The 62,658-nt window shown below is 48.3% G+C and overlaps 1 long non-coding RNA gene across 1 annotated transcript; it reads right to left on the bottom strand.

Moving 5' to 3' along the window:
* Nucleotides 1-20,633: 20,633 nt before the first annotated feature.
* Nucleotides 20,634-34,930, bottom strand: LOC135978111 (uncharacterized). The gene is made up of 3 exons (XR_010595526.1): nt 34,807-34,930; nt 33,289-33,421; nt 20,634-20,751 (listed from the first exon to the last, which is right to left on the bottom strand). It is a non-coding gene; the product is annotated as an uncharacterized LOC135978111 (long non-coding RNA).
* Nucleotides 34,931-62,658: the final 27,728 nt, after the last annotated feature.

Genomic DNA, 62,658 nt, shown 5'->3' with positions numbered 1-62,658 from the left:
TGAAGAGAAAAGAAGGAGGGATGGAGGAAAAGGTAAAACGAAAAGGACAAACCCTAATGTCCCCAGTGATTCCACAGGACAAAATCCCAGGTGGGCTATAAAATTCTGCCACCTTGAAATAGTCTTATCCATGCCTAGAATTCAGCTGGCACCAGATGGATCAGACTGAGCAGCTTCCAAAACCTCTCCGAGGCTCTAACTTTCTGAACAGGGACATCTGGTTTCTAGTAAAATCAGTAAAAGGAAAGGAGAAAACTCGAAAGAGGTTCCTCCTCGCACTCACCTAGGTGAACCCTAATAGTCTCTCAAAGAGAGACCATGAAAAGGAGAATTGCTGAAGCTAAGCCACAGGGGTCTACGAGGTTTTCCTGGTTCTGCGACCCTATCCTGCCTGGCTGATGTCAGCATCTCTCTCTGAGGTCACCACCTCCCTAACACCTTTGACCAATAGGCTGAGATCCTGCAAAAGGCCTTTGTGATGTCACTGCCACACACCCACCCATCCCCTGAAGTGCTATTGTCCTACCGCTCACCAGACACTTTCAAGGTCTGAGCTACTCCCTGTGGATCACGCCACTCAATGCCTGTTCATTCTAGGAAGCAAGCCGGCTAGACAGTAAAACATCAGAGGCTGTTCCCAACGCTACACTCAGTTTTAAAAAATTAGTAGACTTTATGGCCAGAAGAGACCTTTAGAGCATCTCATCTAACCCCCTGCATATCATGGGCTTCCTGTATAGCACAACAGTTACTTTTTTGGAAAACACATTCCAGAAAGGCATCTAGTCTTCATTCATTGACATCAAGAGATAGAGAATCCACCACTTTCCCTTTTAGTGAGTGCCAGGGGGCTCCATTTCCCCTTCCACTAGTTCCCCATTTACAGTGAGACAGAGCAGTACCTGCAGCAGGGAGCGGGAGTTGCTGAAAGACTCAGAGGCGCAGCCCCTGCAGTGTCTCAGGCACCTGGCGCAAGTGCCGGATGATGCGGAGCTGGTGCATCACTCTGGCCATGACGTCCTCCTGCTGCAAGGGAACGAAAACCTGTCAGAGACTCAAACACTCCGAGGAATCAGGAGGAATTAAGGGCAAATGGAACCAGCAGTATTTCCACCCAGCACCTGCCCACCACTGAGGGATGAATTCACCTCCTCAACCCCAGAATGGAGTCTTCTCCTTTCTAGTAACCTCCAGTGTCCACCCCCCTCCTTGTAGGGTGAGTTCCTGCTACCTCCCCCTCGGTGTCCTTGACAGCTGATCCAGGAGGGATTCTGGCAGCAGTGAAGTGGGTTGCGGGGAGGTTGAGATCTTGCCCCAAGTCATCCCAGACACTAATGCTAAGCCACACGATGGCACCATCTAGTGTTAATGGTGTCCAAGCACTATTTCAACCCCACAGTTTTCGATGAACTTCCCACAAAGGGCAACAGAGGGTCCTGTGGCACCTTTGAGACTAACAGAAGTACTGGGAGCATAAGCTTTCGTGGGTCAGAACCTCACTTCTTCAGATGCAAGTAATGGAAATCTCCAGAGGCAGGTATATATCAGTGTGGAGATAACGAGGTTAGTTCAATCAGGGAGGGTGAGGTGCTCTGCTAGCAGTGGAGGTGTGAACACCAAGGGAGGAGAAACTCTTTCTGTAGTTGGATAGCCATTCACAGTCTTTGTTTAATCCTGATCTGATGGTGTCAAATTTGCAGATGAACTGAAGCTCAGCAGTTTCTCTTTGGAGTCTGGTCCTGAAGTTTTTTTGCTGTAAGATGGCTACCTTAACATCTGCTATTGTGTGGCCAGGGAGGTTGAAGTGTTCTCCTACAGGTTTTTGTATATTGCCATTCCTGATATCTGACTTGTGTCCATTTATCCTCTTGCGTAGTGACTGTCCAGTTTGGCCAATGTACATAGCAGAGGGGCATTGCTGGCATATGATGGCATATATAACATTGGTGGACGTGCAGGTGAATGAGCCGGTGATGTTGTAGCTGATCTGGTTAGGTCCAGTGATGGTGTTGCTGGTGTAGATATGTGGGCAGAGTTGGCATCGAGGTTTGTTGCATGGGTTGGTTCCTGAGTTAGAGTTGTTATGGTGCGATGCGTGGTTGCTGGTGAGAATATGCTTAAGGTTGGCAGGTTGTCTGTGGGCGAGGACTGGCCTGCCTCCCAAGGTCTGTGAAAGTGAGGGATCATTGTCCAGGATGGGTTGTAGATCACTGATGATGCGTTGGAGAGGTTTAAGCTGAGGACTGTAGGTGATGGCCAGTGGAGTTCTGTTGGTTTCTCTTCTGGGCCTGTCTTGTAGCAGGAGTCTTCTGGGTACACGTCTGGCTCTGTTGATTTGTTTCTTTATTTCCTTGTGTGGGTATCGTAGTTTTGAAAATGCTTGGTGAAGATCTTGTAGGTGTTGGTCTCTGTCTGAGGGGTTGGAGCAGATGCGATTGTACCTCAGTGCTTGGCTGTAGACGATGGATCGTGTGGTGTGACCGGGGTGGAAGCTGGAGGCATGAAGGTAGGCGTAGCGGTCGGTGGGCTTTCGGTATAGGGTGGTGTTAATGTGGCCATCGCTTATTTGTACGGTGGTGTCCAGGAAGTGGACCTCCCGTGTAGATTGGTCCAGGCTGAGGCTGATGGTGGGGTGGAAGCTGTTGAAAGCATGGTGGAATTCTTCCAGGGCCTCCTTCCCATGGGTCCAGATGATGAAGGTGTCATCAATATAGCGTAGGTAGAGAAGGGGCATGAGTGGACGAGAGCTGAGGAAGCGTTGTTCCAGGTCAGCCATAAAAACGTTGGCATATTGTGGGGCCATGCGGGTGCCCATAGCGGTGCCACTGGTCTGGAGGTATATATTGTCACCAAATTTGAAATAATTGTGCGTGAGGATAAAGTCACAGAGCTCAGCAATAAGTTGTGCTGTGTCATCATCAGGGATACTGTTCCTGACAGCTTGTATTCCATCTGTATGCGGGATGTTTGTGTAGAGAGCCTCTACATCCATGGTGGCTAGGATGGTGTTTTCTGGGAGGTCACCAATGCATTGTAGTTTTCTCAGGAAATCTGTGGTGTCACGGAGATAGCTGGGAGTGCTGGTGGCGTAGGGTCTGAGTAGGGAGTCCACATATCCAGACAGTCCTTCAGTGAGAGTGCCAATGCCCGAGATGATGGGGCGTCCAGGATTTCCAGGTTTGTGGATCTTAGGTAGTAGATAGAATAACCCCGGTCGGGGCTCTAAGGCTATGTTGATTTGTTCCTGTGTTAGTGTAGGGAGTGTCCTGAGTAGATGGTGCAGTTTCTTAGTGTATTCCTCAGTGGGATCTGAGGAAAGCGGCCTGTAGAATTTGGTATTGGAGAGTTGTCTGGCAGCCTCCTTCTGGTAGTCAGACCTGTTCATGATGACAACAGCACCTCCTTTATCAGCCTCTTTGATGATAATGTCAGGGTGGTTTCTGAGGCTGTGGATGGCATTGCGTTCTGCACGACTTAGGTTATGAGGCAAGCGATGTTGTTTTTCCACAATTTCTGCCTGTGCACGTCGGCGGAAGCATTCTATGTATAGGTCCAGACTGTCATTTCGACCCTCAGGAGGAGTCCATGTGGAGTTCTTCTTCCTGTGTTGTTGGTGGGAGGGTATCTGTGTATCAGTGCGCTGTTCAGTGTTATCATGAAAGTATTCTTTGAGTCGGAGGCGGCGAAAGTAGGCTTCCAGATCACCACAGAACTGTATCATGTTCGTGGGGGTGCTGGGGCAAAAGGAGAGTCCCCGAGATAGGACAGACTCTTCTGCTGGGTTGAGTGTGTAGCTGGATAAATTGACGATATTGCTGGGTGAGTTCGGGGTACCCCTGTTGTGGCCCCATGTGGCAGGTAGGATTTTAGACAGCTTACGGTCCTTTTTCCTTTGTAGAGAGGTGAGGTGTGTAATGTAGATCTCCTGTCTTATTTTAGTAAAGTCCATTTGTGTGGAGGGTTGGTTATTTATGAAAGTCTCCAGGTTGGAGAGCTCTTTCTTGATGTTTTTCTGTTTGCTGTATAGGATGCTGATCAGGTGGTTCCTCAGTTTCTTTGATAATGTATGGCATAATCTCTCACTGTGGTCTGTGCAGTATGTAGATAGCAATGGATTTTTCACCTTCAGTCCATTTGGTATGATGTCCATCCGTTTGCATTTGGAAAGGAAGATGATATCTGTCTGTATTTGTGCAAGTTTCTTCATGAGGTTGATAGATTTCCATTCCATACGGCTAAATGCAGTGCCTTGCATGGTGTCAAGTATCAGAGGGGTAGGCGTGTTAGTCTGAATCTGTAAAAAGCAACAGAGGGTCCTGTGGCACCTTTGAGACTAACAGAAGTACTGGGAGCATAAGCTTTCGTGGGTCAGAACCTCACTTCTTCAGATGCAAGTAATGGAAATCTCCAGAGGCAGGTATATATCAGTGTGGAGATAACGAGGTTAGTTCAATCAGGGAGGGTGAGGTGCTCTGCTAGCAGTTGAGGTGTGAACACCAAGGGAGGAGAAACTCTTTCTGTAGTTGGATAGCCATTCACAGTCTTTGTTTAATCCTGATCTGATGGTGTCAAATTTGCAGATGAACTGAAGCTCAGCAGTTTCTCTTTGGAGTCTGGTCCTGAAGTTTTTTTGCTGTAAGATGGCTACCTTAACATCTGCTATTGTGTGGCCAGGGAGGTTGAAGTGTTCTCCTACAGGTTTTTGTATATTGCCATTCCTGATATCTGACTTGTGTCCATTTATCCTCTTGCGTAGTGACTGTCCAGTTTGGCCAATGTACATAGCAGAGGGGCATTGCTGGCATATGATGGCATATATAACATTGGTGGACGTGCAGGTGAATGAGCCGGTGATGTTGTAGCTGATCTGGTTAGGTCCAGTGATGGTGTTGCTGGTGTAGATATGTGGGCAGAGTTGGCATCGAGGTTTGTTGCATGGGTTGGTTCCTGAGTTAGAGTTGTTATGGTGCGATGCGTGGTTGCTGGTGAGAATATGCTTAAGGTTGGCAGGTTGTCTGTGGGCGAGGACTGGCCTGCCTCCCAAGGTCTGTGAAAGTGAGGGATCATTGTCCAGGATGGGTTGTAGATCACTGATGATGCGTTGGAGAGGTTTAAGCTGAGGACTGTAGGTGATGGCCAGTGGAGTTCTGTTGGTTTCTCTTCTGGGCCTGTCTTGTAGCAGGAGTCTTCTGGGTACACGTCTGGCTCTGCTGATTTGTTTCTTTATTTCCTTGTGTGGGTATCGTAGTTTTGAGAATGCTTGGTGAAGATCTTGTAGGTGTTGGTCTCTGTCTGAGGGGTTGGAGCAGATGCGATTGTACCTCAGTGCTTGGCTGTAGACGATGGATCGTGTGGTGTGACCGGGGTGGAAGCTGGAGGCATGAAGGTAGGCGTAGCGGTCGGTGGGCTTTCGGTATAGGGTGGTGTTAATGTGGCCATCGCTTATTTGTACGGTGGTGTCCAGGAAGTGGACCTCCCGTGTAGATTGGTCCAGGCTGAGGTTGATGGTGGGGTGGAAGCTGTTGAAAGCATGGTGGAATTCTTCCAGGGCCTCCTTCCTATGGGTCCAGATGATGAAGGTGTCATCAATATAGCGTAGGTAGAGAAGGGGCATGAGTGGACGAGAGCTGAGGAAGCGTTGTTCCAGGTCAGCCATAAAAATGTTGGCATATTGTGGGGCCATGCGGGTGCCCATAGCAGTGCCACTGGTCTGGAGGTATATATTGTCACCAAATTTGAAATAATTGTGCGTGAGGATAAAGTCACAGAGCTCAGCAATAAGTTGTGCTGTGTCATCATCAGGGATACTGTTCCTGACAGCTTGTATTCCATCTGTATGCGGGATGTTTGTGTAGAGAGCCTCTACATCCATGGTGGCTAGGATGGTGTTTTCTGGGAGGTCACCAATGCATTGTAGTTTTCTCAGGAAATCTGTGGTGTCACGGAGATAGCTGGGAGTGCTGGTGGCGTAGGGTCTGAGTAGGGAGTCCACATATCCAGACAGTCCTTCAGTGAGAGTGCCAATGCCCGAGATGATGGGGCGTCCAGGATTTCCAGGTTTGTGGATCTTAGGTAGTAGATAGAATAACCCCGGTCGGGGCTCTAAGGCTATGTTGATTTGTTCCTGTGTTAGTGTAGGGAGTGTCCTGAGTAGATGGTGCAGTTTCTTAGTGTATTCCTCAGTGGGATCTGAGGAAAGCGGCCTGTAGAATTTGGTATTGGAGAGTTGTCTGGCAACCTCCTTCTGGTAGTCAGACCTGTTCATGATGACAACAGCACCTCCTTTATCAGCCTCTTTGATGATAATGTCAGGGTGGTTTCTGAGGCTGTGGATGGCATTGCGTTCTGCACGACTTAGGTTATGAGGCAAGCGATGTTGTTTTTCCACAATTTCTGCCTGTGCACGTCGGCGGAAGCATTCTATGTATAGGTCCAGACTGTCATTTCGACCCTCAGGAGGAGTCCATGTGGAGTTCTTCTTCCTGTGTTGTTGGTGGGAGGGTATCTGTGTATCAGTGCGCTGTTCAGTGTTATCATGAAAGTATTCTTTGAGTCGGAGGCGGCGAAAGTAGGCTTCCAGATCACCACAGAACTGTATCATGTTCGTGGGGGTGCTGGGGCAAAAGGAGAGTCCCCGAGATAGGACAGACTCTTCTGCTGGGTTGAGTGTGTAGCTGGATAAATTGACGATATTGCTGGGTGAGTTCGGGGTACCCCTGTTGTGGCCCCATGTGGCAGGTAGGATTTTAGACAGCTTACGGTCCTTTTTCCTTTGTAGAGAGGTGAGGTGTGTAAAGTAGATCTCCTGTCTTATTTTAGTAAAGTCCATTTGTGTGGAGGGTTGGTTATTTATGAAAGTCTCCAGGTTGGAGAGCTCTTTCTTGATGTTTTTCTGTTTGCTGTATAGGATGCTGATCAGGTGGTTCCTCAGTTTCTTTGATAACGTATGGCATAATCTCTCACTGTGGTCTGTGCAGTATGTAGATAGCAATGGATTTTTCACCTTCAGTCCATTTGGTACGATGTCCATCCGTTTGCATTTGGAAAGGAAGATGATATCTGTCTGTATTTGTGCAAGTTTCTTCATGAGGTTGATAGATTTCCATTCCATACGGCTAAATGCAGTGCCTTGCATGGTGTCAAGTATCAGAGGGGTAGGCGTGTTAGTCTGAATCTGTAAAAAGCAACAGAGGGTCCTGTGGCACCTTTGAGACTAACAGAAGTACTGGGAGCATAAGCTTTCGTGGGTCAGAACCTCACTTCTTCAGATGCAAGTAATAGAAATCTCCAGAGGCAGGTATATATCAGTGTGGAGATAACGAGGTTAGTTCAATCAGGGAGGGTGAGGTGCTCTGCTAGCAGTTGAGGTGTGAACACCAAGGGAGGAGAAACTCTTTCTGTAGTTGGATAGCCATTCACAGTCTTTGTTTAATCCTGATCTGATGGTGTCAAATTTGCAGATGAACTGAAGCTCAGCAGTTTCTCTTTGGAGTCTGGTCCTGAAGTTTTTTTGCTGTAAGATGGCTACCTTAACATCTGCTATTGTGTGGCCAGGGAGGTTGAAGTGTTCTCCTACAGGTTTTTGTATATTGCCATTCCTGATATCTGACTTGTGTCCATTTATCCTCTTGCGTAGTGACTGTCCAGTTTGGCCAATGTACATAGCAGAGGGGCATTGCTGGCATATGATGGCATATATAACATTGGTGGACGTGCAGGTGAATGAGCCGGTGATGTTGTAGCTGATCTGGTTAGGTCCAGTGATGGTGTTGCTGGTGTAGATATGTGGGCAGAGTTGGCATCGAGGTTTGTTGCATGGGTTGGTTCCTGAGTTAGAGTTGTTATGGTGCGATGCGTGGTTGCTGGTGAGAATATGCTTAAGGTTGGCAGGTTGTCTGTGGGCGAGGACTGGCCTGCCTCCCAAGGTCTGTGAAAGTGAGGGATCATTGTCCAGGATGGGTTGTAGATCACTGATGATGCGTTGGAGAGGTTTAAGCTGAGGACTGTAGGTGATGGCCAGTGGAGTTCTGTTGGTTTCTCTTCTGGGCCTGTCTTGTAGCAGGAGTCTTCTGGGTACACGTCTGGCTCTGTTGATTTGTTTCTTTATTTCCTTGTGTGGGTATCGTAGTTTTGAGAATGCTTGGTGAAGATCTTGTAGGTGTTGGTCTCTGTCTGAGGGGTTGGAGCAGATGCGATTGTACCTCAGTGCTTGGCTGTAGACGATGGATCGTGTGGTGTGACCGGGGTGGAAGCTGGAGGCATGAAGGTAGGCGTAACGGTCGGTGGGTTTTCGGTATAGGGTGGTGTTAATGTGGCCATCGCTTATTTGTACGGTGGTGTCCAGGAAGTGGACCTCCCGTGTAGATTGGTCCAGGCTGAGGCTGATGGTGGGGTGGAAGCTGTTGAAAGCATGGTGGAATTCTTCCAGGGCCTCCTTCCCATGGGTCCAGATGATGAAGGTGTCATCAATATAGCGTAGGTAGAGAAGGGGCATGAGTGGACGAGAGCTGAGGAAGCGTTGTTCCAGGTCAGCCATAAAAATGTTGGCATATTGTGGGGCCATGCGGGTGCCCATAGCGGTGCCACTGGTCTGGAGGTATATATCGTCACCAAATTTGAAATAATTGTGCGTGAGGATAAAGTCACAGAGCTCAGCAATAAGTTGTGCTGTGTCATCATCAGGGATACTGTTCCTGACAGCTTGTATTCCATCTGTATGCGGGATGTTTGTGTAGAGAGCCTCTACATCCATGGTGGCTAGGATGGTGTTTTCTGGGAGGTCACCAATGCATTGTAGTTTTCTCAGGAAATCTGTGGTGTCACGGAGATAGCTGGGAGTGCTGGTGGCGTAGGGTCTGAGTAGGGAGTCCACATATCCAGACAGTCCTTCAGTGAGAGTGCCAATGCCCGAGATGATGGGGCGTCCAGGATTTCCAGGTTTGTGGATCTTAGGTAGTAGATAGAATAACCCCGGTCGGGGCTCTAAGGCTATGTTGATTTGTTCCTGTGTTAGTGTAGGGAGTGTCCTGAGTAGATGGTGCAGTTTCTTAGTGTATTCCTCAGTGGGATCTGAGGAAAGCGGCCTGTAGAATTTGGTATTGGAGAGTTGTCTGGCAGCCTCCTTCTGGTAGTCAGACCTGTTCATGATGACAACAGCACCTCCTTTATCAGCCTCTTTGATGATAATGTCAGGGTGGTTTCTGAGGCTGTGGATGGCATTGCGTTCTGCACGACTTAGGTTATGAGGCAAGCGATGTTGTTTTTCCACAATTTCTGCCTGTGCACGTCGGCGGAAGCAGACTGGTCCAGACTGTCATTTCGACCCTCAGGAGGAGTCCATGTGGAGTTCTTCTTCCTGTGTTGTTGGTGGGAGGGTATCTGTGTATCAGTGCGCTGTTCAGTGTTATCATGAAAGTATTCTTTGAGTCGGAGGCGGCGAAAGTAGGCTTCCAGATCACCACAGAACTGTATCATGTTCGTGGGGGTGCTGGGGCAAAAGGAGAGTCCCCGAGATAGGACAGACTCTTCTGCTGGGTTGAGTGTGTAGCTGGATAAATTGACGATATTGCTGGGTGAGTTCGGGGTACCCCTGTTGTGGCCCCATGTGGCAGGTAGGATTTTAGACAGCTTACGGTCCTTTTTCCTTTGTAGAGAGGTGAGGTGTGTAAAGTAGATCTCCTGTCTTATTTTAGTAAAGTCCATTTGTGTGGAGGGTTGGTTATTTATGAAAGTCTCCAGGTTGGAGAGCTCTTTCTTGATGTTTTTCTGTTTGCTGTATAGGATGCTGATCAGGTGGTTCCTCAGTTTCTTTGATAATGTATGGCATAATCTCTCACTGTGGTCTGTGCAGTATGTAGATAGCAATGGATTTTTCACCTTCAGTCCATTTGGTATGATGTCCATCCGTTTGCATTTGGAAAGGAAGATGATATCTGTCTGTATTTGTGCAAGTTTCTTCATGAGGTTGATAGATTTCCATTCCATACGGCTAAATGCAGTGCCTTGCATGGTGTCAAGTATCAGAGGGGTAGGCGTGTTAGTCTGAATCTGTAAAAAGCAACAGAGGGTCCTGTGGCACCTTTGAGACTAACAGAAGTACTGGGAGCATAAGCTTTCGTGGGTCAGAACCTCACTTCTTCAGATGCAAGTAATAGAAATCTCCAGAGGCAGGTATATATCAGTGTGGAGATAACGAGGTTAGTTCAATCAGGGAGGGTGAGGTGCTCTGCTAGCAGTTGAGGTGTGAACACCAAGGGAGGAGAAACTCTTTCTGTAGTTGGATAGCCATTCACAGTCTTTGTTTAATCCTGATCTGATGGTGTCAAATTTGCAGATGAACTGAAGCTCAGCAGTTTCTCTTTGGAGTCTGGTCCTGAAGTTTTTTTGCTGTAAGATGGCTACCTTAACATCTGCTATTGTGTGGCCAGGGAGGTTGAAGTGTTCTCCTACAGGTTTTTGTATATTGCCATTCCTGATATCTGACTTGTGTCCATTTATCCTCTTGCGTAGTGACTGTCCAGTTTGGCCAATGTACATAGCAGAGGGGCATTGCTGGCATATGATGGCATATATAACGTTGGTGGACGTGCAGGTGAATGAGCCGGTGATGTTGTAGCTGATCTGGTTAGGTCCAGTGATGGTGTTGCTGGTGTAGATATGTGGGCAGAGTTGGCATCGAGGTTTGTTGCATGGGTTGGTTCCTGAGTTAGAGTTGTTATGGTGCGATGCGTGGTTGCTGGTGAGAATATGCTTAAGGTTGGCAGGTTGTCTGTGGGCGAGGACTGGCCTGCCTCCCAAGGTCTGTGAAAGTGAGGGATCATTGTCCAGGATGGGTTGTAGATCACTGATGATGCGTTGGAGAGGTTTAAGCTGAGGACTGTAGGTGATGGCCAGTGGAGTTCTGTTGGTTTCTCTTCTGGGCCTGTCTTGTAGCAGGAGTCTTCTGGGTACACGTCTGGCTCTGTTGATTTGTTTCTTTATTTCCTTGTGTGGGTATCGTAGTTTTGAGAATGCTTGGTGAAGATCTTGTAGGTGTTGGTCTCTGTCTGAGGGGTTGGAGCAGATGCGATTGTACCTCAGTGCTTGGCTGTAGACGATGGATCGTGTGGTGTGACCGGGGTGGAAGCTGGAGGCATGAAGGTAGGCGTAACGGTCGGTGGGTTTTCGGTATAGGGTGGTGTTAATGTGGCCATCGCTTATTTGTACGGTGGTGTCCAGGAAGTGGACCTCCCGTGTAGATTGGTCCAGGCTGAGGTTGATGGTGGGGTGGAAGCTGTTGAAAGCATGGTGGAATTCTTCCAGGGCCTCCTTCCCATGGGTCCAGATGATGAAGGTGTCATCAATATAGCGTAGGTAGAGAAGGGGCATGAGTGGACGAGAGCTGAGGAAGCGTTTTTCCAGGTCAGCCATAAAAATGTTGGCATATTGTGGGGCCATGCGGGTGCCCATAGCGGTGCCACTGGTCTGGAGGTATATATTGTCACCAAATTTGAAATAATTGTGCGTGAGGATAAAGTCACAGAGCTCAGCAATAAGTTGTGCTGTGTCATCATCAGGGATACTGTTCCTGACAGCTTGTATTCCATCTGTATGCGGGATGTTTGTGTAGAGAGCCTCTACATCCATGGTGGCTAGGATGGTGTTTTCTGGGAGGTCACCAATGCATTGTAGTTTTCTCAGGAAATCTGTGGTGTCACGGAGATAGCTGGGAGTGCTGGTGGCGTAGGGTCTGAGTAGGGAGTCCACATATCCAGACAGTCCTTCAGTGAGAGTGCCAATGCCCGAGATGATGGGGCGTCCAGGATTTCCAGGTTTGTGGATCTTAGGTAGTAGATAGAATAACCCCGGTCGGGGCTCTAAGGCTATGTTGATTTGTTCCTGTGTTAGTGTAGGGAGTGTCCTGAGTAGATGGTGCAGTTTCTTAGTGTATTCCTCAGTGGGATCTGAGGAAAGCGGCCTGTAGAATTTGGTATTGGAGAGTTGTCTGGCAACCTCCTTCTGGTAGTCAGACCTGTTCATGATGACAACAGCACCTCCTTTATCAGCCTCTTTGATGATAATGTCAGGGTGGTTTCTGAGGCTGTGGATGGCATTGCGTTCTGCACGACTTAGGTTATGAGGCAAGCGATGTTGTTTTTCCACAATTTCTGCCTGTGCACGTCGGCGGAAGCAGACTGGTCCAGACTGTCATTTCGACCCTCAGGAGGAGTCCATGTGGAGTTCTTCTTCCTGTGTTGTTGGTGGGAGGGTATCTGTGTATCAGTGCGCTGTTCAGTGTTATCATGAAAGTATTCTTTGAGTCGGAGGCGGCGAAAGTAGGCTTCCAGATCACCACAGAACTGTATCATGTTCGTGGGGGTGCTGGGGCAAAAGGAGAGTCCCCGAGATAGGACAGACTCTTCTGCTGGGTTGAGTGTGTAGCTGGATAAATTGACGATATTGCTGGGTGAGTTCGGGGTACCCCTGTTGTGGCCCCATGTGGCAGGTAGGATTTTAGACAGCTTACGGTCCTTTTTCCTTTGTAGAGAGGTGAGGTGTGTAACGTAGATCTCCTGTCTTATTTTAGTAAAGTCCATTTGTGTGGAGGGTTGGTTATTTATGAAAGTCTCCAGGTTGGAGAGCTCTTTCTTGATGTTTTTCTGTTTGCTGTATAGGATGCTGATCAGGTGGTTCCTCAGTTTCTTTGATAATGTATGGCATAATCTCTCACTGTGGTCTGTGCAGTATGTAGATAGCAATGGATTTTTCACCTTCAGTCCATTTGGTACGATGTCCATCCGTTTGCATTTGGAAAGGAAGATGATATCTGTCTGTATTTGTGCAAGTTTCTTCATGAGGTTGATAGATTTCCATTCCATACGGCTAAATGCAGTGCCTTGCATGGTGTCAAGTATCAGAGGGGTAGGCGTGTTAGTCTGAATCTGTAAAAAGCAACAGAGGGTCCTGTGGCACCTTTGAGACTAACAGAAGTACTGGGAGCATAAGCTTTCGTGGGTCAGAACCTCACTTCTTCAGATGCAAGTAATGGAAATCTCCAGAGGCAGGTATATATCAGTGTGGAGATAACGAGGTTAGTTCAATCAGGGAGGGTGAGGTGCTCTGCTAGCAGTTGAGGTGTGAACACCAAGGGAGGAGAAACTCTTTCTGTAGTTGGATAGCCATTCACAGTCTTTGTTTAATCCTGATCTGATGGTGTCAAATTTGCAGATGAACTGAAGCTCAGCAGTTTCTCTTTGGAGTCTGGTCCTGAAGTTTTTTTGCTGTAAGATGGCTACCTTAACATCTGCTATTGTGTGGCCAGGGAGGTTGAAGTGTTCTCCTACAGGTTTTTGTATATTGCCATTCCTGATATCTGACTTGTGTCCATTTATCCTCTTGCGTAGTGACTGTCCAGTTTGGCCAATGTACATAGCAGAGGGGCATTGCTGGCATATGATGGCATATATAACATTGGTGGACGTGCAGGTGAATGAGCCGGTGATGTTGTAGCTGATCTGGTTAGGTCCAGTCCAGTTTGGCCAATGTACATAGCAGAGGGGCATTGCATATCATAGGCCTCATCTATAGTACTGTCATAACTATAAAGGGAAGGGTAACAGCTGTCCTGTGTACAGTACTATAAAATCCCTCCTGGCCAGAGACTCCAAAATCCTTTTCCCTGTAAAGGGTTAAGAAGCTCAGGTAACCTGGCTGGCATCTGACCTAGAGGACCAATAAGGGGACAAGATACTTTCAAATCTTGGGGGGGGGGGAGGCTTTTGTTTGTGTTCTTTGTTTTGGTTGTGCGTTCGCTCTCGGGACTGAGAGGGACCAGACATCAATCCAGGTTCTCCACATCTTTCTAAACAAGTCTCTCCTATTTCAAACTTGTAAGTAAATAGCCAGGCAAGGCGTGTTAGTTTTCCTTTGTTTTCTCAACTTGTAAATGTACCTTTTACTAGAGTGTTTATCTTTGTTTGCTGTACTTTGAACCTAAAACTAAAGGGGAGTCCTCTGAGCTCTTTAAGTTTAATTACCCTGTAAGGTTATTTCCATACTGATTTTACAAAAATAATTTTTACCTTTTTCTTTAATTAAAAACCTTCTTTTTAAAAACCTAATTATTTTTTTCCTTGTTTTAAATCCAAGGGGGTTGGATCTGTATTCACCAGGAGTTGGTGGGAGAAAGAAGGGGGGATGGTTAATTTCTCCTTCTTTTAAAATCCCAGGGGGGTTGGAACTGTATTCACCAAAAGTTGGTGGGAGGAAGGAGGGGAATGGTTACTTTCTCCTTGTTTTAAGATCCAAGGGGTTTGGATCTGTATTCACCAGGGAATTGGTGAAGGTCTCTCAAGGCTACCCAGGGAAGGAAATTAGCCTTGGAATGGTGGCAGCGAACCAGAGCTAAGCTGGTAGTTAAGCTTAAAAGTTTTCACGCAGGCCCCTACATTTGTACCCTAAAGTTCAAAGTGGGAATACAGCCTTAACAACCTGTCAGAGACTCAAACGCCCCGAGGAATCAGGGGGAATTCAGGGCACCTGGAACCAGCAGCATTTCCACTCAGCACCTGCCCACCACTGAGGGATGAATTCACCACCTGAACCCCAGAATGGAGTCTTCTTCTCCTTTCTAGTAACCTCCAATGCCAACCCGCCTCCATGTAGGGTGAGCTCCTGCTACCTCCCCCTCAGTGCCCTTGACAGCTGTTCCACCTCCAAACCACGGCTCAAGTTATCAGAACCCTCTTCTATACCCCCAACCAGGTTGGGCAGGGAGGCGGCTCTAGCATGGGGGGCAGGAGGGATTCTGCCAAGAGTGAAGTAGGTTGCAGGGAGGTTGAGATCTTGCTCCAAGTCATCCCAGACACTAATGCGAAGCCACAGGATGGCAGCATCTAGTGTCAGTGGAGTCCAAGCACTATTTCAACCCCACAGTTTTGGATCAACTTCCCACAAGGGGAGGTGAAGAGCACCCCCAGCAACCCACACACACACACACCACTCCTGGTGGTGGGAGGGGAACAGGAGAAAGGACAAAAGAAGTAAGAGATGAAGAGAAAGGAAGGAGGGATGGAGGAAAAGGTAAAACGAAAAGGACAAACCCTAATGTCCCCAGTGATTCTACGGGACAAAATCCCAGGTGGACTATAAAATTCTGACACATTAAACTAGTGTTTTCCATGCCTAGAATTCAGCTGGCACCAGATGGATCAGACTGAGCAGGTTCCAAAACCTCTTGGAGGCTCTTACCTTCTAAACAGGGACGTCTGTTTTCTAGTAAAATCAGTAAAAGGAAAGGAGACAACTCGAAAGAGGCTCCTGCTTGCACTCAAATACGTGAACCCTAATACTCTCTCAGTCCTCAAAGAGAGACTTGGAGAAGGAGCGGCAAACAGCAGAGGCTAAGAGCGGGAGTTTGCCTGGGAGTTCGCTTGGGGAGAGCTCACTGAGGCTTACATCTGCAGGTTTCTCTGAGTAGTTCCTGCAACAGTTGGGGAAGTTCTTAAGAGGACGGTGATGTGGAAGGTGAGCGATCAGCTGTTGTCACCTGCACAGGCTGTGCCATGTTTGTCTTTCTTCCACAGGACAGAAGCGACTTTGTCTGTACGAAGGGCAAGCTGGTCTCCATATTGGAAGAGAAGCTTCGAGGCCTGGAGAAACGAGTATCGACTCTGCGTTGCATAAGGGAAAATGAAGATTTCCTGGACAGACGTCAGGAGATGCTTCTACGGCCACAATGTTCTTAAGATTCAGAGCAGGCGCAGCAGGGACAGAAGGATTGTGAAGAGGTTTGGCAGCATGTGACTTCCAGAAGGAGAAAGAGGAGCGTCCATGCACCAGCAATGGAGATACAGGTGAGCAATCGTTTCCATGTTCTCTCTACAGGTACTAATGCGGAGAGTGGACTAGATGACCCATCTGAGGGAAGGGAGCAGAAGGAGACTCCACCGATTGGAAGGCAAAAGATGCACTGTCCTAGGGATGGGGGTTCCACGACCACAACTCCCAAGAGGAGGAGGAGGGTGGTGGTGGTCGGGGACTCCCTCCTCAGGGGGACTGAGTCATCTATCTGCCGCCCCGACTGGGAAAACCAAGAGGTCTGCTGCTTGCCCAGAGCTAGGATACACGATGTGACGGAGAGACTGCCGAGACTCATCAAGCCCTCGGATCGCTACCCCTTCCTGCTTCTCCACGTGGGCACCAATGATACTGCCAAGAATGACCTTGAGCAGATCACTGCAGACTACGTGGCTCTGGGAAGAAGGATAAAGGAGTTTGAGGCGCAAGTGGTGTTCTCGTCCATCCTCCCTGTGCAAGGAAAAGGCCGGGGTAGAGACCGTTGAATCGTGGAAGTCAACGAATGGCTATGCAGGTGGTGTCGGAGAGAAGGCTTTGGATTCTTCAACCATGGGATGGTGTTCCAAGAAGGAGGAGTGCTAGGCAGAGACGGGCTCCACCTAACGAAGAGAGGGAAGAGCATCTTCGCCAGCAGGCTGGCTAACCTAGTGAGGAGGGCTTTAAACTAGGTTCACCGGGGGAAGGAGACCAAAGCCCTGAGGTAAGTGGGGAAATGGGATCCTGGGAGGAAGCACAAGCAGGAGAGCGCAAGGGGGGAGGACTCCTGTCTCATGCTGAGAAAGAGGGACGATCGATGAGTTATCTTAAGTGCCTATACACAAATGCAAGAAGCCTGGGAAACAAGCTGGGAGAACTGGAAGTCCTGGCACAGTCAGGGAACTATGATGTGATTGGAATAACAGAGACTTGGTGGGATAACTCACATGACTGGAGTACTGTCATGGATGGATATAAACTGTTCAGGAAGGACAGGCAGGGTAGAAAAGGTGGGGGAGTTGCGTTGTATGTAAGAGAGGAGTATGACTGCTCAGAGCTCCGGTATGAAACTGCAGAAAAACCTGAGAGTCTCTGGATAAAGTTGAGAAGTGTGAGCAACAAGGGGGATGTCGTGGTTGGAGTCTGCTATAGACCACCAGACCAGGGGGATGAGGTGGACGAGGCTTTCTTCTGGCAACTAGCAGAAGTTGTTAGATCGCAGGCCCTGGTTCTCATGGGAGACTTTAATCACCCTGATATCTGCTGGGAGAGCAATACAGCGGTGCACAGACAATCCAGGAAATTTTTGGAAAGTGTAGGGGACAATTTCCTGGTGCAAGTGCTGGAGGAACCAACTAGGGGCAGAGCTTTTCTTGACCTGCTACTCACAAACAGGGAAGAATTAATAGGGGAAGCAAAAGTGGATGGGAACCTGGGAGGCAGTGGCCATGAGATGGTCTAGTTCAGGATCCTGTCACAAGGAAGAAAGGAGAGCAGCAGAATACGGACCCTGGACTTCAGAAAAGCAGACTTTGACTCCCTCAGGGAACAGATGGGCAGGATCCCCTGGGAGAATAACATGAAGGGCAAAGGGGTCCAGGAGAGCTGGCTGTATTTTAAAGAATCCTTATTGAGGTTGCAGGAACAAACCATCCCGATGTGTAGAAAGAATAGTAAATATGGCAGACCAGCTTGGCTAAACAGTGAAATCCTTGCTGATCTTAAACGCAAAAAAGAAGCTTACAAGAAGTGGAAGATTGGACAAATGACCAGGGAGGAGTATAAAAATATTGCTCAGGCATGCAGGAGTGAAATCAGGAAGGCCAAATCACATTTGGAGTTGCAGTTAGCAAGAGATGTTAAGAGTAACAAGAAGGGTTTCTACAGGTATGTTAGCAAGAAGAAGAAAATCAAGGAAAGTGTGGGCCCCCTACTGAATGAGGGAGGCAACCTAGTGACCGAGGATGTGGAAAAAGCTAATGTACTCAATGATTTTTTTGCCTCTGTCTTCACGCACAAGGTCAGCTCCCAGATTGCTGCACTGGGCAGTACAGCATGGGGAGAAGGTGACCAGCCCTCTGTGGAGAAAGAAGTGGTTCGGGACTATTTAGAAAAACTGGACGTGCACAAGTCCATGGGGCCGGGTGCGCTGCATCCGAGGGTGCTAAAGGAGTTGGCGGGTGAGATTGCAGAGCCATTAGCCATTATTTTTGAAAACTCATGGCGATCGGGGGAGGTCCCAGATGACTGGAAAAAGGCGAATGTCGTGCCCACCTTTAAAAAAGGGAAGGAGGAGGATCCGGGGAACTATAGGCCAGTCAGCCTCACCTCAGTCCCTGGAAAAATCATGGAGCAGGTCCTCAAGGAATCAATTATGAAACATTTAGAGGAGAGGAAAGTGATCAGGAACAGTCAGCATGGATTCACGAAGGGGAAGTCGTGCCTGACTAACCTAATTGCCTTCTATGATGAGATAACTGGCTCTGTGGATGAGGGGAAAGCAGTGGATGTGTTATTCCTTGACTTTTGCAAAGCTTTTGATACGCTCTCCCACAGTATTCTTGCCGCCAAGTTAAAGAAGTATGGGCTGGATGAATGGACTGTAAGCTGGATAGAAAGCTGGCTAGATCGTCGGGCTCAACGGGTAGTGATCAATGGCTCCATGTCTAGTTGGCAGCCGGTTTCAAGCGGAGTGCCCCAAGGGTCGGTCCTGAACCGGTTTTGTTTAATATCTTTATTAATGATCTGGAGGATGGTGTGGACTGCACTCTCAGCAAGTTTGCAGATGACACTAAACTAGGAGGCGTGGTAGATACCCTAGAGGGTAGGGATCGGATACAGAGGGACCTAGACACATTAGAGGATTGGGCCGAAAAAAACCTGATGAGGTTCAACAAGGACAAGTGCAGAGTCCTGCACTTAGGACGGAAGAATCCCATGCACTGCTACAGACTAGGGACCGAATGGCTAGGTAGCAGTTCTGCAGAAAAGGACCTAGGGGTCACAGTGGACGAGAAGCTGGATATGAGTCAACAGTGTGCTCTTGTTGCCAAGAAGGCTAACGGCATTTTGGGCTGTATAAGTAGGGGCATTGCCAGCAGATCGAGGAACGTGATCGTTCCCCTTTATTCGACATTGGTGAGGCCTCATCTGGAATACTGTGTCCAGTTTTGGGCCTGTGGAAGCAGAGAAAGAGCTCACAGGAAGGGGATGCAATGCATGACAGTTCGTTAGCAAGAGTTAGGCTAACTGTAACCCTAATAACGCGAGATTTGTAGAAGCGAGGAATGTGTGAGGCGGGTGAGAAAGAACTGTGTAAGAAGTCATTATGACCTGGTATAGATAAGGTGTAGAAGCCCTTGTGTAGATAAGGTATAGAAAATATTGTATGTTGGCAAGAGTCAAAACAAGTGAAGAAATGAGATATCAAGATGGCCTATGTATAAACAAAACGCAGCTGTCCCTCGTTATTTCTGTAATGAAAGGTATAAATGCTTGCTGTAATTAGTTACCTGGGAGAGACCTGCTTAGCTCTCTCCCTCTGGGCAATTGTGAGAGTTAATAAAGCATCTGACTTGCTGTACCTAAACAAATAGTGAGAACTCTGTTTTTCTCCGACAGGCCCCACACTACAAGAAGGATGTGGAAAAATTGGAAAGAGTCCAGTGGAGAGCAACAAAAATGATTAGGGGTCTGGAGCACATGACTTATGAGGAGAGGCTGAGGGAACTGGGATTGTTTAGTCTCCAGAAGAGAAGAATGAGGGGGGATTTGATAGCAGCCTTCAACTACGTGAAGGGGGGTTCCAAAGAGGATGGAGCTCGGTTGTTCTCAGTGGTGGCAGATGACAGAACAAGGAGCAATGGTCTCAAGTTGCAGTGGGGGAGGTCCAGGTTGGATATTAGGAAACACTATTTCACTAGGAGGGTGGTGAAGCACTGGAATGCGTTAACTAGGGAGGTGGTGGAGTCTCCTTCCAAGGAGGTTTTTAAGGTCCGGCTTGACAAAGCCCTGCCTGGGATGATTTAGTTGGGAATTGGTCCTGCTTTGAGGACGGGGTTGGAGTAGATGACCTCTTGAGGTCCCTTCCAACCCTGATATTCTATGATTCTAACAGGGACGTCTGTTTTCTAGTAAAATCAGTAAAAGGAAAGGAGAAAACTCGAAAGAGGCTCCTGCTCGCACTCACATACGTGAACCCTAATACTCTCTCAGTCCTCAAAGAGAGACCTCGAGAAGGAGACTTGCTGAAGCAAAGCCACAAGGGTCTCTGAGGTTTCCCTGGCCCTGCGCCCCTGTCCTGCCTGGCTGATGTCAACATCTCTCTCTGAGGTAACCACCTCCCTAACACCTTTGACCAATAGGCTGAGCGCGTGCAAAAGGCTTTTGTGATGTCACTGCCACACCCACCCTTCCCCGGAAGTGCTAATGTCCTGCTGCTAGCCTGACACTTAGAAGGTTTGAGCTACTCTCTGTGGATCACCCCACTCAATGCCTGTTCATTCTAGGAAGCAAGCCGGCTAGACGGTAAAACATCAGAGGCTGCTCCCAATGCTACACTCAGTGTTTCCAAAATTACTACACTTTATGGCCAGAAGAGACCTTTAGAGAATCTCATCTAACCCCCTGCATATCATAGGGTTGCTGTATAGTACAATAGTTACTTTTTGGGCACACACATTCCAGAAAGGCATCTAGTCTTCATTCAATGACATCAAGAGATGGAGAATCCACCACTTTCCCTTTTAGTGAGGGCCAGGGGGCTCCATTTCCCCTTCCACTAGCTCCCCATTTACAGTGAGCCAGAGCAGTACCTGCAGCAGGGAGCGGGAGTTGCTGAAGGCCTCAGAGGAACAGCCCCTGCAGTGTCTCAGGCATCTGGCGCAAGTGCCGGATGATGCGGAGCTGGTGCATCACTTTGGCCGTGACGTCCTCCTGCTGCAAGGGAACGAGAACCTGTCAGAGACTCAAAGGTCCCGAGGAATCAGGGGGAATTAAGGGCACCTGGAACCAGCAGTATTTCCACCCACCACCTGCCCACCGCTGAGGGATGAATTCACCTCCTGAACCCCAGAATGGAGTCTTCTTGTCCTTTCTAGTATCCTCCAGTGCCAACCCCCCTCCTTTTAGGATTAGCTCCTGCTACCTCCCCGTCAGTGTTCTTCACAGCTGTTCCACCTCCAAACCAAACCTCAAGTTATCAGAACCCTCTTCTGCACCCCCAACCACGTTGGGCATCGAGGCGGCTCTAGCGGGGGGGCAGGAGGGATTCTGCCAGAAGTGAAGTGGGTTGAGGGGAGGTTGAGATCTTGCCCCAAGTCATCCCAGACACTAATGCTAAGCCACAGGATGGCAGCATCTAGTGTCAGTGGAGTCCAAGCACTATTTCAACCATACAGTTTTGGATGAACTCCCCACAAGGGGAGGTGAAGAGCACCCCCAGCAACACACACACAAACACACATACACACACACACACCACTCAAACGCCCCGAGGAATCAGCGGGAATTGAGGGCACCTGGAACCAGCACTACTTCCACCATTCACCTGCCCACCACTGAGGGATAAATTCACCTCCTGAACACCAGAATGGAGTCTTCTTGTCCTTTCTAGTAACCTCCAGTGCCAACCCCCCTCCTTGAAGGATGAGCTCCTGCTATCTCCCCCTCAGTGCCCTTGACAGCTGTTCCACCTCCAAACCACAGCTCAAGTTATTAGTACCTTTGGACACAGACTGGCTAACCTAGTGAGGAGGGCTTTAAACTAGGTTCGACGGGGACAGGTGAGCAAAGCCCACAGGTAAGTGGGGAACATGGAGACCGGGGAGATGGGTCAAAAACGAGAGGGAGTGTGGGCTATATTGTCAGAGGGAAAGGAGGGTCAGGACAAAACTGGGAGGAAAGATCAAACCAGTATCTTAGATGTCTATATACAAATGCGAGAAGTATGGGGAATAAGCAGGAAGAACTGGAAGTGCTAATAAATAAATACAACTATGACATTGTTGGCATCACTGAAACTTGGTGGGATAATACACTTGATTGGAATGTTGGTGTGGATGGGTACAGCTTGCTCAGGAAGGATAGACAGGGGAAAAAGGGAGGAGGTGTTGCCTTGTATATTAAACATGTACACACTTGGACTGAGGTAGAGATGGACATAGGAGACGGAAGTGTTGAGAGTCTCTGGGTTAGGCTAAAAGGGGTAAAAAACAAGGGAGATGTCATGCTAGGAGTCTACTACAGGCCACCTAACCAGGTGGAAGAGGTGGATGAGGCTTTTTTTAAGCAACTAACAAAATCATCCAAAGCCCAAGATTTGGTGGTGATGGGGGACTTCAACTATCCGGCTATATGTTGGGAAAATAACACAGCGGGGCACAGTCTATCCAACAAATTCCTGGACTGCATTGGAGACAACTTTTTATTTCAGAAGGTTGAAAAAGCTACTGGGGGGAAGCTGTTCTAGACTTGATTTTAACAATTAGGGAGGAACTCGATGAGAATTTGAAAGTAGAAGGCAGCCTGGGTGAAAGTGATCATGAAATCATAGAGTTTGCAATTCTAAGGAAGGGTAGAAGGGAGAACAGCAAAATAGAGACAATGGATTTCAGGAAGGCAGATTTTGGTAAGCTCAGAGAGCTGATAGGTAAGGTCCCATGGGAATCAAGACTGAGGGGAAAAACAACTGAGGAGAGTTGGCAGTTTTTCAAAGGGACACTATTAAGGGCCCAAAAGCAAGCTATTCCGCTGGTTAGGAAAGATAGAAAATGTGGCAAAAGACCACCTTGGCTTAACCATGAGATCTTGCATGATCTAAAAAATAAAAAGGAGTCATATCAAAAATGGAAACTGGGACAGATTACAAAGGATGAATATAGGCAAACAACACAGGAATGCAGGGGCAAGATTAGAAAGGCAAAGGCACAAAATGAGCTCAAACTAGCTACGGGAATAAAGGGAAACAAGAAGACTTTTTATCAATACATTAGAAGCAAGAGGAAGACCAAAGACAGGGTAGGCCCACTGCTTAGTGAAGAGGGAGAAACAGTAACAGGAAACTTGGAAATGGCGGAGATGCTTAATGACTTCTTTGTTTCGGTCTTCACCGAGAAGTCTGAAGGAATGCCTAACATAGTGAATGCTAATGGGAAGGGGGTAGGTTTAGCAGATAAAATAAAAAAAGAACAAGTTAAAAATCACTTAGAAAAGTTAGATGCCTGCAAGTCACCCGGGCCTGATGAAATGCATCCTAGAATACTCAAGGAGCTAATAGAGGAGGTATCTGAGCCTCTAGCTATTATCTTTGGAAAATCATGGGAGACGGGAGAGATTCCAGAAGACTGGAAAAGGGCAAATATAGTGCCCATCTATAAAAAGGGAAATAAAAACAACCCAGGAAACTACAGACCCCAGTGAGTTTAACTTCTGTGCCAGGGAAGATAATGGAGCAAGTAATTAAGGAAATCATCTGCAAACACTTGGAAGGTGGTAAGGTGATAGGGAACAGCCAGCATGGATTTGTGAAGAACAAATCATGTCAAACCAATCTGATAGCTTTCTTTGATAGGATAACGAGCCTTGTGGAGAAGGGTGAGGCTGTGGATGTGGTATACCTAGACTTTAGTAAGGCATTTGATACGGTCTCGCATGATATTCTTATTGATAAACTAGGCAAATACAATTTAGATGGGGCTACTATAAGGTGGGTGCCTAACTGGCTGGATAACCGTACTCAGAGAGTTGTTATTAATAGTTCCCAATCCTGCTGGAAAGCCATAACGAGTGGGGTATCGCAGGGGTCTGTTTTGGGACCGGCGCTGTTCAATATCTTCATCAACGACTTAGATATTGGCATAGAAAGTACGCTTATTAAGTTTGCGGATGATACCAAACTGGGAGGGATTGCAACTGCTTTGGAGGACAGGGTCATCATTCAAAATGATCTGGACAAATTGGAGAAATGGTCTGAGTTAAAGAGGATGAAGTTTAACAAAGACAAATGCAAAGTGCTCCACTTAGGAAGGAACAATCAGTTTCACACATACAGAATGGGAAGAGACTGTCTAGGAAGGAGTACGGCAGAAAGGGATCTAGGGGTTATAGTGGACCACAAGCTAAATATGAGTCAACAGTGTGATGCTGTTGCAAAAAAAGCAAACCTGATTCTGGGATGTATTAACAGGTGTGTTGTGAGCAAGACACGAGAAGTCATTCTTCCGCTCTACTCTGCTCTGGTTAGGCCTCAGCTGGAGTATTGTGTCCAGTTCTGGGCACCGCATTTTAAAAAAGATGTGGAGAAATTGGAAAGGGTCCAGAGAAGAGCAACAAGAATGATTAAAGGTCTTGAGAACATGACCTATGAAGGAAGGCTGAAAGCATTGGCTTTGTTTAGTTTGGAAAAGAGAAGACTGAGAGGAGACATGATAGTAGTTTTCAGGTATTTAAAAGGGTGTCATAAGGAGGAGGGAGAAAACTTGTTCACCTTAGCCTCTAAGGATAGAACCAGAAGCAATGGGTTTCAAGTGCAGCAAGGGAGGTCTAGGTTGGACATTAGGAAAAAGTTCCTAACTGTCAGGGTGGTTAAACACTGGAATAAATTGCCGAGGGAGGTTGTGGAATCTCCATCTCTTGAGATATTTAAGAGTAGGTTAGATAAATGTCTATCAGGGATGGTCTAGATGGTATTTGGTCCTGCCATGCGGGCAGGGGACTGGACTCGATGACCTCTCGAGGTCCCTTCCAGTCCGATTATCTATGAATGTATGAAAAAAACACTGTTCTCCACCCCCACCCAGGTTGGCCAGGGAGGCGGCTCTAGCAGGGGGGGCAGGAGGGATTCTGGCAGCAGTGAAGTGGGTTGCGGGGAAGTTGAGATCTTGACCCATCTCATCCCAGACACTAATGCTAAGCCACAGGATGGCAGCATCTAGTGTTAGTGGAGTCCAAACACTATTTCAACCCCACAGTTTTCGAGGAACAGGAGAAAGGACAAAAGAAGTAAGAGATGAAGAGAAAGGAAGGAGGGATGGAGGAAAAGGTAAAACAAAAAGGACAAACCCTAATGTCCCCAGTGATTCTACGGCACAAAATCCAAGGGATGGAATAAAATCCTGCCATCTTAAACTACTGTTTTCCATGCCTAGAATTCAGCTGGCACCACGTGGATCAGACTGAGCAGCTGCCAAAACCTCTTGGAGGCTCTTACCTTCTAAACAGGGACGTCTGTTTTCTAGTAAAATCAGTAAAAGGAAAGGAGAAAACTCGAAAGAGGCTCCTGCACGCACTCACGTACGTGAACCCTAATACTCTCTCAGTCCTCAAAGAAAGACCCCGAGAAGGAGACTTGCTGAAGCAATGCCACAGGGTCTCTGAGGTTTCCCTGGCCCTGTGCTCCTGTCCTGCCAGGCTGATGTCAGCATCTCTCTCTGAGGTCACCACCTCCCTAACACATTTGACCAATAAGCTGACATCCTGCAAAAGGCCTTTGTGATGTCACTGACACACCCAACCAAACCCTGAAGTGCTAATGTCCTGCTGCTGGCCTGACACTTTGAAGCTTTGAGGTTGTCATAACTATAAAGGGAAGGATAACAGCTGTCCTGTGTACAGTACTATAAAATCCTCCTGGCCAGAGACTCCAAAATCCTTTTCCCTCTAAAGGTTAAGAAGCTCAGGTAACCTGGCTGGCATCTGACCTAAAGGACCAATAAGGGGACAAGATATTTTCAAATCTTGGGGAGGGGAAGGCTTTTGTTTGTGTTCTTTGTTTGTGTGGGTGTTCGCCCTCGGGACTGAGAGGGACCAGACATCAATCCAGGTTCTCCACATCTTTCTAAACAAGTCTCTCCTATTTCAAACAAGGCGTGTTAGTTTTCCTTTGTTTTCTCAACTTGTAAATGTACCTTTTACTAGAGTGTTTATCTTTGTTTGCTGTACTTTGAACCTAAGACTAGAGGGGAGTCCTCTGAGCTCTTTAAGTTTGATTACCCTGTAAGGTTAATTTCCATACTGATTTTACAGAGGTGATTTTTACCTTTTTCTTTAATTAAAAGCCTTATTTTTAAGAACCTGATTGATTTTTCCTCGTTTTAAGATCCAAGGAGTTTGGATCTTGATTCACCAAGAGTTGGTGGGAGGAAGGAGGGGAATGGTTAATTTCTCCTTCTTTTAGATCCAAGGGGGTTGGATCTGTATTCACCAGAAGTTGGTGGGAGGAAGGAGGGGGGATGGTTTATTTCTCCTTGTTTTAAGATCCAAGGGGTTTGGGTTTGTATTCACCAGGGAATTGGTGAGAGGTTTCTCAAGGCTACCCAGGGGAGGAAATTAGCCTTGGGATGGTGGTTAAGCTTAGACGTTTTCATGCAGGCCCCTACATTTGTACCCTAAACTTCAAAGTGGGGATACAGCCTTGACACAGGTACTCTCTGTGGATCACCCCACTCAATGCGTCTTCATTCTAGGAAGCAAGCTAGCTAGACAGTAAAACATCAGAGGCTGCTCCCAATACTACACTCAGTGTTTCCAAAGGTAGGAGACTTTCTGGCCAGAAGAGACCTTTACAGCATCTCATCTAACCCCCTCCATATCATAGGCTTCCAGTATAGTACAATAGTTACTTTTTGGGCACACACATTCCAGAAAGGCATCTAGTCTTCAATCAATGACATCAAGAGTTGGAGAATCCACCACTTTCCCTTTTAGTGAGTGCCAGGGGGCTCCATTTCCCCTTCCACTAGCTCCCCATTTACAGTGAGCCAGAGCAGTACCTGCAGCAGGGAGAGGGAGTTGCTAAGGCCTCAGAGGAACAGCCCCTGCAGTGTCTCAGGCACATGGCGTAAGTGCCGGATGATGCGGAGCTGGTGCATCACTTTGGCCGTGACGTCCTCCTCCTGCAAGGGAACGAGAACCTGTCAGAGACTCAAATGCCCCGAGGAATCAGGGGCAATTAAGGACACCTGGAACCAGCAGTATTTACACCCAGCACCTGCCCACCACTGAGGGATGAATTCACCTCCTGAACCCCAGAATGGAGTCGTCTTCTCCTTTCTAGGAATCTCCAGTGCCAACCCCCGTCCTTGTAGGGTGAGCTCCTGCTACCTCCCCCTCAGTGCCCTTGACAGCTGTTCCACCTCCAAACCACAGCTCAAGTTATCAGAACCCTCTTCTCCACCCCCACCCAGGTTGGGCAGGGAGGCGGCTCTAGCAGGGGGGGCACGTGGGATTCTGGCAGCAGTGAAGTGGGTTGCGGGGAGGTTGAGATCTTGCCCCAAGTCATCCCAGACACTAATGCTAAACCACACGATGGCAGCATCTAGTGTCAGTGGAGTCCAAGCACTATTTCAACCATACAGTTTTGGATCAACTCCCAACAAGGGGAGGTGAAGAGCACCCCCAGCAACACACACACACACACACACACACACACATATACCACTCCTGGTGGTGGGAGGGGAACAAGAGAAAGGACAAAAGAAGTAAGAGATAAAGAGAAAGGAAGGAGGGATGGAGGAAAAGGTAAAACAAAAAGGACAAACCCTAATGTCCCCAGTGATTCTACCAGACAAAATTACAGGGAGGGATTAAAATTCTGCCATCTTGAACTAGTGTTTTCCATGCCTAGAACTCAGCTGGCACCAGATGGATCAGACTGAGCAGGTTCCAAAACCTCTTGGAGGCTCTTACTTTCTAAACAGGGATGTCTGTTTTCTAGTAAAATCAGTAAAAGGAAAGGAGACAACTCGAAAGAGGCTCCTGCTCTCACTCAAATACGTGAATCCTAATACTCTCTCAGTCCTCAAGAGAAACCTCGAGAAGGAGACTTGCTGAAACAAAGCCACAGGGGTCTCTGAGGTTTCCCTGGCCATGCGCCCCTGTCCTGCCTCGCTGATGGCAGCATCTCTCTCTGAGGTTACCACCTCCCTAACACCTTTGACCAATATGCTGAGGTCCTGCAAAAGACCTTTGTGATATCACTGCCACCAATCAAACCCTTAAGTGCTAATGTCCTGCTGCTGGCCTGACACTATGAAGGTTTGAGCTACTCTCTGTGGATCACCCCACTCAATGCGTCTTCATTCTAGGAAGCAAGTGGGCTAGACAGTAAAACATCAGAGGCTGCTCCCAATGCTACACTCAGTGTTTCCAAAATTAGTAGACTTTATGGCCACAAGAGACCTTTAGAGCATCTAATCTAAGCCCCTGCATATCATAGGCTTCCTGTATAGTACAATAGTTACTCTTTGGGCACACACATTCCAGAAAGGCATCTAGTCTTCATTCAATGACATCAAGAGATGGAGAATCCACCACTTTCCCTTTTAGTGAGTGCCAGGGGGTTCCATTTCCCCTTCCAATAGCACCCCATTTACAGTGAGCCAAAGCAGTACCTACAGCAGGGAGTGGGAGTTGCTGATGTCCACAGAGCCACAGCCCTTGCAGTGTCAACTTCCCACAAGGGGAGGTGAAGAGCACCCCCAGCAACACACACACACACACACACACACACACACACACCACTCCTGGTGGTGGGAGGGGAACAAGAGAAAGCAAGGAGGGATGGAGGAAAAGGTAAAATGAAAAGGACAAACCCTAATGTCCCCAGTGATTCTACGGCACAAAATCCCAGGTGGGCTATAAAATTCTGCCACCTTGAACTAGTGTTTTCCATGCCTAGAATTCAGCTGGCACCAGATGGATCAGACTGCAGACTGAGCAGGTTAAAAACCTCTCCAAGGTTCTTACCTTCTCAACAGGCACGTCTGTTTTCTAGTAAAATCAATAAAAGGAGAAACTCGAAAGAGGTTCCTCCTCGCACTCACATACTTGAACCCTAATACTCTCTGAGTCCTAAAAAGGGAGACCTCGAGAAGGAGACTTGCTAAAGCAAAGCCAAAGGGGTCTCTGAGGTTTCCCTGGCCCTGCGCTCCTGTCCTGCCTGGCTGATGTCAGCATCTCTCTCTCAGGTAACCACCTCCCTAACACCTTTGACCCATAGGCTGAGGTCCAGGATAAGGCCTTTGTGATATCACTGCCACACCCAACCAAACCCTAAAGTGCTAATGTCCTGCTACTGGCCTGACACTTTGAAGGTTTGAGCAACTCTCTGTGGATCACCCCACTCAATGCATCCTCATTCTAGGAAGCAAGCGGGCTAGACAGTAAAACATCAGAGGCTGCTCCCAATGCTACACTCAGTGTTTCCAAAATTAGTAGACTTTATGGTCAGAAGAGACCTTTAGAGCATCTAATCTAACCCGCTGCATATCATAGGCTTACTGTATAGTACAATAGTTACTCTTTGGGCACACACATTCCAGAAAGGCATCTAGTCTTCATTCAATGACATCAAGAGATGGAGAATCCACCACTTTCCCTTTTAGTGAGGGCCAGGGGGCTCCATTTCCCCTTCCACTAGCTCCCCATTTACAGTGAGCCAGAGCAGTACCTGCAGCAGGGAGCAGGAGTTGCTGAAGGCCTCAGAGGAACAGCCCCTGCAGTGTCTCAGGCACCTGGCGCAAGTGCCGGATGATACGGAGCTGGTGCATCACTTTGGCCGTGACGTCCTCCTGCTGCAAGGGAACGAGAACCTGTCAGAGACTCAAAGGCCCCGAGGAATCAGGGGGAATTAAGGGCACCTGGAACCAGCAGTATTTCCACCCACCACCTGCCCACCGCTGAGGGATGAATTCACCTCCTGAACCCCAGAATGGAGTCTTCTTGTCCTTTCTAGTATACTCCAGTGCCAACCCCCCTCCTTGTAGGATTAGCTCCTGCTACCTCCCCCTCAGTGTTCTTCACAGCTGTTCCACCTCCAAACCAAACCTCAAGTTATCAGAACCCTCTTCTGCACCCCCAACCAGGTTGGGCATCGAGGCGGCTCTAGCAGGGGGGGCAGGAGGGATTCTGCCAGAAGTGAAGTGGGTTGAGGGGAGGTTGAGATCTTGCCCCAAGTCATCCCAGACACTAATGCTAAGCCACAGGATGGCAGCATCTAGTGTCAGTGGAGTCCAAGCACTATTTCAACCATACAGTTTTGGATGAACTCCCCACAAGGGGAGGTGAAGAGCACCCCCAGCAACACACCCCCAAACACACACACACACACACACACCACTCCTGGTGGTGAAAGGGGAACAGGAGAAAGGACAAAAGAAGTAAGAGATGAAGAGAAAGGAAGGAGGGATGGAGGAAAAGGTAAAACGAAAAGGACAAACCCTAATGTCCCCAGTGATTCTACGGGACAAAATCCCAGGGAGGGAATAAAATTCTGCCATCTTAAACTACTGTTTTCCATGCCTAGAATTCAGCTGGCACCAGATGGATCAGACTGAGCAGGTTCCAAAACCTCTTGGAGGCTCTTACCTTCTAAATAGGGACGTCTGTTTTCTAGTAAAATCCGTCAAAGGAAAGGAGAAAACTCGAAAGAGGCTCCTGCTCACACTCACATACGTCAACCCTAACACTCTCTCAGTCCTCAAAGAGAGACCTCGAGAAGGAGACTTGCTGAAGCAAAGCCACAGGGGTCTCTGAGGTTTCCCTGGCCCTGTGCTCCTGTCCTGCCAGGCTGATGTCAGCATCTCTCTCGGAGGTCACCACCTCCATAACACCTTTGACCAATAGGCTGACGTCCTGCAAAAGGCCTTTGTGATATCACTGCCACACCCACCCTTCCCCGGAAGTGCTAATGTCCTGCTGCTGGCCTGACACTTTGAAGGTTTCAGCTACTCTCTGTGGATCACCCCACTCAATGCCTGTTCATTCTAGGAAGCAAGCCGGCTAGACGGTAAAACATCAGAGGCTGCTCCCAATGCTACACTCAGTGTTTCCAAAATTAGGGGACTTTATGGCCAGAAGAGACCTTTAGAGCATCTCATCTAACCCCTTGAAAACCATAGGCTTGCTGTATAGAACAATAGTTACTTTTTGGGCACACACATTGCAGAAAGGCATCTAATCTTCCTTCAATGACATCAAGAGATGGAGAATCCACCACTTTCCCTTTTAGTGAGGGCCAGGGGGCTCCATTTCCCCTTCCACTAGCTCCCCATTTACAGTGAGCCAGAGCAGTACCTGCAGCAGGGAGCGGGAGTTGCTGATGGCCTCAGAGGCACAGCCCCTGCAGTGTCTCAGGAATCTGGCGCAAGTGCCGGATGATGCGGAGCTGGTGCATCACTTTTAGCCGTGACGCCCTCCTGCTGCAAGGGAATGAGTACCTGTCAGAGACTCAAACGCCCCGAGGAATCAGGGGGAATTAAGGGCACCTGGAACCAGCAGTATTTCCACTCAGCACCTGCCCAACACTGAGGGATAAATTCACCTCCTGAAACCCAGAATGGAGTCTTCTTGTCCTTTCTAGTAACCTCCAGTGCCAATCCCCCTCCTTCTAGGGTGAGCTCCTGCTATCTCCCCCTCAGTGCCCTTGACAGCTGTTCCACCTCCAAACCACAGCTTAAGTCATCAGAAACCTCTTCTAGACCCCCACCAAGGTTGGGCTGGGAGGCGGGTCTAGCAGTGGGGGCAGGAGGGATTCTGGCAGCAGTGAAGTGGGTTGCGGGGAGGTTGAGATCTTGCCCAAGTCATCCGAGACACTAACGCTAAGCCACAGGATGGCAGCATCTAGTGTCTGTGGAGTCCAAGCACTATTTCAACCCCACAGTTTTGGATGAACTTCCCACAAGAGGAGGTGAAGATCACCCCCAGCAACACACACACACACACACACACACACACACACACACCACTCCTGGTGGTGGGAGGGGAACAGGAGAAAGGACAAAAGAAGTAAGAGATGAAGAGAAAGGAAGGAGGGATGGTGGAAAAGGTAAAACGAAAAGGACAAACCCTAATGTCCCCAGTGATTCCACGGGACAAAATCCCGTGTGGACTACAAAATTCTGTCACCTTGAACTAGTGTTTTCCATGCCTAGAATTCAACGGGCACCACGTGGATCAGACTGAGCAGCTGCCAAAACCTCTTGGAGGCTCTTACCTTCTAAACAGGGACGTCTGTTTTCTAGTAAAATCAGTAAAAGGAAAGGAGAAAACTCGAAAGAGGCTCCTGCACGCACTCACGTACGTGAACCCTAATACTCTCTAAGTCCTCAAAGAAAGACCCCGAGAAGGAGACTTGCTGAAGCAAAGCCACAGGGTCTCTGAGGTTTCCCTGGCCCTGTGCTCCTGTCCTGCCAGGCTGATGTCAGCATCTCTCTCTGAGGTCACCACCTCCCTAACACATTTGACCAATAAGCTGACATCCTGCAAAAGGCCTTTGTGATGTCACTGCCACACCCAACCAAACCCTTAAGTGCTAATGTCCTGCTGCTGGCCTGACACTTTGAAGCTTTTAGATTGTCATAACTATAAAGGGAAGGGTAACAGCTGTCCTGTGTACAGTACTATAAAATCCTCCTGGCCAGAGACTCCAAAATCCTTTTCCCTCTAAAGGGTTAAGAAGCTCAGGTAACCTGGCTGGCATCTGACCTAAAGGACCAATAAGGGGACAAGATACTTTCAAATCTTGGGGAGGGGAAGGCTTTTGTTTGTGTTCTTTGTTTGTGTGGGTGTTCGCCCTCGGGACTGAGAGGGACCAGACATCAATCCAGGTTCTCCACATCTTTCTAAACAAGTCTCTCCTATTTCAAACAAGGCGTGTTAGTTTTCCTTTGTTTTCTCAACTTGTAAATGTACCTTTTACTAGAGTGTTTATCTTTGTTTGCTGTACTTTGAACCTAAGACTAGAGGGGAGTCCTCTGAGCTCTTTAAGTTTGATTACCCTGTAAGGTTAATTTCCATACTGATTTTACAGAGATGATTTTTACCTTTTTCTTTAATTAAAAGCCTTATTTATAAGAACCTGATTGATTTTTCCTTGTTTTAAGATCCAAGGAGTTTGGATCTTGATTCACCAGGAGTTGGTGGGAGGAAGGAGGGGGGATGGTTAATTTCTCCTTGTTTTAAGATCCAAGGGGGTTGGATCTGTATTCACCAGGGAATTGGTGAAAGGTTTCTCAAGGCTACCCAGGGGAGGAAATTAGCCTTGGGATGGTGGTTAAGCTTAGAAGTTTTCATGCAGGCCCCTACATTTGTACCCTAAACTTCAAAGTGGGGATACAGCCTTGACACAGGTACTCTCTGTGGATCACCCCACTCAATGCGTCTTCATTCTAGGAAGCAAGCCGGCTAGACAGTAAAACATCACAGGCTGCTCCCAATACTACACTCAGTGTTTCCAAAATTTGTAGACTTTATGGCCACAAGAGACCTTTAGAGCATCTCATCTAAGCCCCTGCATATCATAGGCCTCCTGTATAGTACAATAGTTACTTTTTGGGCACACACATTCCAGAAAGGCATCTAGTCTTCATTCAGTGACATCAAGAGATGGAGAATCCACCACTTTCCCTTTTAGTGAGTGCCAGGGGGCTCCATTTCCCCTTCCACTAGTTCCCCATTTACAGTGAGACAGAGCAGTACCTGCAGCAGGGAGCGGGAGTTGCTGAAAGACTCAGAGGAACAACCTCCTCTTAAATACCCATGCAGTGTCTCAGGCACTTGGCGCAAGTGGCGGATGATGCGGGTGCATCACTTTGGCCGTGACGTCCTCCTGCTGCAAGGGAACGAGAACCTGTCAGAGATTCAAACACCCCGAGGAATCAGGGGGAATTAAGGGCACCGGGAACCAGCAGTATTTCCACTCAGCACCTGCCCACCGCTGAGGGATGAATTCACCTCCTGAACCCCAGAATGGAGTCTTCTTGTCCTTTCTAGTAACCTCCAGTGCCAAATCCCCTCCTTGAAGGGTGAGCTGCTGCTACCTCCCCCTCAGTGCCCTTGACAGATGTTCCACCACCAAACCACAGCTCAAGTTATCAGAACCCTCTTCTCCACCCCCACCCAGGTTGGCCAGGGAGGCGGCTCTAGCAGGGGGGGCAGGAGGGATTCTGCCAGCAGTGAAGTGGGTTCCGGGGAAGTTGAGATCTTGCCCCAAGTCATCCCAGACACCAATGCTAATCCACACGATGGCAGCATCTAGTGTCAGTGGAGTCCAAGCACTATTTCAACCACACAGGTTTGGATGAACTCCCCACAAAGGGAGGTGAAGAGCACCCCCAGCAACACACAAACACACACAGACACACAAACCACTCCCGGTGGTGGGAGGGGAACAGGAGAAAGGACAAAAGAAGTAAGAGATGAAGAGAAAGGAAGGAGGGAGGGAGGAAAAGGTAAAATGAAAAGGACAAACACTAATGTCCCCAGTGATTCTACGGGACAAAATCACAGGGAGGGAATAAAATTCTGCCACCTTGAACTAGTGTTTTCCATGCTTAGAATTCAGCTGGCACCAGGTGGATCAGACTGAACAGGATACAAACCTCTCCGAGGCACTTACTTTCCTCAAAGAGAGACCTCAAGGAGGAGACTTGCTGAAGCAAAGCCAGAGGGGTCTCTGAGGTTTCCCTGGCCCTCATGTCAGCATCTCTCTCTGATGTCAGCATCTCTCTCTGAGGTCACCACCTCCCTAACACATTTGACCAATAAGCTGACGTCCTGCAAAAGGCCTTTGTGATGTCACTGCCACACCCAACCAAACCCTGAAGTGCTAATGTCCTCCTGCTGGCCTGACACTTTGAAGGTTTGAGCTACTCTGTGTGAATCACCCCACTCAATGGGTCTTCATTCTAGGAAGCAAGCCGGCTAGACAATAAAACATCAGAGGCTGCTCCCAATGCTACACTCCGTGTTTCCAAAATTACTACACTTTATGGCCAGAAGAGACCTTTAGAACATCTAATCTAAGCCCCTGCATATCATGGGCTTCCTGTATAGTACAATAGTTACTTTTTGGGTACAAACATTCCAGAAAGGTATCTAGTCTAAATTAAATGACATTAAGAGATAGAGAATCCACCACTTTCCCTTTTAGTGAGTGCCAGGGGGCTCCATTTTCCCTTCCACTAGCTCGCCATTTACTGTGAGCCAGAGCAGTACCTGCAGCAGGGAGCGGGAGTTCCTGAAGGCCTCAGAGGCGCAGCCCCTGCAGTGTCTCAGGCACGTGGCGTAAGTGCAGGATGATGCGGAGCTGGTGCATCATTTTGGCCGTGACGTCCTCCTGCTGCAAGGGAACGAGAACCTGTCAGAGACTCAAACGCCCCGAGGAATCAGGGGGAATTAAGGGAACCTGGAACCAGCAGCATTTCCACTCAGCACCTGCCCATCAATGAGAGATGAATTCACCTCCTGAACCCCAAAATGGAGTCTTCTTGTCCTTTCTAGAAACCTCCAGAGCCAACCCCCCTCCTTGTAGGGTGAGCTCCTGCTACCTCCTGCTCAGTGCCCTTCACAGATATTCCACCTCCAAACCACAGCTCAAGTCATCAGAACCCTCTTCTCCACCCCGACACAGGTTGGGCTGGGAGGCGGCTCTAACAGGGTGTGCAGGAGGGATTCTGACAGCAGTGAAGTGGGTTGCAGGGAGGTTGAGATCTTGACCCAAGTCATCCCAGACACTAATGCTAAGTCACACAATGGCAGCATCTACTGTCAGTGGGGTCCAAGCACTATTTCAACCCCACAGTTTTGGATCAACTCCCCACAAGGGGAGGAGAAGAGAACCATCAGCACCACACACACACACACACACCACTCCTGGTGGTGTGAGGGGAACAAGAGAAAGGACAAAAGAAGTAAGAGATGAAGAGAAAGGAAGGAGGGATGGAGGAAAAGGGAAAAGGAAAAGGACAAACCCTAATGTCCCCATGTCGGACATCAGGAATGGTAACATACATAAGCCAGTATGTGAAGACTTCAATCTCCCTGGTCATTCTATTACAGATTTAAAAGTCACTATCATTGAACAAAAAAAACTTCAGAAACAGACTTCAAAGAGAAACAGCAGAACTAAAATTCATTTGCAAATTCAACACCATTAATCTGGGCTTGAATAGGGACTGGGAGTGGCTGGCTCACTACAGAAGCAGCTTTTCCTCTCCTGGAATTGACACCTCCTCATCTATTATTGGGAGTGGACTACATCCACCCTGATTTTTGAATTGGCCCTGTCAACACTGGTTCTCCACTTGTGAAGTAACTCCCTGCTCTCCATGTGTCAGTATATAATGCCTGCATCTGTAACTTTCACTCTATGCATCCGAAGAAATGAGGTTTTTACTCACGAAAGCTTATGCCCAAATAAATCTGTTAGTCTTTAAGGTGCCACCAGACTCCTTGTTGTTTTTGTAGATACAGACTAACATGGCTACCCCCTGATACTTGACACCATGCAAGGCACTAAATTTAGCCGTATGGAGTGGAAATCCATCAACCTCAACAAAAAACTTGCACAGATACAGACAGACATCATCTTCCTCTCCAAATGCAAACAGATGGACATCATACCAAAAGGACTGAAGGTAAAAAATCCATTGCAATCAACATACTACACTGAGTATGGTGAGAGATTGTGCCACACACTCTCTCAAAGAAACTGAGGAACCACCTGATCAGCATCCTGTACAGCAGACAAGAGAAGATCAAGAATGAGCTCTCAGAACTGGAGACTCTCATACAATACCAGCCTTCTACACAAACTTCCACGTGGCTGGACTTTACAAAAATGAGACAAGCCATTTACAATGCACACTTCACTTCTCTACAGAGGAAAAAGGACTGTAAGTTATCTAAACTAATACCTGCCACTAGGGGCTATAACAATGGTACCCTCAACTCATCTAACAACATTGTCAATCTTTCCAACCACACGCTTTGCCCAGCAGAAGAGTCTGTCCTATCTCGGGGACTCTCTTTCTGTCCCACCGTCTCCACGAACATGATACAGTTCTGCGGTGATCTGGAAGCCTACTTTCCTCGTCTCCGACTCAAGGAATATTTTCAACGCACCACTGAACAGTGCACTGACCCACAGGAACCCTCCTACCAACACTACAAAAAGAAGAATTCTGCGTGGACTCCTCCTGACGGTCGAAATGACAGACTGGACCTCTACATAGAGTGTTTCCGCAGACGTGCACAGGCTGAAATTGTGGACAAACAACATCACTTGTCCCATAACCTCAGCCGTACAGAACGCAATGCCATCCACAGCCTCAGAAACAACTCTGACATCATCATCAAAGGGGCTGACAAAGGAGGTGCTGTAGTCATAATGAACAGGTCAGATTATGAACAGGAGGCTGCCAGGCAACTCTCCAAGACCACATTCTACAGGCCACTATCCTCTGATCCCACTGAGGAATACCAAAAGAAACTACACCATCTGCTCAAGAAACTCCCAGCTACAGTACGGGAACAAATCTACATGGACACACCCCCAGAACCCCGACCAGGGGTATTCTATCTGCTACCCAAGATCCATAAACCCGGAAACCCTGGACGCCCCATCATCTCAGGCATTGGCACTCTGACGGCAGGATTATCTGGCTATTTGGCCTCTCTCCTCAGGCCCTATGCTACCAGCACTCCCAGCTATCTTCGAGACACCACCAACTTCCTGAGGAAACTACAATGCATTGATGTTCTTCCTGGAAACACCATCCTGGCCACCATGCATGTAGAAGCACTTTATACCAATATTCTACATGAGGATGGACTACAAGCTGTCAGGAACAGTATCCCTGATGAGGCCACAGCAAGCCTGGTGGCTGAGCTTTGTGACTTTGTCCTCACCCACAACCACTTCAGATTTGGGGACAACTTATACCTTCAAGTCAGTGGCACTGCTATGGGTACTCGCATGGCCCCACAGTATGCCAACATTTTTATGGCTGACTTAGAACAACGCTTCCTCAGCTCTCGTCCCCTAGTGCCCCTCCTCTACTTGCGCTACATTGACGACATCTTCATCATATGGACCCACGGAAAGGAGGCCCTTGAAGAATTCCACCTGGACTTCAACAATTTCCACCCCACCATCAACCTCAGCCTGGACCAGTCCACACAAGAGATCCACTTCCTGGACACTACAGTACAAATAAGTGATGGTCACATAAACACCACCCTATACCGGAAACCTACTGACCGCTATACGTACCTACATGCCTCCGGCTTCCATCCAAGACACATCACATGATCCATTGTCTACAGCCAAGCCCTAAGATACAACCGAATTTGCTCCAACCCCTCAGACAGAGACAAACACCTACAAGATCTTTATCAAGCATTCGTAAAACTACAATACCCACCTGGGGAAGTGAGGAAACAGATTGACAGAGCAAGACGGGTACCCAGAAATCACCTACTACAGGACAGGCCCAACAAGGACAATAACAGAACACCACTGGCCATCACATACAGCCCCCAGCTAAAACCTCTCCAGCGCATTATCCACGATCTACAACCTATCCTGGAAAATGATCCCTCACTCTCACAGACCTTGGGAGGCAGGCCAGTCCTCGCTTACAGACAACCCCCCAACCTGAAGCAAATACTCACCAGCAACTACACACCACACCACAGAAACACCAACCCAGGAACCTATCCCCGTAGCAAACCTTGTTGCCTACTCTGTCCCCATATCTACTCTGGCAACAGCATCAGAGGACCCAACCACATCAGCCACACCATCAGGGACTCATTCACCTGCACATCCACTAATGTCATATATGCCATCATGTGCCAGCAATGCCCCTCTCCCATGTACATTGGCCAAACCGGACAGTCCCTCCGCAAAAGAATAAATGGACACAAATCGGACATCAGGAGTGGTAACATACATAAGCCAGTAAGTGAACACTTCAATCTCCCTGGTCATTCTATTACAGATTTAAAAGTCACTATCATTGAACAAAAAAACTTCAGAAACAGACTTCAAAGAGAAACAGCAGAACTAAAATTCATTTGCAAATTCAACACCATTAATCTGGGCTTGAATAGGGACTGGGAGTGGCTGGCTCACTACAGAAGCAGCTTTTCCTCTCCTGGAATTGACACCTCCTCATCTATTATTTGGAGTGGACTACATCCACCCTGATTTTTGAATTGGCCCTGTCAACACTGGTTCTCCACTTGTGAAGTAACTCCCTGCTCTCCATGTGTCAGTATATAATGCCTGCATCTGTAACTTTCACTCTATGCATCCGAAGAAGTGAGGTTTTTACTCACGAAAGCTTATGCCCAAATAAATCTGTTAGTCTTTAAGGTGCCACCAGACTCCTTGTTGTTTTCCTAATATCCCCAGTGATTCTACGGGACAAAATCCCAGGGAGGGAATAAAATTCTGCCACCTTAAACTAGTGTTTTCCGTGCCTAGAATTCAGATGGCACCAGGTGGATCAGACTGAACAGGTTACAAACCTCTCCGAGGCACTTACTTTCTCAACAGGGACTTCTGTTTTCTAGTAAAATGGGTAAAAGGAAAGGAGAAAACTCGAAAGAGGCTCCTGCTCACACTCACATATGTGAACCCTAATACTCTCTCAGTCCTCAAAGAGAGCTCGAGAAGTAGACTTGCTGAAGCAAAGCCACAGGGGTCTCTGAGGTTTCCCTGGCCCTGCGCCCCTGTTTTGCCTGGCTGATGTGAGCATCTCTCTCTGAGGTCACCACCTCCCTAACAACTTTGACCAATAGGCTGAGCTCCTGCAAAAGGCCTTTGTGATGTCACTGCCACACCCACCCATCCCCTGAAGTGCTAATATCCTGCTGCTGGCCTGACACTTTGGAGGTTTGAGCTACTCTCTGTGGATCACCCCACTCAATGCGTCTTCATTCTAGGAAGCAAGCCGGTTAGACAGTAAAACATTAGAGGCTGCTCCCAATGCTACACTCAGTGTTTCCAAAATTTATACACTTTATGGCCAGAAGAGAACTTTAGAGCATCTCATCTAACCCCCTGCATATCATAGGCTTCCTGTATAGGACAATAGTTACTTTTTGGGCACAAACATTCCAGAAAGGCATCTAGTTTCATTCAATGACTTCAAGAGATGGAGAATCCACCACTTTCCCTTTCACTGAGTGCCAGGGGGCTCCATTTCCCCTTCCACTAGCTCCCCATTTACAGTGAGCCAGAGCAGTACCTGCAACAGAGAGCGGGAGTTGCTGAAGGCCTCAGAGGCACAACCCCTGCAGTGTCTCAGGCACCTGGCGCAAGTGATGGATGATGCGGAGCTGGTGCCTCACTTTGGCCGTGACGCCCTCCTGCTGCAAGGGAATGAGAACTTGTCAGACTCAAACGCCCCGAGGAATCAGGGGGAATTAAGGGCACCTGGAACCAGCAGTATTTCCACTCAGCACCTGCCCAACACTGAGGGATGAATTCACCTCTTGAATCCCAGAATGGAGTCTTCTTGTCCTTTCTAGTAACCTCCAGTGCCAATCCCCCTCCTTCTAGGGTGAGCTCCTGCTACCTCCCCCTCAGTGTCCTTGACAGCTGTTCCACCTCCAAACCACAGCTTAAGTCATCAGAAACCTCTTCTAGACCCCCACCAAGGTTGGGCTGGGAGGCGGGTCTAGCAGTGGGGGCAGGAGGGATTCTGGCAGCAGTGAAGTGGGTTGCGGGGAGGTTGAGATCTTGCCCAAGTCATCCGAGACACTAACGCTAAGCCACAGGATGGCAGCATCTAGTGTCTGTGGAGTCCAAGCACTATTTCAACCCCACAGTTTTGGATGAACTTCCCACAAGAGGAGGTGAAGATCACCCCCAGCAACACACACACACACATCTTGTAACTAAAATTGTTATTAGTCATCCCCAAATGCATCACCTTACACTTTTCACTATTAAATTTCATCTTATTTCTGATACTCCAATTCACAAGCTCATTCAAGTCTCCCTGCAGGATATCCCTATCCTCCTCCGAATTTACAAAGCCTCCCACCTTCGTATCATCCGCAAATTTTATCAGCCCACTCCTGCAATCGGTTCCGAGGACAGTTATAAATAGATTAAATAAAATGGGTCCCAAAACCGAACCTTGAGGCACTCCACTAGTAACCTCCCTCCAACCCGACAGTTCACCCTTTAATACAACCCGCTGCATTCTCCCCAGTAACCAATTCCTTATCCACCTCTGGATTTTCATATCGATCCCCATGTTTTTCAGTTTAACCAATAATTCCTCATGGGGTACAGTATCAAACGCTTTACTGAAATCCAGGTATATTAGGTCCACCGCATTTCCCTTATCTAATAAGTCCGATACATGGTCCTGCCATGCGGCCAGGGGACTAGACTCGATGACCTCTCGAGGTCCCTTCCAGTCCTAGAATCTATGAACGTATGAAAAAAACACTGTTCTCCACCCCCACCCAGGTTGGCGGCTCTAGCAGGGGGGGCAGGAGGGATTCTGGCAGCAGTGAAGTGGGTTGCGGGGAAGTTGAGATCTTGACCCAAGTCATCCCAGACACTAATGCTAAGCCACAGGATGGCAGCATCTAGTGTCAGTGGAGTCCAAACACTATTTCAACCCCACAGTTTTCGATGAACTTCCCACAAGGAGAGGTGATGAGCACCCCCAGCAACACACACACACACACACACACACACACACCACTCCTGGTGGTGGGAGGGGAACAAGAGAAAGGACAAAAGAAGTAAGAGATAAAGAGAAAGGAAGGAGGGATGGAGGAAAAGGTAAAACGAAAAGGACAAACCCTAATGTCCCCAGTGATTCTACCAGACAAAATTACAGGGAGGGATTAAAATTCTGCCACCTTGAACTAGTGTTTTCCATGCCTGCCTAGAATTCAGCTGGCACCAGATGGATCAGACTGAGCAGGTTCCAAAACCTCTTGGAGGCTCTTACTTTCTAAACAGGGATGTCTGTTTTCTAGTAAAATCAGTAAAAGGAAAGGAGACAACTCGAAAGAGGCTCCTGCTCTCACTCAAATACGTGAATCCTAATACTCTCTCAGTCCTCAAGAGAAACCTCGAGAAGGAGACTTGCTGAAGCAAAGCCACAGGGGTCTCTGAGGTTTCCCTGGCCATGCGCCCCTGTCCTGCCTCGCTGATGGCAGCATCTCTCTCTGAGGTTACCACCTCCCTAACACTTTTGACCAATATGCTGAGGTCCTGCAAAAGACCTTTGTGATATCACTGCCACCAATCAAACCCTTAAGTGCTAATGTCCTGCTGCTGGCCTGACACTATGAAGGCTTGAGCTACTCTCTGTGGATCACCCCACTCAATGCGTCTTCATTCTAGGAAGCAAGTGGGCTAGACAGTAAAACATCAGAGGCTGCTCCCAATGCTACACTCAGTGTTTCCAAAATTAGTAGACTTTATGGCCACAAGAGACCTTTAGAGCATCTAATCTAAGCCCCTGCATATCATAGGCTTCCTGTATCGTACAATAGTTACTCTTTGGGCACACACATTCCAGAAAGGCATCTAGTCTTCATTCAATGACATCAAGAGATGGAGAATCCACCACTTTCCCTTTTAGTGAGTGCCAGGGGGTTCCATTTCCCCTTCCACTAGCACCCCATTTACAGTGAGCCAGAGCAGTACCTGCAGCAGGGAGTGGGAGTTGCTGATGTCCACAGAGGCACAGCCCTTGCAGTGTCAACTTCCCACAAGGGGAGGTGAAGAGCACCCCCAGCAACACACACACACACACCACTCCTGGTGGTGGGAGGGGAACAAGAGAAAGCAAGGAGGGATGGAGGAAAAGGTAAAACGAAAAGGACAAACCCTAATGTCCCCAGTGATTCTATGGCACAAAATCCCAGGTGGGCTATAAAATTCTGCCACCTTGAACTAGTGTTTTCCATGCCTAGAATTCAGCTGGCACCAGATGGATCAGACTGCAGACTGAGCAGGTTAAAAACCTCTCCAAGGTTCTTACCTTCTCAACAGGCACGTCTGTTTTCTAGTAAAATCAATAAAAGGAGAAACTCGAAAGAGGTTCCTCCTCGCACTCACATACTTGAACCCTAATACTCTCTGAGTCCTAAAAAGGGAGACCTCGAGAAGGAGACTTGCTAAAGCAAAGCCAAAGGGGTCTCTGAGGTTTCCCTGGCCCTGCGCTCCTGTCCTGCCTGGCTGATGTCAGCATCTCTCTCTCAGGTAACCACCTCCCTAACACCTTTGACCCATAGGCTGAGGTCCAGGATAAGGCCTTTGTGATATCACTGCCACACCCAACCAAACCCTAAAGTGCTAATGTCCTGCTACTGGAATGACACTTTGAAGGTTTGAGCTACTCTCTGTGGATCACCCCACTCAATGCATCCTCATTCTAGGAAGCAAGCGGGCTAGACAGTAAAACATCAGAGGCTGCTCCCAATGCTACACTCAGTGTTTCCAAAATTAGTAGACTTTATGGTCAGAAGAGACCTTTAGAGCATCTCATCTAACCCGCTGCATATCATAGGCTTACTGTATAGTACAATAGTTACTCTTTGGGCACACACATTCCAGAAAGGCATCTAGTCTTCATTCAATGATATCAAGAGATGGAGAATCCACCACTTTCCCTTTTAGTGAGGGCCAGGGGGCTCCATTTCCCCTTCCACTAGCTCCCCATTTACAGTGAGCCAGAGCAGTACCTGCAGCAGGGAGCGGGAGTTGCTGAAGGCCTCAGAGGAACAGCCCCTGCAGTGTCTCAGGCACCTGGCGCAAGTGCCGGATGATGCGGAGCTGGTGCATCACTTTGGCCGTGACGTCCTCCTGCTGCAAGGGAACGAGAACCTGTCAGAGACTCAAAGGTCCCGAGGAATCAGGGGGAATTAAGGACACCTGGAACCAGCAGTATTTCCACCCACCACCTGCCCACCGCTGAGGGATGAATTCACCTCCTGAACCCCAGAATGGAGTCTTCTTGTCCTTTCTAGTATCCTCCAGTGCCAACCCCCCTCCTTGTAGGATTAGCTCCTGCTACCTCCCCCTCAGTGTTCTTCACAGCTGTTCCACCTCCAAACCAAACCTCAAGTTATCAGAACCCTCTTCTGCACCCCCAACCAGGTTGGGCATCGAGGCGGCTCTAGCGGGGGGGCAGGAGGGATTCTGCCAGAAGTGAAGTGGGTTGAGGGGAGGTTGAGATCTTGCCCCAAGTCATCCCAGACACTAATGCTAAGCCACAGGATGGCAGCATCTAGTGTCAGTGGAGTCCATGCACTATTTCAACCATACAGTTTTGGATGAACTCCCCACACGGGGAGGTGAAGAGCACCCCCAGCAACACACACACAAACACACACACACACACACACCACTCCTGGTGGTGAAACGGGAAGAGGAGAAAGGACAAAAGAAGTAAGAGATGAAGAGAAAGGAAGGAGGGATGGAGGAAAAGGTAAAACGAAAAGGACAAACCCTAATGTCCCCAGTGATTCTACGGGACAAAATCCCAGGGAGGGAATAAAATTCTGCCATCTTAAACTACTGTTTTCCATGCCTAGAATTCAGCTGGCACCAGATGGATCAGACTGAGCAGGTTCCAAAACCTCTTGGAGGCTCTTACCTTCTAAATAGGGACGTCTGTTTTCTAGTAAAATCCGTCAAAAGGAAAGGAGAAAACTCGAAAGAGGCTCCTGCTCACACTCACATACGTCAACCCTAACACTCTCTCAGTCCTCAAAGAGAGACCTCGAGAAGGAGACTTGCTGAAGCAAAGCCACAGGGGTCTCTGAGGTTTCCCTGGCCCTGTGCTCCTGTCCTGCCAGGCTGATGTCAGCATCTCTCTCGGAGGTCACCACCTCCCTAACACCTTTGACCAATAGGCTGACGTCCTGCAAAAGGCCTTTGTGATATCACTGCCACACCCACCCTTCCCCGGAAGTGCTAATGTCCTGTTGCTGGGCTGACACTTTGAAGGTTTCAGCTACTCTCTGTGGATCACCCCACTCAATGCCTGTTCATTCTAGGAAGCAAGCCGGCTAGACGGTAAAACATCAGAGGCTGCTCCCAATGCTACACTCAGTGTTTCCAACATTAGGGGACTTTATGGCCAGAAGAGACCTTTAGAGCATCTCATCTAACCCCTTGCATACCATAGGCTTGCTGTATAGTACAATAGTTACTCTTTGGGCACACACATTGCAGAAAGGCATCTAGTCTTCAATCAATGACATCAAGAGTTGGAGAATCCACCACTTTCCCTTTTAGTGAGTGCCAGGGGGCTCCATTTCCCCTTCCACTAGCTCCCCATTTACAGTGAGCCAGAGCAGTACCTGCAGCCGGGACAGGGAGTTGCTAAGGCCTCAGAGGAACAGCCCCTGCAGTGTCTCAGGCACATGGCGTAAGTGCCGGATGATGCGGAGCTGGTGCATCCCTTTGGCCGTGACGTCCTCCTCCTGCAAGGGAACGAGAACCTGTCAGAGACTCAAATGCCCCGAGGAATCAGGGGCAATTAAGGACACCTGGAACCAGCAGTATTTACACCCAGCACCTGCCCACCACTGAGGGATGAATTCACCTCCTGAACCCCAGAATGGAGTCGTCTTCTCCTTTCTAGGAATCTCCAGTGCCAACCCCCGTCCTTGTAGGGTGAGCTCCTGCTACCTCCCCCTCAGTGCCCTTGACAGCTGTTCCACCTCCAAACCACAGCTCAAGTTATCAGAACCCTCTTCTCCACCCCCACCCAGGTTGGGCAGGGAGGCGGCTCTAGCAGGGGGGGCAGGTGGGATTCTGGCAGCAGTGAAGTGGGTTGCGGGGAGGTTGAGATCTTGCCCCAAGTCATCCCAGACACTAATGCTAAACCACACGATGGCAGCATCTAGTGTCAGTGGAGTCCAAGCACTATTTCAACCATACAGTTTTGGATCAACTCCCAACAAGGGGAGGTGAAGAGCACCCCCAGCAAAACACACACACACACACACACATATACCACTCCTGGTGGTGGGAGGGGAACAAGAGAAAGGACAAAAGAAGTAAGAGATAAAGAGAAAGGAAGGAGGGATGGAGGAAAAGGTGAAACGAAAAGGACAAACCCTAATGTCCCCAGTGATTCTACCAGACAATATTACAGGGAGGGATTAAAATTCTGCAAACTTGAACTAGTGTTTTCCATGCCTAGAATTCAGCTGGCACCAGATGGATCAGACTGAGCAGGTTCCAAAACCTCTTGGAGGCTCTTACTTTCTAAACAGGGATGTCTGTTTTCTAGTAAAATCAGTAAAAGGAAAGGAGACAACTCGAAAGAGGCTCCTGCTCTCACTCAAATACGTGAATCCTAATACTCTCTCAGTCCTCAAGAGAAACCTCGAGGAGACTTGCTGAAGCAAAGCCACAGGGGTCTCTGAGGTTTCCCTGGCCATGCGCCCCTGTCCTGCCTCGCTGATGGCAGCATCTCTCTCTGAGGTTACCACCTCCCTAACACCTTTGACCAATATGCTGAGGTCCTGCAAAAGACCTTTGTGATATCACTGCCACCAATCAAACCCTTAAGTGCTAATGTCCTGCTGCTGGCCTGACACTATGAAGGTTTGAGCTACTCTCTGTGGATCACCCCACTCAATGCGTCTTCATTCTAGGAAGCAAGTGGGCTAGACAGTAAAACATCAGAGGCTGCTCCCAATGCTACACTCAGTGTTTCCAAAATTAGTAGACTTTATGGCCACAAGGGACCTTTAGAGCATCTAATCTAAGCCCCTGCATATCATAGGCCTCCTGTATAGTACAATAGTTACTCTTTGGGCACACACATTCCAGAAAGGCATCTAGTCTTCATTCAATGACATCAAGAGATGGAGAATCCACCACTTTCCCTTTAAGTGAGTACCAGGGGGCTCCATTTCCCCTTCCACTAGTTCCCCATTTACAGTGAGACAGAGCAGTACCTGCAGCAGGGAGCGGGAGTTGCTGATGGCCTCAGAGGCACAGCCCCTGCAGTGTCTCAGGAATCTGGCGCAAGTGCCGGATGATGCGGAGCTGGTGCATCACTTTTGGCCGTGACGTCCTCCTCCTGCAAGGGAACGAGAACCTGTCAGAGACTCAAACGCCCCGAGGAATCAGGGGGAATTAAGGGCACCTTGAACCAGCAGTATTTAAACTGACTACCTGCCCACCACTGAAGGATGAATTCACCTCCTGAACCCCAGAATGGAGTCTTCTTGTCCTTTCTAGTAACCTCCAGTGCCAACCCACCACCTTGTAGGGTGAGCTCCTGCTACCTCCCCCTCAGTACCCTTGACAGCTGTTCTACCTCCAAACCACAGCTCAAGTTATCAGAACCCTCTTCTCCACCCCAACCCAGGTTGCGCAGGGAGGCGGCCCTAGCAGGGGGGGCAGGAGGGATTCTGCGAGCAGTGAAGTGGGTTGCGGGGAAGTTGAGATCTTGCCCCAAGTTGTCCCAGACACTAATGCTAAGCCACAGGATGGCAGCATCTAGTGTCAGTGGAGTCCAAGCACTATTTGAACCCGACAGTTTTGGATCAACTTCCCACAAGGGGAGGTGAAGAGCACCCCCAGCAACACACACACCACTCCTGGAGGTGGGAGGGGAACAAGAGAAAGGACAAAAGAAGTAAGAGATGAAGAGAAAGGAAGGAGGGATGGAGGAAAAGGTAAAACGAAAAGGACAAACCCTAGTGTCCCCAGTGATTCCACGGGACAAAATTCCAGGGAGGGAAGAAAATTCTGCCACCTTAAACTACTGTTTTCCATGCCGAGAATTCAGCTGGCACCAGATGGATCAGACTGAGCAGGTTCCAAAACCTCTTGGAGGCTCTTACCTTCTAATTTTAAGTAAAATCAGTAAAAGGAAAGGAGAAAACTCGAAAGAGGCTCCTGCTCGCACTCACATACGTCAACCCTAACACTCTCTCAGTCCTCAAAAAGAAACCTCGAGAAGGAGACTTGCTGAAGCAAAGCCACAGGGGTCTCTGAGGTTTCCCTGGTCGTAAGCCCCTGTCCTCCCTGGCTGAAGACAGCATCTCTCTCTGAGGTCACCACCTCCCTAACACCTTTGACCAGTACGCTGAGGTCCTTGAAAAAGCCTTTGTGATATCACTGCCACACCCAACCAAACCCTAAAGTGCTCATGTCCTGCTGCTGGCCTGACACTTTGAAGGTTTGAGCTACGCTCTGTGGATCACACCACAAAATTCGTCTTCATTCTAGGAAGCAAGCTAGCTAGACAGTAAAACATCAGAGGCTGCTCCCAATACTACACTCAGTGTTTCCAAAAGTAGGAGACTTTCTGGCCAGAAGAGACCTTTACAGCATCTCATCTAACCCCCTCCATATCATAGGCTTCCAGTATAGTACAATAGTTACTTTTTGGGCACACACATTCCAGAAAGGCATCTAGTCTTCAATCAATGACATCAAGAGTTGGAGAATCCACCACTTTCCCTTTTAGTGAGTGCCAGAGGGCTCCATTTCCCCTTCCACTAACTCCCCATTTACAGTGAGCCAGAGCAGTACCGGCAGCAGGGAGCGCGAGTTGCTGAAGGCCTCAGAGGAACAGCCCCTGCAGTGTCTCAGGCACATGGCGTAAGTGCCGGATGATGCGGAGCTGGTGCATCCCTTTGGCCGTGACGTCCTCCTCCTGCAAGGGAACGAGAACCTGTCAGAGACTCAAATGCCCCGAGGAATCAGGGGCAATTAAGGACACCTGGAACCAGCAGTATTTACACCCAGCACCTGCCCACCACTGAGGGATGAATTCACCTCCTGAACCCCAGAATGGAGTCGTCTTCTCCTTTCTAGGAATCTCCAGTGCCAACCCCCGTCCTTGTAGGGTGAGCTCTTGCTACCACCCCCTCAGTGCCCTTGACAGCTGTTCCACCTCCAAACCACAGCTCAAGTTATCAGAACCCTCTTCTCCACCCCCACCCAGGTTGGGCAGGGAGGCGGCTCTAGCAGGGGGGGCAGGTGGGATTCTGGCAGCAGTGAAGTGGGTTGCGGGGAGGTTGAGATCTTGCCCCAAGTCATCCCAGACACTAATGCTAAACCACACGATGGCAGCATCTAGTGTCAGTGGAGTCCAAGCACTATTTCAACCATACAGTTTTGGATCAACTCCCAACAAGGGGAGGTGAAGAGCACCCCCACCAACACACACACACACACAAACACACACACCACTCCTGGTGGTGGGAGGGGAACAAGAGAAAGGACAAAAGAAGTAAGAGATAAAGAGAAAGGAAGGAGGGATGGAGGAAAAGGTAAAACGAAAAGGACAAACCCTAATGTCCCCAGTGATTCTACCAGACAAAATTACAGGGAGGGATTAAAATTCTGCCACCTTGAACTAGTGTTTTCCATGCCTGCCTAGAATTCAGCTGGCACCAGATGGATCAGACTGAGCAGGTTCCAAAACCTCTTGGAGGCTCTTACTTTCTAAACAGGGATGTCTGTTTTCTAGTAAAATCAGTAAAAGGAAAGGAGACAACTCGAAAGAGGCTCCTGCTCTCACTCAAATACGTGAATCCTAATACTCTCTCAGTCCTCAAGAGAAACCTCGAGAAGGAGACTTGCTGAAGCAAAGCCACAGGGGTCTCTGAGGTTTCCCTGGCCATGCGCCCCTGTCCTGCCTCGCTGATGGCAGCATCTCTCTCTGAGGTTACCACCTCCCTAACACTTTTGACCAATATGCTGAGGTCCTGCAAAAGACCTTTGTGATATCACTGCCACCAATCAAACCCTTAAGTGCTAATGTCCTGCTGCTGGCCTGACACTATGAAGGTTTGAGCTACTCTCTGTGGATCACCCCACTCAATGCGTCTTCATTCTAGGAAGCAAGTGGGCTAGACAGTAAAACATCAGAGGCTGCTCCCAATGCTACACTCAGTGTTTCCAAAATTAGTAGACTTTATGGCCACAAGAGACCTTTAGAGCATCTAATCTAAGCCCCTGCATATCATAGGCTTCCTGTATCGTACAATAGTTACTCTTTGGGCACACACATTCCAGAAAGGCATCTAGTCTTCATTCAATGACATCAAGAGATGGAGAATCCACCACTTTCCCTTTTAGTGAGGGCCAGGGGGTTCCATTTCCCCTTCCACTAGCACCCCATTTACAGTGAGCCAGAGCAGTACCTGCAGCAGGGAGTGGGAGTTGCTGATGTCCACAGAGGCACAGCCCTTGCAGTGTCAACTTCCCACAAGGGGAGGTGAAGAGCACCCCCAGCAACACACACACACACACCACTCCTGGTGGTGGGAGGGGAACAAGAGAAAGCAAGGAGGGATGGAGGAAAAGGTAAAACGAAAAGGACAAACCCTAATGTCCCCAGTGATTCTATGGCACAAAATCCCAGGTGGGCTATAAAATTCTGCCACCTTGAACTAGTGTTTTCCATGCCTAGAATTCAGCTGGCACCAGATGGATCAGACTGCAGACTGAGCAGGTTAAAAACCTCTCCAAGGTTCTTACCTTCTCAACAGGCACGTCTGTTTTCTAGTAAAATCAATAAAAGGAGAAACTCGAAAGAGGTTCCTCCTCACACTCACATACTTGAACCCTAATACTCTCTGAGTCCTAAAAAGGGAGACCTCGAGAAGGAGACTTGCTAAAGCAAAGCCAAAGGGGTCTCTGAGGTTTCCCTGGCCCTGCGCTCCTGTCCTGCCTGGCTGATGTCAGCATCTCTCTCTCAGGTAACCACCTCCCTAACACCTTTGACCCATAGGCTGAGGTCCAGGATAAGGCCTTTGTGATATCACTGCCACACCCAACCAAACCCTAAAGTGCTAATGTCCTGCTACTGGAATGACACTTTGAAGGTTTGAGCTACTCTCTGTGGATCACCCCACTCAATGCATCCTCATTCTAGGAAGCAAGCGGGCTAGACAGTAAAACATCAGAGGCTGCTCCCAATGCTACACTCAGTGTTTCCAAAATTAGTAGACTTTATGGTCTGAAGAGACCTTTAGAGCATCTAATCTAACCCGCTGCATATCATAGGCTTACTGTATAGTACAATAGTTACTCTTTGGGCACACACATTCCAGAAAGGCATCTAGTCTTCATTCAATGATATCAAGAGATGGAGAATCCACCACTTTCCCTTTTAGTGAGGGCCAGGGGGCTCCATTTCCCCTTCCACTAGCTCCCCATTTACAGTGAGCCAGAGCAGTACCTGCAGCAGGGAGCGGGAGTTGCTGAAGGCCTCAGAGGAACAGCCCCTGCAGTGTCTCAGGCACCTGGCGCAAGTGCCGGATGATGCGGAGCTGGTGCATCACTTTGGCCGTGACGTCCTCCTGCTGCAAGGGAACGAGAACCTGTCAGAGACTCAAATGTCCCGAGGAATCAGGGGGAATTAAGGGCACCTGGAACCAGCAGTATTTCCACCCACCACCTGCCCACCGCTGAGGGATGAATTCACCTCCTGAACCCCAGAATGGAGTCTTCTTGTCCTTTCTAGTATCCTCCAGTGCCAACCCCCCTCCTTGTAGGATTAGCTCCTGCTACCTCCCCCTCAGTGTTCTTCACAGCTGTTCCACCTCCAAACCAAACCTCAAGTTATCAGAACCCTCTTCTGCACCCCCAACCAGGTTGGGCATCGAGGCGGCTCTAGCGGGGGGGGCAGGAGGGATTCTGCCAGAAGTGAAGTGGGTTGAGGGGAGGTTGAGATCTTGCCCCAAGTCATCCCAGACACTAATGCTAAGCCACAGGATGGCAGCATCTAGTGTCAGTGGAGTCCAAGCACTATTTCAACCATACAGTTTTGGATGAACTCCCCACACGGGGAGGTGAAGAGCACCCCCAGCAACACACACACAAACACACACACACACACCACTCCTGGTGGTGAAAGGGGAACAGGAGAAAGGACAAAAGAAGTAAGAGATGAAGAGAAAGGAAGGAGGGATGGAGGAAAAGGTAAAACGAAAAGGACAAACCCTAATGTCCCCAGTGATTCTACGGGACAAAATCCCAGGGAGGGAATAAAATTCTGCCATCTTAAACTACTGTTTTCCATGCCTAGAATTCAGCTGGCACCAGATGGATCAGACTGAGCAGGTTCCAAAACCTCTTGGAGGCTCTTACCTTCTAAATAGGGACGTCTGTTTTCTAGTAAAATCCGTCAAAAGGAAAGGAGAAAACTCGAAAGAGGCTCCTGCTCACACTCACATACGTCAACCCTAACACTCTCTCAGTCCTCAAAGAGAGACCTCGAGAAGGAGACTTGCTGAAGCAAAGCCACAGGGGTCTCTGAGGTTTCCCTGGCCCTGTGCTCCTGTCCTGCCAGGCTGATGTCAGCATCTCTCTCGGAGGTCACCACCTCCCTAACACCTTTGACCAATAGGCTGACGTCCTGCAAAAGGCCTTTGTGATATCACTGCCACACCCACCCTTCCCCGGAAGTGCTAATGTCCTGTTGCTGGGCTGACACTTTGAAGGTTTCAGCTACTCTCTGTGGATCACCCCACTCAATGCCTGTTCATTCTAGGAAGCAAGCCGGCTAGACGGTAAAACATCAGAGGCTGCTCCCAATGCTACACTCAGTGTTTCCAACATTAGGGGACTTTATGGCCAGAAGAGACCTTTAGAGCATCTCATCTAACCCCTTGCATACCATAGGCTTGCTGTATAGTACAATAGTTACTCTTTGGGCACACACATTGCAGAAAGGCATCTAGTCTTCCTTCAATGACATTAAGAGATGGAGAATCCACCACTTTCCCTTTTAGTGAGTGCCAGGGGGCTCCATTACCCCTTCCACTAGCTCCCCATTTACAGTGAGCCAGAGCAGTACCTGCAGCAGGGAGCGGGAGTTGCTGATGGCCTCAGAGGCACAGCCCCTGCAGTGTCTCAGGAATCTGGCGCAAGTGCCGGATGATGCGGAGCTGGTGCATCACTTTTGGCCGTGACGTCCTCCTGCTGCAAGGGAACGAGAACCTGTCAGAGACTCAAACGCCCCGAGGAATCAGCGGGAATTAAGGGCACCTGGAACCAGCACTACTTCCACCCATCACCTGCCCACCACTGAAGGATAAATTCACCTCCTGAACCCCAGAATGGAGTCTTCTTGTCCTTTCTAGTAACCTCCAGTGCCAACCCCCCTCCTTGAAGGATGAGCTCCTGCTATCTCCCCCTCAGTGCCCTTGACAGCTGTTCCACCTCCAAACCACAGCTCAAGTTATTAGTACCTTTGGACACAGACTGGCTAACCTAGTGAGGAGGGCTTTAAACTAGGTTCGACGGGGACAGGTGAGCAAAGCCCACAGGTAAGTGGGGAACATGGAGACCGGGGAGATGGGTCAAAAACGAGAGGGAGTGTGGGCTATATTGTCAGAGGGAAAGGAGGGTAAGGACAAAACTGTGAGGAAACATCAAACCAGTATCTTAGATGCCTATATACAAATGCGAGAAGTATGGGGAATAAGCAGGAAGAACTGGAAGTGCTAATAAATAAATACAACTATGACATTGTTGGCATCACTGAAACTTGGTGGGATAATACACATGATTGGAATGTTGGTGTGGATGGGTACAGCTTGCTCAGGGAGGATAGACAGGGGAAAAAGGGAGGAGGTGTTGCCTTGTATATTAAAAATGTACACACTTGGACTGAGGTAGAGATGGACATAGGAGACGGAAGGGTTGAGAGTCTCTGGGTTAGGCTAAAAGGGGCAAAAAACAAGGGAGATGTCATGCTAGGAGTCTACTACAGGCCACCTAACCAGGTGGAAGAGGTGGATGAGGCTTTTTTTAAGCAACTAACAAAATCATCCAAAGCCCAAGATTTGGTGGTGATGGGGGACTTCAACTATCCGGCTATATGTTGGGAAAATAACACAGCGGGGCACAGACTATCCAACAAATTCCTGGACTGCATTGGAGACAACTTTTTATTTCAGAAGGTTGAAAAAGCTACTGGGGGGAAGCTGTTCTAGACTTGATTTTAACAAATAGGGAGGAACTCGTTGAGAATTTGAAAGTAGAAGGCAGCCTGCGTGAAAGTGATCATGAAATCATAGAGTTTGCAATTCTAAGGAAGGGTAGAAGGGAGAACAGCAAAATAGAGACAATGGATTTCAGGAAGGCAGATTTTGGTAAGCTCAGAGAGCTGATAGGTAAGGTCCCATGGGAATCAAGACTGAGGGGAAAAACAACTGAGGAGAGTTGGCAGTTTTTCAAAGGGACACTATTAAGGGCCCAAAAGCAAGCTATTCCGCTGGTTAGGAAAGATAGAAAATGTGGCAAAAGACCACCTTGGCTTAACCATGACATCTTGCATGATCTAAAAAATAAAAAGGAGTCATATAAAAAATGGAAACTGGGACAGATTACAAAGGATGAATATAGGCAAACAACACAGGAATGCAGGGGCAAGATTAGAAAGGCAAAGGCACAAAATGAGCTCAAACTAGCTACGGGAATAAAGGGAAACAAGAAGACTTTTTATCAATACATTAGAAGCAAGAGGAAGACCAAAGACAGGGTAGGCCCACTGCTTAGTGAAGAGGGAGAAACAGTAACAGGAAACTTGGAAATGGCGGAGATGCTTAATGACTTCTTTGTTTCGGTCTTCACCGAGAAGTCTGAAGGAATGCCTAACATAGTGAATGCTAATGGGAAGGGGGTAGGTTTAGCAGATAAAATAAAAAACGAACAAGTTAAAAATCACTTAGAAAAGTTAGATGCCTGCAAGTCACCCGGGCCTGATGAAATGCATCCTAGAATACTCAAGGAGCTAATAGAGGAGGTATCTGAGCCTCTAGCTATTATCTTTGGAAAATCATGGGAGACGGGAGAGATTCCAGAAGACTGGAAAAGGGCAAATATAGTGCCCATCTATAAAAAGGGAAATAAAAACAACCCAGGAAACTACAGACCCCAGTGAGTTTAACTTCTGTGCCAGGGAAGATAATGGAGCAAGTAATTAAGGAAATCATCTGCAAACACTTGGAAGGTGGTAAGGTGATAGGGAACAGCCAGCATGGATTTGTGAAGAACAAATCATGTCAAACCAATCTGATAGCTTTCTTTGATAGGATAACGAGCCTTGTGGATAAGGGTGAGGCTGTGGATGTGGTATACCTAGACTTTAGTAAGGCATTTGATACGGTCTCGCATGATATTCTTATTGATAAACTAGGCAAATACAATTTAGATGGGGCTACTATAAGGTGGGTGCCTAACTGGCTGGATAACCGTACTCAGAGAGTTGTTATTAATAGTTCCCAATCCTGCTGGAAAGCCATAACGAGTGGGGTATCGCAGGGGTCTGTTTTGGGACCGGCGCTGTTCAATATCTTCATCAACGACTTAGATATTGGCATAGAAAGTACGCTTATTAAGTTTGCGGATGATACCAAACTGGGAGGGATTGCAACTGCTTTGGAGGACAGGGTCATAATTCAAAATGATCTGGACAAATTGGAGAAATGGTCTGAGTTAAACAGGATGAAGTTTAACAAAGACAAATGCAAAGTGCTCCACTTAGGAAGGAACAATCAGTTTCACACATACAGAATGGGAAGAGACTGTCTAGGAAGGAGTACGGCAGAAAGGGATCTAGGGGTTATAGTGGACCACAAGCTAAATATGAGTCAACAGTGTGATGCTCTTGCAAAAAAAGCAAACCTGATTCTGGGATGTATTAACAGGTGTGTTGTGAGCAAGACACGAGAAGTCATTCTTCCGCTCTACTCTGCTCTGGTTAGGCCTCAGCTGGAGTATTGGGTCCAGTTCTGGGCACCGCATTTTAAAAAAGATGTGGAGAAATTGGAAAGGGTCCAGAGAAGAGCAACAAGAATGATTAAAGGTCTTGAGAACATGACCTATGAAGGAAGGCTGAAAGAATTGGCTTTGTTTAGTTTGGAAAAGAGAAGACTGAGAGGAGACATGATAGCAGTTTTCAGGTATTTAAAAGGGTGTCATAAGGAGGAGGGAGAAAACTTGTTCACCTTAGCCTCTAAGGATAGAACCAGAAGCAATGGGTTTAAAGTGCAGCAAGGGAGGTCTAGGTTGGACATTAGGAAAAAGTTCCTAACTGTCAGGGTGGTTAAACACTGGAATAAATTGCCGAGGGAGGTTGTGGAATCTCCATCTCTTGAGATATTTAAGAGGAGGTTAGATAAATGTCTATCAGGGATGGTATTTGGTCTCATAGACTCATAGACTTTAAGGTCAGAAGGGACCATTATGATCATCTGGTCTGACCCCCTGCATGCTGCAGGCCACAAGACCCTTCCCTGGACTGTGCCGTTGAAGTCCCCAATCCTGTGTTTTAGTGACTTCAATCGGCAGGGACCCTCCTGCTAGTGATCCCTGCCCCATGCTGCGGAGGAAGGCGAAAAACCTCCAGAGGCTCAGCCAATCTACCCTGGAGGAAAATTCCTTCCCGACCCCAAATATGGCGATCAGTAATACCCCGAGCATGTAGGCAAGAGTCTCTAGCCTGACCCTTGTTTGCCATTATGCTATTTACGTACCATTGCTTGGTTTTCCTCGGCTACTATGTTTTACCATTAAACCATTCCCTCCATAAACTTATCCAACTTAATCTTAAAACCAGACAGGTCCGTTGCCCCCACCGTTTCCCTCGGAAGGCCGTTCCAATATTTCACCCCTCTGACGGTCAGAAACCTTCGTCTGATTTCAAGCCTGAACTTCCCCACGGCCAGTTTATATCCATTGGTTCTCGTGTCCACATTAGTACTCAGCTGAAATAATTCCTCTCCCTCCCTTGTATTTATCCCTCTGATATATTTAAAGATAGCAATCATATCCCCCCTCAGCCTTCGTTTTGTCAGACTAAACAACCCGAGCTCCTCTAATCTCTTTTCATACGACAGGTTTTCCATTCCTCTGATCATCCTAGTCGCCCTTCTCTGCACCCGTTCCAATTTGAGTTCATCTTTTTTAAACATGGGAGACCAGAACTACACACAGTACTCCAAATGAGGTCTCACCAGCGCCGTATACAACGGAAGCAGGACCTCCTTATCCCTACTAGATATACCTCGCCTAATACATCCCAAGACTGCATTGGCTTTTTTCACAGCCACGTCACATTGTCGACTCATAGTCATCCTGCGGTCTACAAGGACCCCTAGGTCCTTCTCCTCTTCCGTTACTTCTAACCAATGCGTCCCCATCTTGTAACTAAAATTGTTATTAGTCATCCCCAAGTGCATCACCTTACACTTTTCACTATTAAATTTCATCTTATTTCTGACACTCCAATTCACAAGCTCATTCAAGTCTCCCTGCAGAATATCCCTATCCTCCTCCGAATTTGCAACTCCTCCCACCTTCGTATCAGCCGCAAACTTTATCAGCCCACTCTTGCAATCGGTTCCGAGGTCAGTTATAAATAGATTAAATAAAATGGGTCCCAAAACCGAACCTTGAGGCACTCCACTAGTAACCTCCCTCCAACCCGACAGTTCACCCTTTAATACGACCCGCTGCATTCTCCCCATTAACCAATTCTTTATCCACCTCTGGATTTTCATATCGATCCCCATGTTTTCCAGTTTAACCAATAATTCCTCATGGGGTACAGTATCAAACGCTTTACTGAAATCCAGGTATATTAGGTCCACCGCATTTCCCTTATCTAATAAGTCCGTTACATGGTCCTGCCATGCGGGCAGGGGACTGGACTCGATGACCTCTCGAGGTCCCTTCCAGCCCTAGAATCTATGAATGTATGAAAAAAACACTGTTCTCCACCCCCACCCAGGTTGGCCAGGGAGGCGGCTCTAGCAGGGGGGGCAGGAGGGATTCTGGCAGCAGTGAAGTGGGTTGCGGGGAAGTTGAGATCTTGACCCAAGTCATCCCAGACACTAATGCTAAGCCACAGGATGGCAGCATCTAGTGTCAGTGGAGTCCAAACACTATTTCAACCCCACAGTTTTTGATGAACTTCCCACAAGGAGAGGTGATGAGCACCCCCAGCAACACACACACACACACACACACACACACACACACACACACACACACACCACTCCTGGTGGTGGGAGGGGAACAGGAGAAAGGACAAAAGAAGTAAGAGATGAAGAGAAAGGAAGGAGGGATGGAGGAAAAGGTAAAACAAAAAGGACAAACCCTAATGTCCCCAGTGATTCTACGGCACAAAATCCAAGGGATGGAATAAAATTCTGCCATCTTAAACTACTGTTTTCCATGCCTAGAATTCAGCTGGCACCACGTGGATCAGACTGAGCAGCTGCCAAAACCTCTTGGAGGCTCTTACCTTCTAAACAGGGACGTCTGTTTTCTAGTAAAATCAGTAAAAGGAAAGGAGAAAACTCGAAAGAGGCTCCTGCACGCACTCACGTACGTGAACCCTAATACTCTCTCAGTCCTCAAAGAAAGACCCCGAGAAGGAGACTTGCTGAAGCAAAGCCACAGGGTCTCTGAGGTTTCCCTGGCCCTGTGCTCCTGTCCTGCCAGGCTGATGTCAGCATCTCTCTCTGCGGTCACCACCTCTCTAACACATTTGACCAATAAGCTGACATCCTGCAAAAGGCCTTTGTGATGTCACTGCCACACCCAACCAAACCCTGAAGTGCTAATGTCCTGCTGCTGGCCTGACACTTTGAAGGTTTGAGGTTGTCATAACTATAAAGGGAAGGGTAACAGCTGTCCTGTGTACAGTACTATAAAATCCTCCTGGCCAGAGACTCCAAAATCCTTTTCCCTCTAAAGGGTTAAGAAGCTCAGGTAACCTGGCTGGCATCTGACCTAAAGGACCAATAAGGGGACAAGATACTTTCAAATCTTGGGGAGGGGAAGGCTTTTGTTTGTGTTCTTTGTTTGTGTGGGTGTTCGCCCTCGGGACTGAGAGGGACCAGACATCAATCCAGGTTCTCCACATCTTTCTAAACAAGTCTCTCCTATTTCAAACAAGGCGTGTTAGTTTTCCTTTGTTTTCTCAACTTGTAAATGTACCTTTTACTAGAGTGTTTATCTTTGTTTGCTGTACTTTGAACCTAAGACTAGAGGGGAGTCCTCTGAGCTCTTTAAGTTTGATTACCCTGTAAGGTTAATTTCCATACTGATTTTATAGAGATGATTTTTACCTTTTTCTTTAATTAAAAGCCTTATTTTTAAGAACCTGATTGATTTTTCCTTGTTTTAAGATCCAAGGAGTTTGGATCTTGATTCACCAGGAGTTGGTGGGAGGAAGGAGGGGAATGGTTAATTTCTCCTTCTTTTAGATCCAAGGGGGTTGGATCTGTATTCACCAGAAGTTGGTGGGAGGAAGGAGGGGGGATGGTTTATTTCTCCTTGTTTTAAGATCCAAGGGGTTTTGATCTGTATTCACCAGGGAATTGGTGAAAGGTTTCTCAAGGCTACCCAGGGGAGGAAATTAGCCTTGGAATGGTGGTTAAGCTTAGAGGTTTTCATGCAGGCCCCTACATTTGTACCCTAAACTTCAAAGTGGGGATACAGCCTTGACACAGGTACTCTCTGTGGATCACCCCACTCAATGCGTCTTCATTCTAGGAAGCAAGCCGGCTAGACAGTAAAACATCACAGGCTGCTCCCAATACTACACTCAGTGTTTCCAAAATTTGTAGACTTTATGGCCACAAGAGACCTTTAGAGCATCTCATCTAAGCCCCTGCATATCATAGGCCTCCTGTATAGTACAATAGTTACTTTTTGGGCACACACATTCCAGAAAGGCATCTAGTCTCCATTCAATGACATCAAGAGATGGAGAATCCACCACTTTCCCTTTTAGTGAGTGCCAGGGGGCTCCATTTCCCCTTCCACTAGCTCCCCATTTACAGGGAGACAGAGCAGTACCTGCAGCAGGGAGCGGGAGTTGCTGAAGGCCTCAGAGGCGCAGCCCCTGCAGTGTCTCAGGCACATGGCGCAAGTGCCGGATGATGCGGAGCTGGTGCATCACTTTGGCCGTGACGTCCTCCTGCTGCAAGGGAACGAGAACCTGTCAGAGACTCAAACGCCCCGAGGAATCAGGGGGAATTAAGGGCACCTGGAACCAGCAGTATTTAAACTGACTACCTGCCCACCACTGAGGGATGAATTCACCTCCTGAACCCCAGAATGGAGTCTTCTTGTCCTTTCTAGTAACCTCCAGTGCCAACCCACCACCTTGTAGGGTGAGCTCCTGCTACCTCCCCCTCAGTACCCTTGACAGCTGTTCTACCTCCAAACCACAGCTCAAGTTCTCAGAACCCTCTTCTCCACCCCAACCCAGGTTGCGCAGGGAGGCGGCCCTAGCAGGGGGGGCAGGAGGGATTCTGCCAGCAGTGAAGTGGGTTGCGGGGAAGTTGAGATCTTGCCCCAAGTTGTCCCAGACACTAATGCTAAGCCACAGGATGGCAGCATCTAGTGTCAGTGGAGTCCAAGCACTATTTGAACCCGACAGTTTTGGATGAACTTCCCACAAGGGGAGGTGAAGAGCACCCCCAGCAACACACACACCACTCCTGGAGGTGGGAGGGGAACAAGAGAAAGGACAAAAGAAGTAAGAGATGAAGAGAAAGGAAGGAGGGATGGAGGAAAAGGTAAAACGAAAAGGACAAACCCTAGTGTCCCCAGTGATTCCACGGGACAAAATTCCAGGGAGGGAAGAAAATTCTGCCACCTTAAACTACTGTTTTCCATGCCGAGAATTCAGCTGGCACCAGATGGATCAGACTGAGCAGGTTCCAAAACCTCTTGGAGGCTCTTACCTTCTAATTTTCAAGTAAAATCAGTAAAAGGAAAGGAGAAAACTCGAAAGAGGCTCCTGCTCGCACTCACATACGTCAACCCTAACACTCTCTCAGCCCTCAAAAAGAAACCTCGAGAAGGAGACTTGCTGAAGCAAAGCCACAGGGGTCTCTGAGGTTTCCCTGGTCGTAAGCCCCTGTCCTCCCTGGCTGAAGACAGCATCTCTCTCTGAGGTCACCACCTCCCTAACACCTTTGACCAGTACGCTGAGGTCCTTGAAAAAGCCTTTGTGATATCACTGCCACACCCAACCAAACCCTAAAGTGCTCATGTCCTGCTGCTGGCCTGACACTTTGAAGGTTTGAGCTACGCTCTGTGGATCACACCACAAAATTCGTCTTCATTCTAGGAAGCAAGCTAGCTAGACAGTAAAACATCAGAGGCTGCTCCCAATACTACACTCAGTGTTTCCAAAAGTAGGAGACTTTCTGGCCAGAAGAGACCTTTACAGCATCTCATCTAACCCCCTCCATATCATAGGCTTCCAGTATAGTACAATAGTTACTTTTTGGGCACACACATTCCAGAAAGGCATCTAGTCTTCAATCAATGACATCAAGAGTTGGAGAATCCACCACTTTCCCTTTTAGTGAGTGCCAGGGGGCTCCATTTCCCCTTCCACTAGCTCCCCATTTACAGTGAGCCAGAGCAGTACCTGCAGCCGGGAGAGGGAGTTGCTAAGGCCTCAGAGGAACAGCCCCTGCAGTGTCTCAGGCACATGGCGTAAGTGCCGGATGATGCGGAGCTGGTGCATCCCTTTGGCCGTGACGTCCTCCTCCTGCAAGGGAACGAGAACCTGTCAGAGACTCAAATGCCCCGAGGAATCAGGGGCAATTAAGGACACCTGGAACCAGCAGTATTTACACCCAGCACCTGCCCACCACTGAGGGATGAATTCACCTCCTGAACCCCAGAATGGAGTCGCCTTCTCCTTTCTAGGAATCTCCAGTGCCAACCCCCGTCCTTGTAGGGTGAGCTCCTGCTACCTCCCCCTCAGTGCCCTTGACAGCTGTTCCACCTCCAAACCACAGCTCAAGTTATCAGAACCCTCTTCTCCACCCCCACCCAGGTTGGGCAGGGAGGCGGCTCTAGCAGGGGGGGCAGGTGGGATTCTGGCAGCAGTGAAGTGGGTTGCGGGGAGGTTGAGATCTTGCCCCAAGTCATCCCAGACACTAATGCTAAACCACACGATGGCAGCATCTAGTGTCAGTGGAGTCCAAGCACTATTTCAACCATACAGTTTTGGATCAACTCCCAACAAGGGGAGGTGAAGAGCACCCCCAGCAAAACACACACACACACACACACACACACACACACACACACACACATATATACCACTCCTGGTGGTGGGAGCGGAACAAGAGAAAGGACAAAAGAAGTAAGAGATAAAGAGAAAGGAAGGAGGGATGGAGGAAAAGGTAAAACGAAAAGGACAAACCCTAATGTCCCCAGTGATTCTACCAGACAAAATTACAGGGAGGGATTAAAATTCTGCCACCTTGAATTAGTGTTTTCCATGCCTGCCTAGAATTCAGCTGGCACCAGATGGATCAGACTGAGCAGGTTCCAAAACCTCTTGGAGGCTCTTACCTTCTAAATAGGGACGTCTGTTTTCTAGTAAAATCCGTCAAAAGGAAAGGAGAAAACTCGAAAGAGGCTCCTGCTCACACTCACATACGTCAACCCTAACACTCTCTCAGTCCTCAAAGAGAGACCTCGAGAAGGAGACTTGCTGAAGCAAAGCCACAGGGGTCTCTGAGGTTTCCCTGGCCCTGTGCTCCTGTCCTGCCAGGCTGATGTCAGCATCTCTCTCGGAGGTCACCACCTCCCTAACACCTTTGACCAATAGGCTGACGTCCTGCAAAAGGCCTTTGTGATATCACTGCCACACCCACCCTTCCCCGGAAGTGCTAATGTCCTGCTGCTGCCCTGACACTTTGAAGGTTTCAGCTACTCTCTGTGGATCACCCCACTCAATGCCTGTTCATTCTAGGAAGCAAGCCAGCTAGACGGTAAAACATCAGAGGCTGTTCCCAATGCTACACTCAGTGTTTCCAACATTAGGGGACTTTATGGCCAGAAGAGACCTTTAGAGCATCTCATCTAACCCCTTGCATACCATAGGCTTGCTGTATAGTACAATAGTTACTCTTTGGGCACACACATTCCAGAAAGGCATCTAGTCTTCCTTCAATGACATTAAGAGATGGAGAATCCACCACTTTCCCTTTTAGTGAGTGCCAGGGGGCTCCATTACACCTTCCACTAGCTCCCCATTTACA

Source organism: Chrysemys picta, unplaced genomic scaffold (genome assembly GCF_011386835.1).
Source record: "Chrysemys picta bellii isolate R12L10 unplaced genomic scaffold, ASM1138683v2 scaf123, whole genome shotgun sequence".
Classification (NCBI taxonomy): domain Eukaryota; kingdom Metazoa; phylum Chordata; order Testudines; family Emydidae; genus Chrysemys; species Chrysemys picta.
The sequence above is the reverse complement of the archived record's forward strand: the minus strand, read 5'-3'. Positions and strand labels throughout refer to the sequence as shown.